Source organism: Ceratotherium simum, chromosome 23 (assembly GCF_057802395.1).
Source record: "Ceratotherium simum simum isolate JZ-2026a chromosome 23, ASM5780239v1, whole genome shotgun sequence".
Taxonomy (NCBI): Eukaryota; Metazoa; Chordata; class Mammalia; order Perissodactyla; family Rhinocerotidae; genus Ceratotherium; species Ceratotherium simum.
The window spans coordinates 23,934,982-24,007,070 of NC_141922.1; the positions used below are offsets into that span (position 1 = coordinate 23,934,982).

The following is a 72,089-nucleotide window of genomic DNA, read 5'->3' on the forward strand; positions in this document are numbered from 1 at the left end:
AGATGGTGGGGCTGGAAATTGGATGCCAGGAAGTCTGACTCTAGAACTTACATTTAAATCACTAGCTGCCTCACTTCACAATCTCTTTTTTTTGGGGGGGGGAGGAGATTGGCTCTGAGCTAACATCTGTTGCCAATCTTCCTCCTTTTTTCCTTTTTTCTCCCCAAAGCCCTAGTAGATAGTTGTATGTCATAGTTGTACACCCTTCTAGTTGCTCTACGTGGGATGCCACCTCAGCATGGCTTGATGAGCCATGGGTAGGTCTGCGCCCAGGATCCAAACCTTCGAACCCTGGGCCGCCAAAGCAAGTGTGCGAATTTAACCTCTACACCCTGGGGCCAGCCCCCACAATCTCTTTTTGATGTCAAGAGGATTCTGATAGCTTGAGAACAGAGGTACAAGCAGTAAGCTCTCTTGTGCACTACTGGGTTCTCAGTCATTTTGACAACTGACAGTTCCTCTGAGAGAGTCACTTCTGTTCAGTGGTAACGACTCAAATGAAGTCAAAATTGTGAGGGCCACCGAGTGTAAATTGACCACATCATGACCATGGCCATCTGTGACATTGGCGACATGTTTGTACAGGTTCCTTTGCCTTTATCTGGACTGAATTTTCCTACCTTGTCTCCCTCACAATTCTCAACCCTTCAAGACTCAGTTGAGGAGGAGTCAATTGCCTATTGTAAAAAGCGTGCTCTGATCCTCCTGGGAGGTGAAATGAGTCACACCATCCTCTTGTCTCCATAGCACCCCAGGAATTTTACTCATCTAGCACTCACTGCATGTATTTTAGATGACGTATGTACTTGCCTGCATACAAGCTCCATGGAGACAGGACTGGCATTTTATTTATCTTGCCATTCCTAGGACTTAGCACAACAATTATGTGCCTTAAAAAAAGATAAAGCTATATAATAAATGTTGTAGAATCATAAAATCTAGCCCAATATTTTTTCTGGCTGTCTGAATTCCTTCTACAACTCTACAGTTCTTTTAATATATCTATTGTGGGCTATGTACGTGTGAGCTCATGGGGTTTGGAGGTTATGTGAGTATTTAGCTCTGGGTATGAGAAAACTCAGGAATTGAGAAGAAACGAAGTAAACTTTAGGTGTAAGATATTTTTACAAATTCTTATATAAAAAGTAACACATACTAGTTGTAGAAAGATACAAAAATTATAAAACACAACTCTAATCACATCACCTCGCTTTAACATCAATATATTCCTTCTAGCCTTTTTTTTTTTTCTTGTTTTTGCTGAGGAAGATCCACCTTAAGCTAACATCTGTTGCAAATCTTCCTCTATTTAGTATGTGGGTCGCCATCACAGCATGGCCGACGATGAGTGGTGCAGGTCCTCACCCAGGAACCGAACCTAGGCCACCAAAGCAGGAATGCACTGAAGTTAACAACTAGGCCACGGGGCCGGCCCCTCCATCTAGTCTTTTTAATAGCTGTTGTTAAGCCATTAAAAAATAGAAAAAGGGAGTAATACAGTCTCTTTAAAAAGTAAAATATTTTAGTTAAAATGATATGTTAAAAAGAGAAAAGGAAATGTGAATATGTCTCCCAAAAAAGAGACAAGGAAGATTTAATTTAAGTCAGCCAAAAAGTATTGAGTGGTTATTAAAGACAAGACAAATATGGTGATAGTAATGGAATCACCTTTGTAACCTCAGAATCCTCAGCTCTCAGATGATGATCAGTAGATAATTCCATTCATTCACTCATCAAAGCACTATGACTCAGCACAATATCTTGTACTAGTTAACCCCTAATAGATTAAAAATAACTGCAGAACACATTTTCTCATTTATCCAGTAAGTTCACCCAACAAAAAATTTCAAATTGCCTGCTTATCAAAGACAAATTAAGCATGATCCCTGCCCTATTTGAATTTATGTAGTAATCTCTTGTTAACCTCTGGGGTCTACCTTCCTGAAAAGTTTTACCTCCATCAAACTCTAGGTTGGCACAAATCAAGGTCTCCTATAAAATAGGGAGTTAAAAATGACTTAAATGGCATTAAATATATTTTTAAAAGAATAAATAAATATTCCAAAAAAGATCTGCTTCCAAAGCAAATCAGATTCATGGCATTAAAACCCACTTGTATTAGATAGCCCTTCCCATTAATCGCCTTCTTCTATTGTTAAGAATACATTGCTGTGATATGGTTTTGCTAAGGAAAAATCAATTTCCCCACAATTTTAATATCTTGCAAGTCTTTCGGGTTTTCATGTTTTTGAACTAGCCCTTCCTGGCTTGAAATGTAATGTCTGTAATGTCGTTAACATTTGTATCCTTCCTGTTCTGTTTCAACATGCTCTGCAACATCCGCCTCATCATGAATGAGCACAGTGCTTGAGGGCACAGTTTTCCTGATCTTGAATCCATAGATAGAGTGGGTGGAGTGTACACACACAAAAAAAATTCTCTCTCTATGATATCCTCATAAATACACACTTGTGATCTCAAAGAGTGGGGAGCTAAATTTGGGTTCATTAACAAGACTGAACTGAACCATATATATTTGTTTTAATCAGGGTTGTTTATATATAAAGGACCCCGTTATCTCTTTTTAAAAAATTGTCCAAAATTGTCTAATATGGGACAGAACCCTATTTTTTTTTATTTTAACATTGGCTACGTTCTTTTCGTTTTTTGTTTTTTGTTTTTTTGAGGGAGATTGGCCCTGTGCTAACATCTGTTGCCAATCTTCCTCTTTTTCTATTTTTTCTCCCCAAAGCCCCAGTATATAGTTGTGTATCATAGTTGTGGAGTTGTAGCTGTTCTATGTGGGATGCCGCCTCAGCATGGCTTGATGAGCAGTGAGTAGGTCCGCGCCCAGGATCCGAACCGGCAAACTCCGGGCTGCAGAAGCAGAGCATGTGAAGTTAACTGCTATGCCACCGGGCCGGCCCCAGAATCCTATTTTTTAATATTATTCCAAACCTCCCTCTGGAAAGAAATTAGCCCTCCTGATAAAATGCATGAGCAATTTTCTCATGAGGTTTAATGGGTTTAAGACTTGTTCTGAGAAACCAGTCATCCAACCTCCCAGCTGACTCTCACTCAGTGACTGTTACAAAATATTATTTTCTATTTTCCAACAAAGATTAGATAAGCATTCTCTTTTCCTGTAAGTGTCCTTATCAAGAGTGAATCTTTGAATTGGCCTTCTAGAGGCCTTTTTGCTTGCACCGTGCTCCTAATTAAATCCTCCAGAAACTTTTTTTTTAACATCTCAAAACCTCTGTTAGCGAGTCATAGTTTACAAAAGATTCTTCTAGTAAAGAAGACAGCAAAGTCGATAATTACAGTGCAGTGTAATAAATGCCACTTTATAGATACACCCAGTGTGCCATGAGGAGGGAGGAAAAGTTGCAGACTGGGGCCAGCTTAACACAAGGGAAATTGAAGATGGGAGAATTATTGTGAATATTTTATGGACCACTTTTCATTCAACTTGTTTGCTTTTTTTAATTTTAGTTTTAAGACAGCTACCATTTCCTACTATTTTTGCTAAAATATCTACATTACAGCTCAAACAAGCTTTTATAGAATAGCTGGAATTTAATCACCTTGGTAATATCATTACTAGGGGAAAATGTTACAAATTCTAACCAAAAAAATCCCAAGTCGACATCCGAAACACAGCCAACTGGTAAATCAAGACTTCTTGCCAATCTGTATATGAGAATTCAAAAGAATGAAAATAATTCTTAGGTGAATTCAACGTGATTTTGCTCTGCAAGATCATTCTCAGAAAGCAATTTTCTGATCACTGAGTTGGAGTCTCGGGTATCTTATAACAGGAAGGAGAAGTTCAGCTGATGGACACGATGATAACATTAGTCACAGCAGTTAAATCTTCTGTTGCAAATTAATCCATTGGCATTCTGGTGTATGAATTAGTCTTTTGTAAACTAGAAAAGTGTACGTTAATGCTAAAGTTGAGTCCATGTATATATACACATGGTAACAGAATCAACTCAACTGCTTTAACTAGATATTGCCTCTGCCCTTGGTGCTGTCCAATTGATATATCTTACTTGCTTCATCGTTTTCTGTTAATGACTTGGATAAAGTTATAGCCAAAAAATTTCCAGATGACACTGTTAACAAAATCAAAACTGAAAAAGACCTACGTGAACAAAGATGAACCAAAAATCCATCAATAAGAGATTAACTAAGGACAAGTATATGAAACAATTGCACACATACAGGAGGATGTGACTTAGCAGCAGCAGGTATGATAACAACAAAAAAAATCAGAGGGGCTTTGATTGACAGTAAGCTTGGTGTGGGTTAAAAGTAGGATATAGCAAAAAAAAAAAAAAAACTAATATGAACTCAGCCCATTTTCAAGTGCGATTAATATTCAGTAAACTCTTATTTTGCACTATGTTTGGGTCTTCCATATCATCATTAAAGGTTTGTAACGAGAGAGGGGATCAATCAGTTTTATTCTGTGAAGGTCAGACCCCATCTGGAGAACAGTGCTGTGTTTAGAACAAAAGAGAATAGTTTTGTATGTTGGAATTGCAAGTTTTTAGTGAAATAAACTCTCCACAGAAAATGTTTAACAGAGTATTTACTATAGAAAGTGTTTGACAGAGAATTTCATGTTTACCGTTTGTTTTAAATTCTAAAAGGTAAAATTGTTAATATAAAGGAAAGAACTTGTAGGGAACGTTCAATTTTTACCATGTGAAGAGTGCTCTTGAAAAGTATCTCTTAATCTCAGGTCCCTTCAGCCTGACAATCCAATGACTCAATCAACAATCTCTGATGTTAGCTAACAACTAATTCTTGTCTGCATCATATCTCTATTTAAAAACATTCACTTAACTCCATAAAGACATCTTCTTAAAGTAAGATAGAATGAGAATCACCTAATTAAATCAATGAGCAAAATTGCAATCTTTGGAAAAACCAATCTCAGGATAGCAGCGAAGCTTTTTTCCATCAAGGAAAAGGACTTTCATTCCACCCTGAATTTAGGACGAACTCTACAGAACTGGAGTTCCATGAGCTATTAATTTAACAGATAACCAACTCCCAGATGTTTCATGCTATTTGAAGTGAAAGATTCATTTGCCTCTGAGCTACACTCAGAAAACTCAGATAGTAAAAATCTCCTCAACATAAATGAACTAAGAAAATTTCATGAAAGTCAATTTGCTTTCCTACTTGGAAATTTTTGACTTCCAGGAAGAAGAAAGTGAGTACAATTTTCTATAAATTTAGGGACTCAACTATATGAATGCAAGCACTGATAATATATCTTAATGGAAACATGGGAAGTTATTGCTGGCATCCTCTACTTCTCCTTTAGAAAACTAAAAGACGCCTCCTGCTAGCCCATATTTCATGAGGCAGACTACTTGGCTTCTATGGCCTGTATTTGGAACAAGAGTAATAAATGCAATCTGGGATGAGTTGTAAAACCACACTAGATATGCTGGAATTGCACAATTTAAAGGAGACATTGGGTTTTTGATCTCATCTTTGGGCTTCAGGCAGAGCTGTTTTATTTCCCTTTACTGGGAAAGACCTGCAGGATGCAGCAGAGACCACTGGCAAAACTAAATTTCCAAAAGCTAAGTTAGTGTTAGCTGATAGTTGAGCCCATTGGTTATAAAGTCAGATAGACCTCAGTTAAAGAGTGAGTCTGCCACTTACTAGCAGATACTTAAACTTCCCTAAATCTCAGTTTATCCATCTGTGAAATGGGACAAAAATATTACCTATAGCAGAATAAATAATATATAAATATATATGATATATGCATATAATGTTTTATTTCTTTCTAGAAACTAAATGGTGCCATGTCTAGTTTCACTCACCACCTAAGTGCCTTTAACAAATACTCAAGAAATAGCAGTGATTATCAATACCATTTTTATAATTATTGGTAAGAATTAACATTAGCCCAATGATTAAAAGCACAGTCTGCAAAGCTAGTCTTTCAGGGTTTAAATACAACCTCCACTCTTTCCTAGTGATCTCAGATAAATTACTAAGCTTCTCTGCTGTCAATTTCTTTGTCTGTAAAATGAGGATGTTGATGGCACTTAATTCATAAGGTTTTAATAAGGAATAAATAAATAAATACCTAAAATGTGCTTAGATTTTCAACAACTGATGCTGGAACAACTGGACATCCACATGTAAAAAAAAAAATGAAGCTAAACACAGACCTTATGCTCTTCACAAAAATTAACTCAAAATGGATCACAGACCTAAATGCAAAACACAAAACTGTAAAACTCTAGAAGATAACAGAAGAAAATCTAAATGACCTTGGGTTTGGTGATGACTTTTTAGATAAAGCACGAAGGTACAATCCACAAAAGAAATAATTGATAAGCTGGACTTTGTTAAAATTAAAATTTTCTGCTCTGCAAAAGACACTATCAAGAAAATAAAAAGACAAACCACAGACCAGGAGAAAATTTTTGCAAAATACATATCTAATAAAGGATTGTTATCCAAAATATACAAAGAACTCTTAAAACTCAACAATAAGAAAACTATCTGATTAAAAAATGGGCCAAAGTCCTTAACAGACACCTCATTAAAGAAGATATACAGTGCTTGCTTTGGCAGCACGTACACTAAAACTGGAACGATACAGAGAAGATTAGCATGACCCCTGCACAAGGATGACATGCAAATTCATGAAGCGTTCCATATTTTCACAGAGATTGGATTGGTGGTTACCAGAGGGGAAGGGGGGAATGAGGAGGGCAAAAGGGATGATTAGGCACATGTGTATGGGAATGGATTGTAATTAGTATTTGGGTGGTGAACATGATGTAATCTATGCAGAAATAGAAGTATAATGATGTACACCTGAAATTTATGCACTGTTATAAACCAATGTTACTGCAATACAGGGAAAAAAAAGAAAAAATAAGATATACAAATGGCAAATAAACATATGAAAAGATGCTCCACATCATGTCTGATCAGGGAAATGCAAATTGAAACAACATTGAGATACCACTACACGCCTATGAGAATGGCCAAAATCCAGAACAATGACAGCACCAAATGCTGGTAAGGATGTGGAGCAACAGGAACTTTGATTGCTGGTGGGAATACAAAATGGTACAACCACTTTGGAAGACAGTCTGGCAGCTTCTTACAAAACTAAACATATTCTTACCATATGATCCAGCAATTGTGCTCCCTGGTATTTACCCAAAGGAGTTAAAAACTTAAGTCCACACAAAAACCTGTACACAGATGTTTATAGCAGCTTTATTTGTAATTGTCAAAACTTGGAAGCAACCAAGATGTCCTGTAATAGATGAATGAATAAATAAACTGTAATAGATCCAGACAACGGAATATTATTCAGTGCTAAAAAGAAATGAGCTATCAAACCGTGAAAAGATATGTGGAAACCTTAAAAGCATATTACAAAGTGAAAGAAGGCAATCTGAAGAGGCTACATATTGTATGATTCCAACTATATGACATTCTGAAAAAGGCAAAACTATGGAGACAGTAAAAAGATCAGTAGTTGCCAGGGTTTGAGGGGAGAGGAGGGATGAATGGGCAGAGCACAGAGGATTTTTAGGGCAATGAAAATAGTCTGTGTGATACTACAATGGTGGATGTGTGAGAGCAGACATTTCTGTTGCCCTAGCATCTATCATCCTGGACATGTTTAGAGAACTTTGTTACTGATCATGTTGGATTCCATTGTCCATTGAGCAGATGAGTCCTGTCTTTCCACACTTGCCCTTCTGCAGCAATTCCTTTTATTAATTTAGTTGTTTTTCTATAAAATTATTCACAAAGAATAAACTATCCAGGTTCTAGCCATGAAGAGAAATACAAACTACAGAGTAATTTAACCATCTTCCCGTGATGTTTTGGAGCCATGAGAACTGAAGGGTGAAACTGAGCTCCTCGCTCTCTCGATGAAATTACTTGGGCCTGATGACTTCGGGGATTCCCCAAACTGGCTTTATCTCCTTTATATTTCACAGGGTAGTATCAAAGCCTAAGGATTACATATCATTCCCTTTCTAAACATTTTTTGACCTTGTACTTTCCTGGTTCTCCTCCTTCCTCTTTGATTCCTTCTTCTCTGATCCATTTTGCTACCTCTTCTTCATTGTCCTGTGCTCTAATACCCAGTGTCGCCAAGGCTCTGGCCTCGGCAAACAACTCTCCTCTTGATTAATTTCTTTAATAGTAGTCTAATCCACTCCCTTGGAAGATGATTTCCAAAAATACATCCTTACCCGTATCTTCTCATGAGAATTCTGGTGTCATATGCATAGAGGATATCTCCTTTTGATTGTTTGCTTGCCAGACTCATACACAGCATCAAAGATCCTCTTAGTTTTAAAATGCCCAAAGCTAAGTCCTATTATGACAAAGCAAACTCTTATTGCCAATAAACATTGACTGCCTTTCCAACTAACCATTCCATCAACAGAACTTTGCTTATGCTGTTCACCATATCTGAAATCCCTCATTCATTTTTAATTTCACCCGCTGAAAACCTGTCCATCCATCAAGAGGCCGTTCCAGTTCTACTCCCCCTCCCTTGGGAGTCTAGTTCATATTCTTTTCTCCCTTCCTTGAACAGAGTCCTTAGTACCATGGAGTTTATGGCTTATTCTTTAAGTGTTGCATGTACAACAGTTCTTTTCTGTGCAACTAGGTAATGAACTATTCTAAGAAGGGACTCAAGCCGAAATCTTCACTTTTATTTCCAAAGCACAATAGCTCATTGCTAGACCTATAATAGCAATGCAATAAATACCTGTTGGTTGTCTTTAGGATTGTGATCTGACTATAACAATAGGAGACACAGTCTCTGCTCTCGTGCAGCTTACAATCTGCTGAAAAAAACAGATATGAAACTAATTATTATTACCAATAATTATTTAACTAAAGTTGCAATTAATACTAAAATTGTCTCTAAGATACAGTTTTAAATTATCTAAGTCTTCATTCAGTGAGTCCCTCTGCACCCAGATCCATAGAAGGAGCTGTCTCTTCCAGATTTCAAGCTCAGATCAACTTTTAAAATTATTTCACTCTTCAGACTTTAACTTAGTGGTCCTCAAACAAGGGTGATATTGCCCACAGGAGACATTTGGCAATGTCTAAAGACAATTTTTGTTGTCGCATAGGGAGGGGGAGATAGTACCGGCATCTAGTAGGCAGAGGCCAGAGATGCTGCTAAAGACCCTAGGCAACAGACAGCTGCCACAACAAAGAATCGTCCAGCCCAAAATGACAATAATGCCAAGTTGAGAAACCGCACTCTAACACCTTCTCTCTCACAGATGTCTTCTGTGTAGTTTTCTCCTCAGCCCCGCTCCCACGTGTTCCTTTTAATCCCTAGACTAATATATGATTATAATGATCAAGTAATGGCTGTTACAATAAGATCACTTTTGTCTCAGACAAAAACTAGTATTCTTAGAATAAGTGTACCATGTGTGAGGGTGGAGTATTTTGTCAAAGGAAGATAAATGTAAGTTGCTCTCTCCTACAGAAATGAGTTTATTTTCTCACTTTTAGCCTTCCATTGAAAAGAGGTAATGTGTCGAAGCCAGCCTGTTTATTATTCTCCACCCTTAAGACATGTTTCAGTGATGACAACTTATACTCAGCTTTTCTTCCGATGTAATAACTGTACCATAATAAAGATGAAACCTGTGGTAAGGATCTTCCAAGAGGTAGAATTCAATCATACAGCTCATTAATTCTTCACACAAAAACGTTATATCAAAGACAGATATGTATTTTTCAAATTATGATGATGATTAAAGCTAAAAGAAAATAAAGAAAAAACACCAAACCAGATAATGACATCTTTAATAGCACAGAACATTATTTGAAAGCACAGTGGCTTCAAATATATTGGTCTTATTTCTGTTCTTCCATTTCAAGAACATGTATTAGTTTGAATTCTATCCAGATCTTTGAATATCCTCGTTCAAAATATACAACCTAGGGGCTGGCCTGGTGGTGCAGCGGTTAAGTTCGCGTGCTCTGCTTTGGCAGCCCAAGGTTCGTGGGTTCGGATCCCAGGCGCAGACCTATGCACCGCTGGTCAAGCCATGCTGTGGTGACATCCCATATAAACTAGAGGAAGATGGGCATGGATGTTAGCCCTGGGCCAATCTTCCTCAGCAAAAAAGAGGAGGATTGGCAACAGATGTGAGCTCGGGGCTAATCTTCCTAAAAATAATAATTTTATATATCTATATATATATGCACAACCTATACAGCAAACCAAGTGATGAAGTACTTGAGAAATCTCCAAAGAAATTTCTACTTTGAAATAAGTGTGATTCTCTAACAGAGGGCTCATCCTCTCACCCCACTCCAGCCACACTGGTATCCTTGCTGTTCCTTGAAACTTCCAGGGAAGCTCCTGTCTCAGAGCCTTTGCACTTTCTATTCCCTCTCCTGGACACTCCTTCTCTAGAGACCCACATGGCTCATCCTCTCATTTCCTCCAAATCTTCACATAAATATCGCTTTCTCAGGGAGTTTTCCCTTCCCCCCTCAATTCTCTCTACTCCCATCCCCTGCATTATTTTTCTCCATTGCACTTATAACCTTCTAACATACTATATGTTCTACTAATGTGTTGTAGTAAGTATTCAATAAATATATGTTGCCTTCTTTTAGCAAATAAAAGGAAAGACAGTTGAGGGTGCCAGCAACATCCATTTTGCTGGAGTAGATTTAGTAGGCGTGGTCCAGCTCTGGAGCTCTAGTGCTGGTGGCAGCTTCTAACTCCAGTCCATAGGTAAGGTGGTGTGATTCTGGAACCGAGTGTTCCAACAATGCCTTCCTGATCCCCCAGCTTCCTGAGAGTTGCAGAAGTAGCCCTTTCTTTAGAGGGTGGTTCTCAGTTGACATTCTGGGAGTCACTCCTGGAGACACAGCTGAGCCAACTCTCCTCCACAAACTGTCTCATTAATCTTAAATTATCCAGATGTTTCCTATTATCTACAACTGAGCCCTGACTGATGTTATATCCCCATTTTACAACAAGAAAACTGGGCATCAGGAGCACTAAATGACAGCAATAAGTCAAGGCCAAGTTTATATGATCCACAAACAAAATGAACCATTCTAGATCCCTCTTCCAATGACTCAGAATAGTTGAAACCTACTCAGTCCCAGAAATTCTGCCTCCTAATCCCTCAGAAACATGGATTTCTGGAAGTGAAGAATAAATATATTCTTTCCAGCCCAGTCCTCTGCCCAGAATAGTTTGTACCTGCTATGGATGCCTGTTAAGACTGCTCCCGGGAGGCAAGAAAATCCTGCATCTCAGTATTGGAGCATTTTGCATAATGTATCCTGGATGACATTTCTGTGGAATTTTCAAGATACGTTGTACTGGGAAACTCAGTCACAAAAATTGGCTGTTGGTTATGAAACATCCATTGTGGGTTTGCAGTGCATATTACAGATTCAAATCTTCTTTAAACTAAAAATGGCTTGTTTTCCTCTTCTGATTACTCAGTTGACGACTTGTGTGATTTGGGACAATCAGAAGCTGAGAATCTAGCTGTTGCTTCCTGTCTTTTGCACATTCTGTTGAAGCAGCTAAAGTCTTTCCATGTCTAGTTATTTTTTGTATATCTGTGGCGTTTGCTTTTGAAACTGAAAACACTTTCGAAGAGAAAACCATCTCAGAAAAATATCATAGGGGGAAATCTTCTCTATTATTTATATAACATTATACAGACAAGCTGAGAACAGGCTACTCCTCTGAAAAGAAAAACCTGGTAAGAGGAGATTCCATAATATAGGAAACAAATGAAGAAGGAGGGATCAGAGGATGAATAGGGCCAACATATTTTTTCAGAGATATTTGGAAGTTAGTAACACAAATAGTAATACAAATTAGTTAGTAATACAAATAGTTATCAAATAACATGTGGGTTAATTATATTGCGATTTTAACACACAGTGGTTTTTTTCCTACTTATTTAAACAGTTATTCCATGAGTTTTTAAGAATTGATCCAAGAAAGTACAGAAGGGATGAACAGCCCTTCTAAAGTTGTAAGTTAGATAATGAGAAATTGTCATTATTATTAAAAGTCATTAAAAGAAAAGGGATTCCCTCTTTGCCATCAAAGTCAACAATAATTTTCCCACTGCTCAAATGGAAATCAGACCCTAAAAACAAAGAGAATGCCCCTTAAAAATAGCAGTTTCATATTATTTAATATAATCGTTTATTAGGTTTACAAGAGGAGAGAGAGAGAGGGAGAAAAAGAGAATAAAATCTTTGCTACCATCAATAGAAATTATATTTTCAAAAAGGATTTTATATGAGAGAATTCTGTCACAAAACACCATTACATAAAATGTCATCCTAAATATATTATATAGTATAAATAAATAAATAGGACAACTCCCAGAATGTACCAGGAAGACTCAGGGCAGATAAATTGCAGTAAGTGTGCAGGGGTTAGAAAAGGACCCTGCTCTGTGCAGAGTCAGGCATGTATAAGATGGAAAAGGAAACCCTGGGAAGGCGAAGTCTCACATTTGGATCTGTAGGATTTGCTAAAGGGCCCAGCTTGTACATTTTTTGATTAATCATTAAATTCCACAGCCTGACGCATTACCACACACATGATGGTTCACTAACTATTTGTCAGACAGTTTGAGACCAATGATGTCTGCTGAGCACAGATGCACATGGCAACTCCTTTCTTCCTTCTTCTTGCCTTAAATGGTGAAATGATGCCTAGAGCAACAGGCACCATGTTCCAACCATGAAGCAACAAGCCAATATTCTAAGGATGACAGAGCAGAGAGATGTAAAAGATGTGGGTCTTTGAGGCTATCAAGGAGATGTTCCCTCCAGATGTTTTTCTTTGTGAGAGTAAATGTTGTATTTTTTATCCTTGAAACTATTTATTTATTACTTGCAGAGAAAAAAATCTTAATTGACATACCCATAAAAAATTTTTTTTATCTTTTTCTCCAGGCCCTCAAAAATAGGCTCGGTCTGATTTCAAGGCTCCTTCACCACAGCACTCTGAGACAAAACAAACAAACAAACAAAATCACCTGCTTGCTGATATCTGTAATGCTTCATTTAATAGAACACTTTATCTAGAATTATGTGACATTGACTCATACTTAATTGTATAGCACCTGCTTTGGGCATTGTCTTTGGGTCTGCTCCAAGAGAGAATTTCCTGTTTTGGGAACTTTTTGGCTCACAAATTCAGATAATCCTCAACGTATCTACTTTTTAATTATTACAGGCTTCCTGGTTCAGCCATTACTAAGCTTTTGTCCCCAAACTCATCACACTGCTACCGTGTATCGCATAAATAACCACCTTTAAATTTTTTCGTCATAAACCCATCTTTTTTCCTGATTCTTCCCTCAAATAGTCACAAAACACCATCTGTGCCCATTATCAAGTTGTTGTCTCGCAGCTCCAAATCCACCTTTCTTTGTCTTGCTTTGTGATACTGCAGCTGAACTGTAAATATTTCCCCTTTGTCAGCTGGTGCAATGTTAGCCTTTGTCAGCAGGAGGCGTGGAAGGGACATTGCTGGAGGAAGGGGCGTCTCTTCCTGGTTCTTGCGTGCGGTTTTTGCTCCTGCAGCTCTTGAAAGCAAGCAGCATACAGGACACCCAAGGGCACACATTCTCCAGCAAGTTTTGCCAACACGGCTGCAAAGTCTCACTAGCACCTCTGAGGGTGGCTTCCCAGTGAGTTTCCCCAACATCCCAGAGGGCTGGTTACCAGCTAGTTTCATTGGGGCCCCAACAGGTGGTTTCCAGCCAGTACGGACTGCTGGCACTTCAGCAAATTTCTCTGCCATTAATAGGCCACAGCCACACCCTCTCCAACAGGGTCTGGATGTCAGTGTTGGCCTCCTTCCAAGTCTTTTCCTTCCATGGGTACTTAGCCTCAGCTGTAGAGGTGGTAGCTACCTATATCTGCTATTCTTGTATTCTGAGTTCTCTTTATTGCTTAGTTGTTAATTTACTGTTATTAGTTAACTATTAATTACTTATCCCTTAGTAGTTAATCCCCTGCTCTAAATTCGTTCATTATTAAATAATTTTTTATTAAATAATTTTTCATTATTCGTTCATTATTAAATAATAATTTTTTATATTGAAATGTTCTGCTCAAATTATTGAGCAGACAGAGATGTCTGTCTCCTGGATAGACCGTGACTGATACATCATCTCTAAGTCATTCCTAGGAATTCTGCATGGGGTATCTTTATTTTACACAAATGTCAGGAGTCTAGTGACTTCCAAAATAAACCAACCTATCAGCTGTAATATCGGGCATGTAAGGTCAGATTTCCAAGCCTGGTAATCCAGTATATTAAATTTAATCAATATATATTATTTTGCAAAGGTCTAGGTATCAGGAAAAATTCAAAGACATTGAATCTCTGTTGGGGTAGCCTTCCTTAAATCCATTAACATTTATTTTAATTGCGGTTCCAAGACAACATTTCAAAGATCAATCTGAGAACTAAATTGCACACCTAAATACTTCAATGTTTAGGGAAGTGTTTGGGTATTAGAAATGGACGCTATTATTGCCTACAACTCAAGGGTTTGAGATATTTTTTATTTCTGCTAACGTTGAGCCTATAGGCAAACTAAATTTCTTAAATTACACTTTCAACCCACACAACTGGATGTCAGATCATCTGAGATCCTTCAGCTTTGCAGCATCTTTCGTCAAAAATGACCAATAGTGGAGGAAATATTTGCAAATCGTATATCTGATAAGGGTCTAGTATTCAGAATATATTAAGAATTCATACAACTCAACCACAAAAAGACAAACAACCCAATTAAAAATGGACAAAGTACTTGAATAGACCATTCTCCAAAGAAGACATATAAATTGCCAACAAGCCCATGAAAAGATGCCCAATGCCATTAGTCAGAGAAATGTAAATTAAACTCACAATGAGATACCACCTCACATCCACTCAGATGAATAGAATTAAAAAAAAAAAAAACAGAAAATAACTAGTATTGGTAAGGATACAGAGAAATTGGAACCCTGATAACATTGCATTGTATCAGACTCTGATGTATCTAAAATGATGCAGTCACTGGGAAAGAGTTTGGCTGTTCCTCAAAAATTACCATGTGACTTAGCAATTCCCCTCCTAAGTACCCAAAAGAATTGAAAACAAGTGTTCAAACAAATGTTTGTACACTAATGTTCATAGCAACACTATTCACAATAGACAAAGGTGGAAACAATCCAAGTGCCCATCAACTGATAAATGGATAAACAAAATCTGGTATATTCAAAACGTTATTCAGCCATAAAAAGGAGTGAAGTACAGATACACACTACAATGTGAATGAACCTAGAAAACATTACACTAGGTTAAAGAATCAGGTACAACATGTCACATATTATATAATTCCATTTATGTGAAATATCCAGAATAGGAAAAGCCAGAGATTAGTGGTTTCCATGGGCTGGAGGAAAGAGGAAAAAGGGAATGACTGCTGAATGGGTGGGTATGGGTTTCCCTTTGCGGGTGATGAGAATATTCTAGAATAGATAGTAGTGATTGTTGTACAACATTGTAAATGTACTGAACTGTACACTTTAAAATGGTGAATTTATAGTGTATGTACTTTACCATAATAAAAAGATAGATTATGGGAGGGGAGGAATTGGAGGTGGAAAACATGAACAATGCTTTCAAGAAGTTTTGTTCTTTAGAACAGTTCCTTTAGGGGAGCTGAGAAATGGTGCAGTAGCTGGAAGGGGACATGGGGTGAAAGGAAAGTTTTAAAAATATTGAAGATAGTGTTATAAAATAATAATTATCAAAGAGATGCTTGTTGAATGGATGATTAGACGTATGGTTACCAGACAGACATAGATGGTGGCAGAGTTCACCTCGGGAGGAAAAGATGAAGACTACCATTGATCTGTTAGATCCTTAACAGGTAATATGACCCACCTTTGCCTCTGGTACTCATGGCCTTACCGTGCTAGAGAAATGAATGATGACAGCAGGGAAGCAACATAAAATATGGAAGACCATAGAGACTGATGTGCTGCTTAAAATATCAATTAGATTTCACCCTAATTCATCTTCCTGAGTGAGATAGTGGATAAAGCTCACTGATTTGTGCTAACAGCAAGATGTATGAACAAGAAATCCTATTTCCAATTGATTAATTGTTGGTGAATAGAACAGATGAATAATTTGTGGGATGGTTACATATAAATATACTTTAATAAATTCCAAATGGTCTAGAGTAAATGCTGGTTGAAAAACATTCTGTGAATCTTTGGAAATTTGCTTATTTAAGGTTAAAATTATTCTTCGTGTCTCGATCTCATTTTTTTTATTTTTTAAAACTTTTTATTTTGGAGAATTTCAAACATATGCAAAGGTAGAGAGAGAATAAAAGTGATCTCTCATATACACTTCACCCAACTTCGACAGCTATCAACTCACAGTCAATCCTGTTTTATTTATACCCCCACCCACTCCTCTTCTATCATTTAACATGTAAATATTTTAGTATGAATCTCTAAATGATAATGACGCTCTTTAAAAATACAACCACAATACCATTTCACACCTAAAATAAATAATTCCTTAATATCATCCTTTTGAACCTGACCTCCCATGAGCTAGTGGACAAAGACTTTGTCCAGTTTGAAAACTTTTCTTCTGCAACTTAACATCCTACCAGTGGTTGAAGTAACACTTTAACATAAATTAAATCCAGTTAATTCCAGACAAGAAGTACACTGTCCATAAGGAAAAGGAAGTGTTATATCAGATGCACCTCTGCCAATTAAGGATGATCGATTCTGGACTGTCCAGAGATGCAGCTATAGTTACCTATAGTCAATATAATGCAGAGGAGGAAAAGGTGCTAGCTAGAAAACTCTATCCCAGGAATAATCCATGACCACTGCACCTTGATCATTCTACGAGATGTGCAGAGACTTTCCTCTACAGACTGGACATGGCCAAAGAGAAGTGCTGTTTGGTTTTGGAGGCAGGCAGCATCTTGGAGAGACATACAATAGAGAGCTTTCCAGGACTCAACAAATTCACCAACTACTAACAATTTCACATAACATGAAATGCTGTTTTCAGAGGACACCTGTAAAGTACTGCCAGTGAGCCTAAAGTCTAGAATAGGGAACTGCCAAGTCTTGGAATTAAACGTGTAAATTCAATTCTTCACCATGACAGAAGATGCTGGAGAAGCTGGCTACGATGGTGGGTTTACAGGTCATGACTTTCTCCCTCATGGTGTAAAATGTTGTGTTTTTAAAAGAAGAATGGAATGTATGACAAAGACTTGATAAGATAGTACTCCAGGAAAGACAACTAACTGATATGACATGGAAGACAGAGCTACTTGAAGTTAGAGACCAGACATTCATTTTTTTATCCCTTGTATCTTGTCAAGCACTTGAACTAGGTAAGGTTTGTATCAGTGAGGATTAGATACAGCTGCAAATAACAGAAAAAAAACAAAAATATCGAGACACAACTTTATTTATCAATTACATGAAAGAAGTCTGGAGGTGGGCAGTTGAGAGGTTACGTGAGAGCTCCACAAAGTAATCATGGATCCAAGCTTGTCCATCTCGCCGCTCCACTATCCTTAGCATAACCCTTGTGCTTATGGTCAAGATGGCTGCTGGAGCACTAGCCATCACATCCACATTCCAAGCAGCAAGACAGAGTGAAGAGAAGAAGTGTGGGTTGCTCTTTTTTAAGAAATCTTCTAAGAATGCCCACATAATACTGAGTAGAACATATTCACTTGGCCATGCCTAGATTCAAGGGAGGTTGGGAAATGTAATCTTTTAGCTGGGACCATGTGCCAAACTAAAGAAAAAGGGAAAGATGTTGGGAAGCAATTCTCTAGCAATTGAGTTTTGTTTTTGTTTTTGTTTTTTTGCTGAGAAAGATTAGCCCTGAGCTACCATCTGTACCAGTCTTCCTCCACTTTACATGTGGGTCACCACCACAGCATGGCTGACAAGTGGTATAGGTCCACGCCCAGGATCCGAACCCGTGAACCGGGGCTGCCAAAGCAGAGTGTGCTAAACTTAACCACTATGCCACTGGGCCAACCCCTCAGCAATTGAGTTTTTGAACTCAATATAGAATAAAGTTCAATAGTGAAGGAGAAAATCAACAGATCTCAGGGGAAAAGAATAGTAAATATGTTGAGGAAAATAAGTATGTCATTAGATATCTAAATATACCAATAAGCATAACTACAATAATATTAAAATAGTAACTATTATTTACTGAGCTCAATGTGCCAAGCACTATGCTAAATGCTTTAGATACGTCATCTCATGCAAAGAACACTATAGCCTTGAAGGTGTAGATATAATTAGCCTGATTTTACAGATGAGAAAACTGAGTCTCAGAGAAGTTGGGCACCTTGCTCAAGGTTACACAGCTACTAAATGGAAGAGCCATGATACAAACCCAAGTCTACCTGGTTCCAAAGTCTATTCTATAAAAAATCCTTGCTCCTTGATGTGGTTCATGTACCAGCAGCCTCGGAACTACCTGGAAGCTTGCTAAAACAAACGAAAAACAGAATCTTGGACCCCACCCCAAACTACTGAATGCAAATCTGCATTTTAACTAACAAGTCCCTGAGATGAGTTGTAAGCCTATTAAAATTGGAAAAGCATCCCTCTCTGCCACTCTGCCGTGAGTATATCAGACCTCACTGATATAAAACTTCAACTTTAGTCTTAGGGAGAGAATTTCAGTCTGTTCTGTTACAGTGTGAGTTTCTATAGTAATGTTAATTCTTCACATATGATTAGCATGCTGACAGGGGATTATTTCCAAATAACATGTAAGTTACATTAGTTCAGGTGTGATTTTTTTTCCCTACCACATTAGTTTTTTGCCCCCATCAAGTTAATTCAAAGCACATTAACACAGTTGAGCATCTAGCCATGGAGGACACAGGACTGTACACGATGCCCATTCACTTCAAGTGGGCTTCTGGCTCAGTTTAGCTATGTGCTGTGTCCTTGAAGTGTTTGCTACAGGAGTTTCTATTATCTCTGTGCATTTTGCCCTTGTCTCATAAGTCAGCAGCTTCTACCCTTCCTTATACCCCTTCCATCAAGCCACCTTCACCTTCTTTTTAGGAAAAGTACTATATTTACTATATTATTTCCTTGATTAGTGGTCATTTAACATGTCTTTTTAAGTTTGCAAGGATTTTTTATTAAGATGTTACCATTTTTGTTAGTTGCATAAGTTGTAAGAGATCTACCCCAGCCCTATTTTCCTCCAACTTGCCCTGCTATTTTTAGTAAGCAATTTTGCAGAATGAAAGGAACAATGTATATCACGTTAGAACAACAAAAATGCCTGCATTCTGGTATGGCTAGAGAGGTTCAGAGGAAACCCTATCCATCCGCTTTTGATAAGCACCCATTATTCTCAAAGATGCAGCACTAGCACAGAAGAGATGATGGGCTTGGAAATTGAGGAAATGCCTCAAAATAGTCACTGATAACAACTCTCAGCTAAAGAATTAAAACTGCTCCCAGCACTGAAATGTTGTTAGTATAGTGAAATTTTCTGAGGAAAGGCCAAGTGATTAACAAAGACCCTGACCCAGCTTCAGCGTCTGCAAGTTTCCTCTGGTCTCAACCTCAGTCCTTGACAAACGCACGTTCCCATCTGGCCCAGAGACCTGCGGCACCCCTGGGCCCGCGCCTGGGCCCTGGGGGTTTCTCTCTTCTGACATCTATCTGCCTGAGAGACCCTCAGAGCAGGCTTGACAGGGCTGTTTGCAGCCTCTCTCTGGAGCACAATCCTGCCTCAAACCCACGTGCCTGAAGTGGAGCACATGACTATGAATGAAATCCACCATTTCTACGGCTTAGAAAACTCTCTCACACATACCACTACCACTCATTTATTTAATATCGAGTGTATTAAGAATTTGTGTTTCAGGGCCGGCCCTCTGGCTTAGCGGTTAAGTGCGCACGCTCCACTACTGGCGGCCCGGGTTCGGATCCCAGGCGCACACTGACGCACCACTTCTCCGGCCATGCTGAGGCCGCGTCCCACATACAGCAACTAGAAGGATGTGCAACTATGACATACAACTATCTACTGGGGCTTTGGGGGGAAAAAGGAGGAGGATTGGCAATAGATGTTAGCTCAGAGCCAGTCTTCCTCAGCAAAAAGAGGAAGATTGGCGTGGATGTTAGCTCAGGGCTGATCTTCCTCACCAAAAAAAAAAAAAAAAAAAAGAATTGGTGTTTCAATATTGATGTTTTGTCCCTAATCCCTCTGCTTCTTATATAATTTCTGTGTCTGATTATAACATTTTTTATTATGATTGTTATCCTTAAAATCCATTTTCTTTTTGATCAAAATATTACCATCCCTTTTAGGGATGAAAAAGATATTATTGACATTAGAAGAAAAGCCAGAATCTATAAATTTTTTTCAGTCACTTTCTGTCCATTTTTCTCTGCTTCACCCAAAATCTTAAAGAGGCTATTCATTCTTTCTGGACTTTTCTATAATGAACTTTAAAACTTTATGCAACAAATATTTTATACTTTGATTTTTCTTTATTTAAATAAATTTTTTTTAAATTCTGGTGCAACATACTTAATACTCACTCATTACTAATATTGAAATACTCCTGAAAATCTATCCATTTGCCTTATTCCTCTCTTAATCTAACCCCTCCTACTTATTATAATTTTTTTATGTTATAGAGAATTATGTTTTAAAAGTTTGGCAATTTGGTGGAACAAGTGTATAAAATTGTGTGTAAATCTTAACTCTGCTACTATGTGTTGATCATCTTTTTCTGTGTTTTTTTTTTTTTTTTGTTGAGGAAGATTGCCCTGAGTTAACATCTGTGCCAGTCTTCCTCTATTTTGTATGTGGGTTGCTGCCACAGCATGGCCACTGACAAGTGGTGCAGGTCCATGCCTGGGAACTGAATCCAGGCCGCCGAAGCGGAGCGCACCAAACTTAACCACTAGGCCAGGGGGCCGGCTCCTCTTTCTGTAAGTTTTTATCTCACAAAAAAGTGTCAAGTGTGTGTGTGCACACACATGCATGTCATAGTGAAATAATAAGACATAGAAAGAACGTAGCTGCTTTATAAACATACTCAAGACAGTGGCAGCATATCCATTTCTTCAGACAGTGATTTTCCCAAATCATACAAGTCATCAACTGAACAATCAGAAAAGAAAAGCAGACCATTTTCAAGGGAAGGAAGATTAAATCTATAATTTAAATCTGTCCTGCCACGGTAGTGGTCAAACAAATTCACAATTATTAAATTGACAAATGCACATACATCAAATAAGTATTTCCAAGTAAAGGAGATGTGGACTGCAGCTAACTTCTGTAGAAAGAAAAGTTAACCCGACATTTTAGGACAAGGAGGTGAATGAACATATTGATAAGATGGAACTTCAAGCCAGAACAGAATACATACCTTGTTCAAAAGAACCAAATCCAGCAGATGTAGGGGACTAGGGGTGTATGTGAAGAAACTATATAAAAATCCATGAAAGGGAAGGTGTGCTCCAGTGAACAGCTAACGGGTAAGAATAAATAGTCCAAGAGAAAAGAGTTGACAGGACTTTAGGAGTTCAGTACTGGAGAGAGAAAAAGAGAGAGAGAGGGACAGGCAGAGAGAATAACTTTTTCAAATAAGGATTACAAAATGGACATAGAGCAAAGTATAGTTAAGAGAGCCATTTAGAGTATCCAGGTATTTGCTGATGTTCTTAAAAGTTGAGTATCTGATAAATATTTGCCATACCTTGCTGGCTATTTCATTACTCAGAAGGTAGAAGGAGCAAGAATATTAGTCACAATTCATTGAGTGATTACTCAGTTCCAAGCACTATGCTAAGTACATTGTATATATGATCTCATTGAATTATTTCAACAATCATGAAAAGTAATACCCCCATTTTTATAGATAAAGAAATCAAAGCCTAGAGACATTAAGTAAATTGCATATGGGAAAACAGCTAGGAGGTAGAAGAGATGAATTTAAACTCAAAGCCCATATTTATAACCATCCTTCAAAGATAGAGAAAAAAAGTCTTAGAGAAAAAAGTAAGCCTGTTGATTTAAATGTTAGAATCAGATTTGTCACTAGAAATTAGGAAAACAGAATTGTTTTTATTGAAATTAAAAGGAAATATATGTGATTCCACTGACAAAAACTCTAAAAGCTAATGTAATATAAAAGAGAGAGGAAGTGGCAATGCACATTCATCTGACTGTAGTTTGAAACTGAGAGAGATTTCAACTGAATTTTAATATTAACAGTGAAGAAGAATTCACCATGCAATGTGGTCTTATCCATGCGATCCTTAACCTGACAGGAGACCTCCCAGATGGTTAGTTGCAGATCATTTCACAGCTAATACACTTAAACTAATGATTTTGAAGCGATGAATTGTTCATTGGCAGAAATAGAATATTCTGTTATAAGAATTTGTTAGTGCAAGAGTGTGGGGTTTTTTTGTTTGTTTGTTTGTTTTTTGTTGTTGAGATGAGCAACAATTGCTGAAGTTGAGTTTGTTTAAAGCCACACCAGCAGGAAGGATTTAAATGCTTTGAAGGTTTAATCTGTATTGGTTGAGAGACATCACATAGAAAATAGTAAAAATGCATGTACCCCCTCAACTCCCCAGTTTGAGATTTCAACAACTATCCTTAATGTCAGCATCTTAAGTCCCCATTAAAAAAACAACCACAAAGAAAAGAACAAATAAACAAAAAAATTTTCCCAACTGCAAAAGGACATTCACTAGCTGAAGCTTTGAGTTCTAGCTGCCATGGCTACTTGGCAAATGGACTCCAGCCAGGGAGATGAACTCTGCCCCAAGCCAAAAGGAGGAGACCCAGAGCAAGTGGAGCACAAGACTGTCCACTTCCACATCCACCTGTTGCAACAACATAGGAAGGGTAAAAGTAAGTTGTGTTGTGTGTTGTTAAAACCCTGGAAGGTCCAGGAATTAAGGGTAGTTGTTGCTGACGATGAGGAATGTATGCATTTAGACGACTGTTTTGCCTGCAAACTTCTTTACTTTAAAATGTGTCTACACTCAGAAACTATGACAGGGAAGGAAATTATTCTTCTATCTTGTAAGAAATTCCAAAACAGGCAGTTAACAAACTAACATGTAATTGGGCTGGATTAAAACTGCTAGATGTCCACATCAAAACATAATCATCTCACTACCCTCTACTCTGACTCAGAGCATTTTGTCTAGTTCTGGCTGCCATTCTTAGGAAAAAAATTTATAGAGGATAATGGTCATAATGACAATGAAAATAGTAACAAAAACTTAGATTAATTTTACAATGTGCCATGCACAGTTCCAAAGGCTTCTACATATATTAATTCATGAGTCCTCACAACCACCCTCAGATGAGAACCCTGAAGCACCAAGAGACTAAGGTACTTATTCATGGTCATACAGGCAGGAATTGGCAGGGCCATTTTGTAAAGCCCTGAAACTGACATTTTGGGCAGGGAGGGGAAATTTTTTACAGTAATAGTGTTACTCTAAATAATACAGAGGATCAAGGAAGACTCTCTAGAGTAAGTGATTTTTTTTTTTTTTGCGAGGAAGATTGGCCTTGAGTTAACACCTATGCCAGTCTTCCTCTATTTTGCCTGTGGGTCACTGCCACAGCATGGCTTGATGAGTGGTGTAGGTCTGCACCTGGGAGCCAAACCATGAACCCAGGCCGCCGAAGCAGAGCACGCCAAACTTAACCACTACGCCATGGGGCCTGGCCACATGAGTAAGTGACTTTTGAACTACGATGTGGAAGGTTAAGAATTAATTAGACAAAAGGGAGGGGATAGAAATGCAAGATTGCTCTAAACACAAGGAACAGCAAGCACAAAAATCTTGAGGCAGGAGTGTTCACGGTGTGTTTGATGATGATTGAAAAGGCTGGGTGACGGGAGCACAGTGAGGAAGAGGGCACAAGAGGGGAAGCTGGAGCAGGAGGCAGGGGCTAGATGACTGGATCATCTTAAGCGTTTTGGATAATAGTCTAAGTGCTATGGAAGAGTTTTTAGAAGGGAGAGGAGTGACCAGATATGTGTTTTGCAAAGGTTCTTTTGTCTGCATTGCAGAGAATTGATTAACTGAAGGAGGACAAGAGTGGAAGTGGAGAAACCAGTTAAGGAGAGTAGAAGCTTGACACTGACACGGATGACAAAACAAACAAACAAAACCCTCATATAACCCTCTTCCATCTTCCCTGTCTCAATGTATGGCTCCCCCAGTCCGGTCTAGCTAATCCTGCAAGCCCCAAACCAGAAGAATCATCCTTGCAACTCCCCCTACCACAACCCCATAAGGAATCAGTCACCAATTCCTATTGGTTTTATTTCCTAAAAAACAATCCCTCAAATAAACATATTACATCTAGACATTTACTCTAGTCCTCTCCAATATGCCTGGATAGTCTTTCTAAAATGTGGAACCCTCCCTTAGTGTCCAGATACATGGGCTTTCTTTCTCTTCCTCTATCCGCATCTTGCTCTCTTCTGCCACAGGACTTTTGCACATGCTGTTCACGCTTCCTGGAACTCAACCTTCACATCTCAGCTCCACTATTAGTTCCTCAAGACAGACCTTCTTTCCCACTCCCCAATTTCCCCACTATCAGGTCTCCCTCATATCCAACTGCTTCTTCATAGCACAGATAAGTGTTTGTAGAAATTTTAAGATTCCTCCCTAGCTACACTGCAAGCTTCATGAAGGCAGATACTGTCTCTGTTGTATTCATCATTATATCCCAGACCACAGCTATCACATTATGTGGTTAGGGAGAAGACCGTCTATAAACATAGGTTGACTGAATGAATGAACCTCTGCATTTTAAAGAGCTTGTTTAAGGGTTTTATGTTACCTTCGTCGTTACAGAACCATAAAAATGAATTTTTGCGTCAAGGGCACGCAAAACTGCACAACGACCGTTCTTCCCTTTAAAATAAGCCTCAGAATAAAGCTAAACTCAAATCACTTCACTGGCGAGCACTGCGCATGCGTTATTTTCCAGTGTCACAACGCTCTAAGACCCTCCAGCAAAAGAATCACCTTTGCGCTTGCTCGATTCGGGGCTGCACAACCAGGGGGCGGGGTCCAAAGAAAAGGAAATGGTCACTGCGCCTGCGTCGCTCCCGCAGGGTCTGAGGCAGGCTGCGCAGGCGCACAGGTACCATTTTGACCGTAAACATCCTGCCGATTTGAACCGAGGATTTGGGCGGCAGGAAGAGCCGCGGCGTAACGGCAGCCATCTTGTTTGTTTGAGTGAATCGGAAAGGAGGCGGCGGCTGTGGCGGCGGCGGGAGCTGCTCCGAAGCTACACCTCGCAAGGGCTCCCCCCCTTTCCCCGCCCCCTCCCCCGACCCTTTTCCCCTCCCCAGGCCACCCAGCCCGCCCAACTCCCGGCGGAGAGCAAGGTAAGATCCTCGGCCGCCCCCTTCTTACCCTCCGGCTCCCTCCCCCCACCCCTTCCCCGCCGTCTGGGAGCCGACTCCGGGGTGGGGACGGGCGGGCGACGGCGACGGCGGCGCTCGCCGCGCCCCCGGACGGGGCCGTGCTGCCGCCCGCCGAGGCCCCTTCGCCCCGGGCCCGCCCTCGGCCGGGACCCGCGCAGCCTTGGGCCCGCATCATCGCCTGGTCGCGAGCAGATGGTTCTGGTCCATCCCAAGGCCAAAAAAGCCGTTACTCCGCCGGTTCCTGGGCAGCCGCGTCTCCCCGAGGGGGCAGAGGGCGCCCCGGGCCGCGGCGGGAGACGAGGAGGTTTGAACGAGCCCGCTCTGGGGACAGTGCCGCCTCCTCGGGTAAAAATGGCTGGCTGGGAAGACGCGGGATTCGGGGCGGGAGGAAGCGGCGACGGGCCCGGCGCCCGCGATGCCAGCTCGGGGGGGCAGCCGCCGGCCTCGAGTCTGCTGCGGGGGTCGGCGACGTGCGGCCCCTGCCACTGCGGGCACGGGGGGCGGAGGGCGGCGGCAGGCCCCCCTCCCCTTTTTGTAAAGAAAAATTTTTACGTTGGGAATATTAAACGTTGGGCAGACTAATAGAAAACGCGACCAAGGGAAGTTGCCTCTGATTCTTGGGAAATTACCATAATTGGTCCCCCCCCCCGATTTTTCTAATGATTAAGGATATTAAGTGTTGTAGTTACGCTTTGGAGAGGTGTGTGTTTCTGACAAATGCTTGCTGTCTTTTTTCCTCGCCGAGAAAAGGCTTTGCGAATGATCTGCTGTGATAGTGCGGGCTGACACTGTCTTGTTGTGCTGCCAGACTTAGCGGCCTTCTTCAAGTTTGAAAGAAGGAGACGCTGGAGGGGTTGTCTGGCCGCCCTATGATTCGTTAGGCTGTTTTCAGCGCTCAAAAACGCACTTGTGTTTTTAAGGGTTTCTGCTAAAGGCTTGTGTTTATAGGCTTCTCTTTGCAAGAGAAAGTTAATATTTGCTCTCGTTACACTGTTTAGAATAATTGCTGAATTCCAGGAAAAAAATTCCTATTTTATTAAAATGAATGTAAATACCAGTAACTGTGTGAGTCTGCAGCATTTTGGAGACAGGCTGGAGAAAGAAGCTTTCTGAGTGGTAGTCATTAAATTTCTTTGTTGAATGTTGGAGGCAACTAATAATTGTTTTTACAAAGATATTGATGAGAACATATGCTATATCCAGTGATTAAATTACTTATCAGTTGGTAGATAGTTGAGGTGCCAGAAGTGCATAGCTAACACACATAGTGCTTTTTAAACGTAAATCAGAATTACATTGGTAGACCATAACTTGACCTGTTTTAGTGTTTATAAAGGCAACATATTGGTATGCTATACAATTAAATTTTCCATTTAGTGGTGTATGTTTAAAGTATTCTTAAGGTTGAGAGTTTCTTTCCTGATCAATTGCTATTTATTGGAACAAGAATTCTGAGAAATTTTATCTTTTCTAGTTTGGTTGCAGAAGAGAAATTCTTAATTCTTGAGAAATAAAGATTTTGTGTTTTTTGTTTAAATGTTATGTCAGAATTGTTAGGCATGATCATGCTGACTGGTATGTGCTCTGCTGTGAGATATTTTTCGAAGTTACTGTTTGCGTCTACAGTGGCACGGTGTTAGGGATGCTATTCTATTTAATTCTCATAAACCTGTTTGGTGAATATTGTCCTCATTTTATAGATGAGAAAGCTAAGACTCAGGTGTTAAATAACTTTTAACCATTACAAAACAGCTAAATAAGGAGGGAGCTGCATTTGAACCTAGGGCTATGGGATTGTAAAACTTGTTCAAAGAATGTTGGTACCAAAAGGGAGGGGAGCTCTAGTGTGCGGAGTTGGAAATAACCTTCTGTCCCTGGGACACTCCACCTGCTCCCCAAAGAACTAGTTCCATTCTCTTCTGAGTTAGGTATTATTGATGTTTCACAAGGTTACTGAATCGCTGAATTTCAACCCTCCAGGTTTTTACAGTTAGGGAAAATGAACAACAGAGTTTAAGCAGCTTAACTTGCTAGTTAATGGCAAAGCAAGAGTTTTTACTTTAGATAGGTGGTATATGTGTATGCTCCAGTTAAAAAGAAAAAAAGTACAGAAGAATAGGCCTCACTTTCCCTGCAGACCCACTTTCCAGAGGTAACCAGTGTGATCAGTTTCATTTGTACTCCACAGATATTTTATGCTTATGCAGGTGCATGTAAATATAGAGTGTGCCCTCTTTTTTTAATATACATATATATATCATTGTTGAAGCCTGCATAGAATTCTGTTGAATGGCTCTATTAATTGTTAAAAATCACTTACTAGTGGCCAGGTAGGTTATTTCTAATATTTTGCTATTAAAATTCGTGGTAGCAAGGCAACATAGTGTTGTAGTTAGAGGTGCTGGCTCTGAAGTTCAAGTTCCACTTGCATTAAATACCAGTGACCTTTGGCACATTGCTTATCTTCTCCTTTTCTGTTTCCTGGTCTGTAAAATGGGCCAGTGTGTACTTTATAGGACTGTCATAAGGAGGATGGACACACAAAATTCTTAGAGTTTAGTAAGGTTTTTTTAAAAAAATTGTTATTAATATTATATGTCTCCAAGTATATCTTTGGCATTATTACTGCAGTTTCTGGCTAGAAAGTATGAATGTTTGAAATTGTCATAAGATGTTGCCAAATTGCCCTTCAAAGAGATCATACCAATTTATACAACCATTCTTCTACTCTGCTTTCTAACAGATGAGGAAAATATTGGTAATGACTAACATCATTGTAGAAACTTGAGCTGTAATTTGACTTTGGTTTTGGGGAAAGATCTTAAAGAAATTGCTATTTTTTGCATTCCTGAATATGTTCTAAAATATCAGTTTTTCTGCCATTTCACATCAGACTTAAGTTATTTCTTAGCATCAATTGAAAAGAAGTTTGCTGCTTTAGAAAAAATTGATTGAGAAATCATGAAATTGCTAAACTGTGCTCTGGGACCAAATGCAGGCTTTCTGCTGAGATCTTTTATAAAGAATTAGCGAATTTAGAATCTTCAAAACCTATGGAGATTAGTCAAACTTTTTTTAAGACTGGTTAAAGTTGGGTATTACTAAGGAAAAAAATGGTTTAAAAGGCAGCAATGATTACACTTTCTCCTTTTTTAGATATAGGCCAATAGTTGATCCACCAGTGTGCCTCAGGCTTCCTTTAGTTATTAGGGTGATTTCCTCTTGCTAATTGTTTGCCAGATTAATTTTAGCACCACTCTGCTTTAGTTACCCCCCATTCCATGCCAAGAAAGGGTCTATTTAGGAATCTCTGCCTCAGCATTGCTGGGATATTTTAGGCATGGTACTCTGACTAGCAGCTGAAGTGCTGGCCATGAGCTACCGACACCTGTTGAGAAATGCCAGTAGTTTTAATTTCTGAAATCTCCAGAATTTTTTACATATGTCAATTGTGAGATCACTTGGTGTATCCCATTTCCTTATTCGTTAAGCACATATTTAATAGTTGTCATGCAACAGGCAGTATTCTAGAGGCTTAATATTAAGGAGTTTTTTATTTATTTGGGACACAACTATCTTCTGTAGTGAAACTTGGGACTTGTGTATGACAGAGACTATATTTTTAAAGACATACTGCTATATTGGATTTCTACAAAATCCTGTAGATTTTATTTATAATGCTGTAGAGGCAGCTTAATTTTTGTGCTAACAAACTTTAAGGCTTGAAGTAGAAGCACTGATTTGCAACATAGGAGGCTCTCTTTGATTATGGGAAGCATATTTTGATCTATAAAATACCGCAACGTGGGACATAAGATGCGCTTGAAGTGTTGTCATTTAATGCTTCTGTGAGTGTTTGATCTGAATTCTTCCTAGTTTAGTATTCCTTAGTCTTTTAACTCCAAGTTTAAGAGAAAGACTTCACAACATTAGGCAATTGATGAAGCCTGTTTTATTTTTTTCTTTTGAGAAAATTTTCCTAGTGTGAATTAATGATCCTCTGGGAGCATCTGGTGCAGAGAAGAATTTCAGGACCCTTTGCCATTAAGTGATGGAAAATGGAGATGAGGCAAACCTGACTGAATTACTCTTCTGACACCAACCTCCCAAACATTTTTGACAGGCATGAAATCTCTTGCCTGTGATATGTTGAACTAATATATATTTTCTGTACCTCATTGAAAAGAATGGGCACAGTTTTTAATTGAAAGTACAAAGAGCAAAATTCTCTCTTTAAAATTTACAGTCTCTTTGTGAAAACATGAAAATTAGAGTTAACATAGTCTGGATCTTTTTTTAAAAAAGCTAATTCAAAAGAAATTTTACATTCCCAATAGCAGTGTATGAGAGATGCAGCTTCTCTGTATCCTCACCAGCATTTGGTATTGCCATTTTTTAAATTTCAGCTCTTGTAATAGGTGTACAGTGATATCTCATTGGGTCTTAGTTTGCATTTTCCTAATGGCTAGTGATGTTGAGCATCTTTTCTTGTTCTTATTTGCCATCAGCATATCCTCTTCTGTGAAATTTCTCTTTGTTTCTTTTGCCCATTTTCTAGTTGAATCTTTTTTTATTATTACTCTTGAGTTTTATGAGTTCTTTATATATTCTAGGTCCAGCTCCCTCTCAGATACGTGGTTTGCAAATATTTTTTTCCTATTTTGTATCTTGTCTTTGCATCCTCAGTGGACTCTTTCATAGAGCTAAAGTTTTTAATTTGAGGAAGGCCAATTTATCGGGTTCTTTTCCTTTGGGGGACATGTTCTTGGTGTCATGTCTAAAGATTCTTACTGAGCTTTAGGTACCAAAGGTTTTCCCTTATGGTTTTTCGTAAAAACTTTATGGTTTTACCTTTAAGTCTGTGACTTATTTTGAATTAATTTTTATATAATGTGTGAGGTTTGGGTCGAGGTTCATTTTTTTGCCTATGGATGATATCCAGTTGCTCAAGCATCATTTGTTAAAAAGACTGTCCTTCCTCCTTTGTTTGGCTTCTGCATCTTTTTGAAAAAGCAGTTGGACTTATGTGGATCTGTTTCTGGGTTCTTTATCCCGTTCCATTGATAATGTGTCTTTCTCTCCACCACACAATGTTGACTGTTGTAGCTATATAATAAGTCTTGAAATTGGTAGACTAATTCTTCACACTTTATTCTATTTTGAAATAGTTTTAGCTATTCTGGTTCCTTTGCTTTTTCATATAAATTTCAAAAAATCTTGTCAATAGCTATAAAAAAAAAACTCACAAGGATTTTGATAGGAGTTGTGTTCAAGTTTCTTTAAAAACTAAATATACACTTAACTTGCAACCCAGCGTTCACACTTCAGGACACTTGTCCCAAAGAAATGAAAACTTATGTTCACCAAAAGTCTGTATACACGAATATTTATAGCAGCTTTATTTGAAGTAGCCAAAAACTGGAAACAACCAAATGTCCTAGAGTGGGTGAATGGCTAAGCAAATTCTGGTGTGTCCATCCCATAGAATGCTACTCAGCAATAAAAAGTAGCATACTATTGATACATGCAACAACTTGGATGAATCTCAAGAGTATTATGCCGAGTCCAAAAAGTCACATACTGTATGATTCTGTTCATAGAACATTCTCAAAATGAGAAAATTAGAGATGCAGAACAGAGAGGTGGTTGCCCAGTTTAGGAATAGTACGGAGCACGGAATGGGTATGACAATTAAAGGGATAGCAAGAGGGAGAGCTTTGTGGTGTTGACATGGAATAGTTCTTATTTGCTTGTGGTGGTGGTTACACAAATCTACACATATGATAAAAAAGTGCTTTTCATGTGTTACGGGTATGCTTGAGTTCATTTCTGTAAAAGCATGACTTGTATATCTTCTAGTCATGGACATTTTAGAAAAAGATAGAAATTCACCTTGGCAAAATTGATTTTTTTAAATCTTCTATGAAAGAGGGAAAATAAGTAATATAAGGGAAATAGTAATTTACACAGTTAATACACTCTGCAAGGTGGAGTTTTCAGGCTGCTTTTTTCCCTTATATTGGTGTATTAGCTCGCTGAAAGACAAATAAAACGTGACTAACATACTTGTATTTCTACTATTTTGGGCATAAGATGAACTTTATACTGTATCATTGTCCTAAATTTAGTATTTACATTGTAAGTAGACAAGTGCTTTTCAAGTTCCCGAGTTGAGAAAACTATATATTTCACGTTTTTAAGCTTCAGCTTTTCTAAACTACTCACCTGAAAATGGGGCAACCTGCCTACTTATCTTTGCTTTGTGGAATGTGAAATACTTAGCACAGGGCTTGTCATGAAGTAGCAATTATTGTATAAAGCCTTTAGCTGAGAATTCGATTTTTAATGGAGTTCTAAAAATGGAAATTTCCACATTGATTAATGTCTGTGCCTGACTGTTTTTCTTCTTGGACATTCTTTTTTTGCCATGAAGAATACATTCTCTAGCTTGTGGCCAGAAGCAGATTATTTCCACAGTCAGTAATCAGGATAGGAATGGAATTAACACTTGATGGAACTTCAAAAAGAAGAAGAGTTTTCTGATGACAATTTTTACCTTTTAAAGAAAACTAGCACTTTTATTTTAAGATGACAGTGGGGTGTGAAAGTGATTTGACTCTTTTGTCCCTTTTCCCTTCAGCTTTTAATATTTTGGGGTCTTTTTCTTGTCCTCTCAAAATTAAAGCATTTGGTTGCTTGTTTTAATGCGTACTATACTTGACTCAAGCTTTTCATAGTTCTCATGAAAAAGAATGGGAAACATTTATTTTCGGATTTCTTATATGTCTCAACAAATGTTTCAATTCTCATATGTTATTTATGTTAACTTTTTCCCCTTCAGGTTTCCTCCTGTTTCATAGTCCACCAGAACAATGTTCTACGCACATTTTGTCCTCAGTAAAAGAGGGCCTCTGGCCAAAATTTGGCTAGCAGCCCATTGGGATAAGAAGCTAACCAAAGCCCATGTGTTTGAGTGTAATTTAGAGAGCAGTGTGGAGAGCATCATCTCACCAAAGGTATGTCCGATGTTGATATTTTCATTCATTTTCTTGGTTGTTTATTGGTATGTGAAATAGAATTCTATAAAACAACTTTTTAGGTAGGCATCTATGTATATTGGAGGCAAAGAAAATCTATAGATTATCCAGAGTTCTAGTTTGATATTCTCTTCTCTTTAAAAATTCTATAACTCTATAAATAACAGATATTTTCATTTGCCTGTTTAAGTAGTAGATGAACAAGAGGTCGGGCAGTACCCAAATATTTTATATTTGGCTTTGAAGGTGTTTTTATACTTAAATATGTGTATATGTGTTCCTGGTTTAGGAATTTACAAAACATTCAAAATAAGGACCCATTAATTAGAAAAGGTTGCAGGGGGCAGATCAAACTGTCTTATCCACCTAGCAAATAGTATCCGTAACACTTGCTCCACCTTAGCTTCACAGGCTTACTGGCTGTTTCTTGAAGATCTAAGCTTTTTCTCTATCTCAGAACGTTTGCACTCCTGTGCTCTTCCCCTCAGTTTTTAATTACTGTCTGTCTCCAACTAGAGTGAAAGCCTTACAAATGTCCTTGACTTATCTGCCTTGTTTACTGCTCTGTTCCTAGACAAGCTTTTATTGACATCCTCTGAATCTATTCTGAAGCAGTGGTTTCAACTCTTGGATTTCACAAATAATATAACTTAAAGTAATACAAGGCTTTTGTGTTGCCAGGAAAGGATTTTAAAACACACAGGGACAGTTACTTCTACTTAATATCATTAGCATTTCATTGAGGAACAGACATGTTGACTTAAAAAATGTATGAAGGACTAATCTCAAAGGGAAAGTCCTTAAATATAATTTTTTAATATACGTTACATCTGTGTTTTAAAGATTCTCTCCTGGACCTTGTAATTATGCATATGCATATACACACATACATGCACCATTGTGAAACATTTGAGATCACAGCTGTCTGGACCAGCATTAGGAGCCACTCTTAGAATTGGCAGTTTGGACGGTGCTGGCATGTTAAATAAGAGTAGTTCTTTATTGCTGAAAGAGCGAGCAGATCTCAGAGGAATAAAGCTAGGATGTAGCAGAGACTTGTTCAGAAAGTTATTGTGGGAAAGTATATATTTTAGGTGGGGGAAATGAAAGTTTGTATTCGGAATTAGAGTAAATTATAAAGTTTCCATCTATATATGGAATTTTGGCTGGTTTTCGAGTTACAGCTGGTGGAATTTATTGGTGTTAAAGACATTTGTATCATGTTCTTTCTAAGACAATATTGATTTGAAAACTTTGCAAACAGGAAAAAAGTGACCTATAGTCGTAGCACCTAGAGAAACCTTTAGTATTTTTGGTATGCCTTCTAGACTTTTATGTGTGCATGGTTTTTATGTGTAATTTTTCTACTTTTTTTTGCATATACACAAAAACTGAATTACATGTTTTGTAGCAAGACTGCATTCAGGAAAAACACTGTTCATAGCCCTACCACCATTTTTAATGATTGCATTGTACAGTGTCATAGTTTCTATCCACAGAACCTAAATACAAAAAACGGAAACATATGGGGCCGGCCCGGTGGCACAAGCGGTTAAGTGCACGCGCTCTGCTTTGGCGGCCCGGGGTTCCCAGATTCGGATCCCAGGCGCACACTGACGCACCACTTGTCACGCCATGCTGTGGCAGTGTCCCATATAAAGTAGAGGAAGATGGGCATGGACGTTAGCTCTTCCTCAGCCAAAAAGAAGAGGATCGGCATCGGATGTTAGCTCAGGGCTGATCTCCCTCACACAAAAAAATATGTATATATTAAAACAAAACAAAACAAAAAACGGAAGCATACTTGACCTAAATTAAAGTGAGGTCATTTGTGTATCCATAAATTCACTATAGAAATACTAATGTCTATGATTATGGGAGGCTGCTCTAGACACGCCTGGGAATGTCTTAATATATGACATATACACTGCAGTACCTTTATAATATTCAAGAAGCTCTGAATTCCAAAACACATTTGGCCCCTAGGATTTCAGATAAAAGGATTATGGGCCTTTAATTCATTGTTTTGATGTGCATGATTTGTTTTACCAGTCTCTTTTTTTTTTTAATACATATTTTTTCCTAATTTTTTGAATTTTAATTCCTCCTATCCTATACAATGCATCCATTAAAAATTATGGTAATGCTATGCACAGAGCTTTTCCCGAAAGCAGTCTCATTACAAAACAATGTGATGCAGTTTTCATGTACACTGACACACACAAAAAATTGTGTATATGCACACATAAAAGCCTAGAAGGCATATCAAAGTATTATTAAAGATTTCTCTAGGTGGTAGGATTACAGGTTGTTTTGTTTTCCTCTTTTTTAAAAATAACTACTTAGTAAACATTGCTTGCAAAAATCTTTTTTCACATCTGTAGACTTTCTCTTAATATTGATGTTTAGGAATATAAGTGATGGGCCAGGTTATATACTTATTTTTAAGATTTCTGGTGTGCATTAACAATTTGCTCTGTGGGGAGATTGTACCAGTTTGCACTACTAGTCGAGTTGTATGAGAACATAACGTTTTCTACTTAATAGTTATGCTTACTGAGATAAGTGAATGGAAAAAGGAGAAATTGAGCTCTTTTTTCTTTTTTTTTTTTTTTTTTTGAAATTGACATGAGTGGCTAATCTTGAACATCCGTAAGCCAACATGAGGGTGATTTGGCTTAAATGGATAGCAAATTTTTTCATAGTATGTGCAGAGTACTCTGTACCCCGTTAGGGACGCTACAAAAGAGTACGAGACGATCTGATATATGAAGGTATGCTCCAGCAGCCACAAAGCAAGGTATGCGGTTCAGGAATAATGTAAAAAACTGTAGAGTGTGTGTGAGAGAGAGAATAACTTTAAGAACCATTTCTAACTGGGTTTTTATTTGATTAATTTTGTTTTATTCTGATTGCATATAAAGATATTTCCACAGTGAACTGACCTGAAAATTTTTAATGTTTGCTCTTGGTGTGCAGTTCTTGTTAGGGGAAAATGTTGGTTTAGTTGTTTAAAACAAGTGTCAGACATATGTCTCAGTTGTAACTTCATGCTTTCTCTCCCCTCCTTTCCCTCTCCCTTCCTCCCCTTCTTTCTGGTTCTAACAGCCACTGGCAACCTCTGCGGAGCTTTCCCTGGATATATAGCCTGTGTTCTTTATTATACCTACACTCTTAACATGACAGCAAAAATGTCACACCTCTTTTTACCTACTCCTAGGCTAAACTCAGAACCAAAATAATCCAGAAAGAAAGCCTTTGCCCAAACACGACCTTTTAAAAGTTGCTAATTTGGGACAAGCTAATGGCATGCAAAGATTTTTATTTTCCCTCCTCCTTTGTTATGTGATGGTGCAGTCAATAGTAATTTTAAATTTCCTAGGACCACATCATAAAAATAGATTTTTCCATTAGGAGCAGTGTTTTAATTGGGTATTATTTTTCATATTTATGAGATGGGATTTATCATCTGATGAGTCCTAAATTTGATCATAAATTTATGATCATTTTAGATACCTAAGAATTTATAGCAGTAAACTTAATAATTTATGCTATGTCCCGTGAAGTGGCCATAAATGAAGAACCTGAGAGTCATTATAAATAGAATCCTAGACTGCGGTAGAGAGTACACATATAACTTAAAAATACGATGTTTTGTTTTATCTTTTAAGTAACGTAATGTACTAGTTATAATTTAAGCAAATGTTTAACAACTTTCTTTACTACCTTAGAATTTGATGAGTTTTATGGTATGATTTGGAAAGCAGTCCGGGAAAGTTTAAGTTCATGTTGTCTTATTCTCTCAAAAAATTTCCCTTATTATAGCCAGAGGAATTTTGAATCATTCTTTTTAGATTGGGTGTCTACTTCTCTCATTCTTTTCCCAACTGCTGTGTCTCATCCTACACACTGGATTCCACATAAGCATTGATCAAGATCTACCTTGAAAAAAAAACAGGCTGAGGAGTATATTTTCTTGTGAAAAAAGATGGGTACCATTATTCTTCATCAATTAGTATGTTTTCTAGTCAAGTAATAAAAACTCAGTGAAAAGTGGCTTAAACAATAAAGAAATTAACAGTGTTACATAACTAGCTGTTTAGAAATGGGGAGATCCAGGATTGGTTCAGCAGTTCAATGATGGCATCCAAGGGCGCTCACCATTCTTAGTTTGCTGGCTTCTTGTCCTTATACTTATGATACCCATGGTCTCGTGGTTACAGGGTGACTGCAAGCAGCTCCAAGCCCCACCTACTCACAATGCAGGAAAGGGAGAAGGAAGGGGGCATTCTTTTTTCGGGAAGATCTTTCTCAAAAACTCTCTGACATACTTTACACTTACTTCTCCTTGGCTGAACTGAGTTATGTGCCCCACTCAAGAAGAAGAATTAGCAGAGAGGCATGAGACAGTCATCTTTCAAGGCTGGGGACATTTGCTTCCCAAACAAAATCAGAGTTCATGTAGCCGGCAAGGAGCAGTGGCTTTGAATTGGCAACCAAAAGTGCCGCATACTCCTTGGTGTGCTAATGACAACAATCCATGGAATGTGTTAGTGCCTGCTTCGTAGCTACCTTCACGACTATGTTAATTGATGCATTATTCCCAGTCTATCCTTTGGGGGATACTCAGGGAATTTACAGATAAAGGCAGTGAGAAATATAGGCGATTGCGAGGTAACTTCAAATAATGATAAAAAGGATTAGATAAAGTAAAAACTGCCTATAAATTATATAAAAATACAAGATTTGAAGTATGCTTACCTCTAAAACCAAAAAATTAACTTTATAAATAAGATTATTAATGTTTTATTCACAGGTGAAGATGGCACTGCGAACATCAGGACATCTCTTACTGGGAGTAGTTCGAATCTATCACAGAAAAGCCAAATATCTCCTTGCAGACTGTAATGAAGCATTCATTAAGATCAAGATGGCTTTTCGGCCAGGTATTGTTGCCTTTTTTTTTTTTTTTTTTTTTTTTAACTTCGGAGTTTCTAGTGTTTAGTGTGGAAAACCACTAAACAGATATTTTTGATCAGCATATTTTGTTTTGATTTAACTGCAATACAAGGAACCCTTCAAAAATATGGCAAGGCTTGGAGAGGCAGTGGTTCAAGGGAGGAAACCCACTTTACTTCTGTTCTATGTAAGGCATGACTGTCACCCCTTTTTTGTTCTTTCTTTGGAACTGCCTTTTTCTTTTAACCATTTTTTCAGCAATTTATGTAAAATTTAGTCATCAGAGGTTGAATTGTTGAAAACAAATTGTTACATGGTTTTTTAAAAACCACCTCAGAAAAGAAAATCTTAGGATTTTAATTTTTTCCTGAATAATTTTAGTGTATTCTTAAAATCAAATTCACTTTTAACTTAAGTTGTTGAGACTCAGACTTTTTATTATATGTTCTCTGTAGCTTTTTGTTGTTTTGTTTTAGACCATAGTTGATTCTGAAACTGGACTCTAGCAACCAGATTTCTATCTGCATAGATAATTACTGGTATTTATCTGAATTCATATATCATTCTATAGTTTTTTAAAGCACTGATGAAATTTTATTCTAATTAAAATAATCTGAATATGTAGGAGAGATGCCTTATACAGTAGTTTCTACTGAGGTTCTATTTTAGTACTTCAATTTATTTTAATTTATGAACAGTGAAATTTTTGAGATCTAAGATTTTATATAAAAGTAAAATGTTTAAGGCAGAGGCTGTGATACTTATGGCTACTAAGTGCATTTTGCTTAAATAACATGCTTTTTTGTTTATTTTTGTCTCTTAAAGGACATTTTTATTATAGACACTTGAAAAATATAGGGGAAAAATATAAAGAATATTAAAATCATGTAATCTAACTTTTCCTAAAATAACCAACTCCTCTTAATATTTGGGGTGCTTCTTTTTGGTCGTTCTTTTTCCTTATAAATTTCATGCTTATTTAGAAAACTTAGTAATATTTATTTGTTATGTTCTTTTACTACACTTGATCTTAGCCAAAAGGCTGAGAAGCGATTATTTGTTATGTTCTTTTAAAGACCTCAGCTTAATGCATAATTATTGCTTTGACTTTTTTTTTGTAAAGCAAGTAGTAGTATGGCTTATGATTATAGAAAAACAACAGTACTTGTGCTTCATTGGTACTTGGCATATGTCATCAACCTCTCTATAGACTATAACCTTAGGAAATTATACTGGCTTTACCTTCCTTTGATCCCTAGATAATCTATGGTATAGCCAGGCCTTCAAGCTTACCATTTCTTTTCCAGGTGTTGTTGACCTGCCTGAGGAAAATCGAGAAGCTGCTTACAATGCTATTACTTTACCTGAAGAATTTCATGACTTTGATCAGCCACTGCCTGACTTAGAGTATGTCTCTCTCTCTCTTTTTTTTTAATTGTTGACTTAATCTACAAAAAACATTGGCTTCTAAATGTATAGTTTTACTTGGAATGTTTTAATATTGAGTTAACATGTAGCTAAAATGCGTATGCTTTCATTTAGTATAGTGTATAAATATTAAACATAAAACCTAGAAGTGTTTCTTCTGTAAGAAGATTGTATAGAAGATGTCAACTTTAACGCAGCTAAGATGTAAGAATTCTCATGTGATTAGGCTAGAGGTTGTGTAAACTGAGCAGTCGTCCAGGTGTGTGCTTTATTTGAACTGTTCTTCATGATTTTTCTTCAGAGGTATATATTAAAGTCATCTGCTGGTTATCTTCCTGGCCACGCTATATGCAGGCACAGTTTTTGTTCTTTTTTTTTTTTAATAAACATAGGAGGTAACTTTCTATAAAAAGCAAGAAAGGGTCACTGTCAAAACACACATTTAAGAGGAGAAAGTTATAGAGATGGCCATTATGGCAGAATACTGTGGTATGTTGTTTCCCTCTTCTCAAGTCCTCAAAATCCAGCCATCATTACCATGGCAGAATGTAACTGTAACTTTCCAAGTGATTGAGTAGCACAATTGACAGCCAAGAAACCCTCTACGCCAAGCCCCATTTATTTTTGGACAAATTTCTTCTCTTTTAAAAATTATCTGTGACTCCTAATTAAAGTATTTTTATTATTTTGATTTTGTGTGTATGTGTTAATTAGTGCCAGGCACTATCTAGCTCTTTTACTTTTTTTTCCTCTACTTGTTTTATTTTTTTTAATTTTACATCAGAAATTTTTTAACATAGCTAAACACTAGAGATTAGTATTCGGAACCCATGTACTGATCATCCAGCTTCTTTATTTATCAGTATATTGCCAGTTTTATTTTGTATTTTCCCAACTCACCTTCCAACCCCTACTGGATTATTTTAAAGCAAGTAATAGATATCTTATCTCATCTTTGAATACCTCAGTATGTATCTCTTTACAGGTAAGGAATTTTTAAAACATATCCATAATAACATTGCACCTTTAAAAAAATTATAATAATTCCTTAATATAATATCCAGTCAGTGTTCAGATGTCCCCAGTTGACACACAGGCCTATTTTTGTTCCATTATTTTTAAGTTAGGGTCTGTATAAAGTCTACAGGCTGCATTTTGTTGATATGTCTCATAAGTCTGTTAAGAATCTGTAACACCTCTGCATCCCTCTTGTGTTTTTCCTTGCCATTTATTTGCTGAACAAACCTGGTGATTTGTTTTGAAGTATTTATATTCTGAATTTGGCCGCTGATCTTCCAGATTGGTGTTTAAAAATATTAAATAAATTAAAAAAACATGTAACATTAAACAATATGAGAGGTTATTGTTTGTAGGGGAAGAAACAGTCTCAGAAAAGCTGGGTAACTTCAGAGTTCACACACCCTGTAAGTCGCAGGACCCTGAGGAAAACTCATGCCTGTCTAGCCCATGCATTTCTTAGCTTTCCTCTATATACCATATTGCCTTATGTAGTGCTTTCAGCATATTATATTTTGTTTGCTGGTCAATCTTGGTTTTAAGATTTAAATATAAATTAACTTCCAAATCATTATTGACATTCTTGGATTGTATTTATATAGTATTAAATATTAAGGGTCCTAAACCTTGATAGGTTGTATATATGTTTTTTTCTCATACAGAGAATTGGGGTATTTTATTCCTTATATATTATAGTGAGACTGGAGACTAAAATGTATTTGAAATTCTTTTAAAGTGACATCGATGTGGCCCAGCAATTCAGCCTGAACCAGAGTAGAGTGGAAGAGATAACCATGAGAGAAGAAGTTGGAAACATCAGTATCCTACAAGAAAATGATTTTGGTAATAGAGAAGCAAATCACTAGCCACCAGCTATGATGTTATAATTATCTTGTGGCACTACTAGCAATTTGGAAAAGAAAACCAGACATACAATACATTCATGATGACAGAAAGACTTAAAATTTCATCTCATGCATTTTCATCAGGAAAAGAATTTGCCTTCCTGCCAGTATATTAAGCATTATTTGCATTTATGCACTAAGACTTCATTCTTGCCTACTCCAGCTCCTCACACACAGTGATAGGACCTATGTATTGATTTGTGTGACAAGTCTGAACGTGGAAGTAATGCTTGCTTTTAAACTAATCATGTTGGAGCAATTGCATTATGTACCTGTTTTTTTTGACTATTCAAAACTAGTTGCAAGTCAAATTCTTTTGATGAAAACACATTATCAAGAAAGTTTGGGGCTGGCCCTGTGGCTTGGTGGTTAAGTGCGCGCACTGCGATGCTGGTGGCCCGGGTTCGGATCCCGGGTGCGCATCGAGGCACCGCTTCTCCGTTCATCCTGAGGCCGAGTCCCACATACAGCAACTAGAGGGATGTGCAGCTACGACATACAACTATCCACTGGGGCTTTGGGGGGAAAAAATAAAATCTTTAAAAAAAAAAAAAAAAAAGAAAGTTTGTCTGGTGAATGTTAAGGCAACCTAATGTATATACATATTTAGATTTACTTAACATATTTAGGATAACCTAAATTTGAATCTTCTGTTTGAATTTACTAATCATGCCCCAGTTTGTGAAATATAGAAGCTAAAGATTTAAACTAGATGTTTTAACATTCAAAGAAAAATAAGACTTGAGTAAGCAAATGTGACATAATTATACTAAATTATAAGCTGTTTTCTTTTGTAATGGTGATGTTTCTAACGTTTTTCAACTGATGACTGACTAAAATTTGTTCAGGTGACTTTGGAATGGATGATCGTGAGATAATGAGAGAAGGCAGTGCTTTCGAGGACGATGACATGTTAGTAAGCACTAGTGCTTCCAACCTCCTGTTAGAGCCTGAACAGAGCACCAGCAATCTGAATGAAAAAATTAACCATTTAGAATATGAAGATCAGTATAAGGATGACAATTTTGGAGAAGGAAATGATGGTGGTATATTAGGTAGGTCACAACAAGATGGTTATTCTAACATAACTTTTTTATTCAGTTGTGTTTTAGAGCAATAGCTAATTCCGGCTCTGGAGCAGCTCTCTAGGTATATATGTGTGAGTTGTGACCAGTTGCTTCAATAAAGTTTTTTGTAAAACTGTAGCCTAAAAATGTTACAATACCTGATTTTGTTTAATGGTGCTTGTCTCAGAGTTTTAAGTTTTACCAGTTCTTAAAGCTTCTCTATTTGTTTTGATATTTTGCTAAGTAAATAAGTGTTTTAAATAGATATGAACTAGAAAATGTAAATTAAGAATGAGAAATTTTTTCATATACTAAGTGTTTTATACTTTTGTACACTACCTTGAAGAGAAGCAGATGCAAATTGAATACAGATTTTAATTTAATCCGTTTTAACACAGTTTTATTTTTCCAGTGACTGGCTATTATTCTTTTAGCATTTCTTTTTCAAATTATAACTAAATTACATTCCTTATTTCAGATGATAAGCTTATTAGTAATAATGATGGCGGTATTTTTGACGATCCCCCTGCCCTGTCTGAGACAGGAGTGATGTTGCCAGAGCAGCCTGCACATGATGATATGGATGAGGATGATAACGTATCAAGTAAGCATTTCATGTTCAGTGATCTGGGCATGATTGTATGGCATCCAAAAAAGATTTAACGTAGAAGACCACAAACTAAAAGTGCCAGCTTTTAGTGAACTGTAAATCTCCTTAAAAACAGTGCTTATGATTACCAGTTCCGATTCTCTTATGTGTTTAACCCTGTGCCCCTCCCCCTTTTTTGGCCAGTAGGGTTCAAATTTGGAGGGACTTCCTCATAATTAGAGAAGTATGTTTTCTTTGTACCAGTGGGTTTCTTTCAGTTTCTCAGAGGGATTTTTTTTTTTTCCATTTATAGGATATGTGTTAAATACTACCAAAGTCTTTTGTGACCAAATTTCTGTTTTTATAGTGGGTGGGCCTGATAGTCCCGATTCAGTGGATCCTGTTGAACCAATGCCAACTATGACTGATCAGACAACACTTGTTCCAAATGAGGAAGAAGCCTTTGCTTTGGAACCTATTGATATCACTGGTAAGCAGACAAACTTTTTGACTAATAAAATTTAGAGCATAAGGTCCTAGTTCTGGCTCTTGTCCACTAATCTGCTGATCTCATTTTAGATAACTAAGCTTTATTCTCCTTTGTGACAGTCATCTATCATAGACTCTTTACTTAATTCAATTATAATTCGAGTATCTTATAGAATATCTGTATAAGTTGCTGTGAAATATAAAAGTATAGAACAAGCTTTCTGCTAATATGTATCTTAGTCTTTTAGGGTTCTCAAAATGCTAGCAGGTCGCATGTGTAAAAATTAGAAAACGTTGCAAGGCATTTTACAGTGGAATACAAGATTGACTAATCAATTATCTTCCAAATTCTGGATTCTCTATAGTTGGGCTACAATCTGGGAAAACCAAAAAAAAAATTTTTTTGACTGGAAATATCAAAGGTTGTAAAGTCAGTATTCTGTTTATTGTAGTGCTTATTAAGAAACATAGCAAAACATTTAATTGGGGGTGCTGCTTCTGAGTAGAAGAGGCAATTTGAGATATGTAATTTGGATATGAAATTTTAAAATTTCTAGATGGTTTATGGGTACAAGGGGGTGGAAAACTTGAAATCAGTTACAATGTAATTCAAGGTAGAGCTATTAGAGTAAAACAAGATTAACTTTTTAGAGGGGGTTCCTACTTAGAATCTGATCACTAAAAATTGTGGCTTAGGCTTCTGGTTTATAAAGAATGCTTACTATGTACCTGACTCTTAGAAACTAAAAATATAACAAGGAACAAGTCTTGATCCTCATGGAACTTAAATACTTATTAGGGGAACATGGGTAATTAAGTAAAGTGTGTACTGTATTAGTGACAGATATTACAGACAACTATACACGCGGTAAGGGTGTTTAAATACTGCAGTGTTTAAAATAGGATAGTCAGGCTTTGCCGAGCATTGTAAGAACTTGAACTTTTGCTTTCAGGGAAGGGAACTCAGTAGCTGGAGGACAGGAGGTGGACAGAGGCTTTCACTGTATGACGTCTTTTTGACTATTGAAATTGGAACCACTTGAATGTTTTATATATAAAAACCCATGAGGTATAACATGTCTGACAGGATGAAATCTTGAGGAATTTATTTAATCTCATGAGCTTTTCTGTATCTTTGCAGATACTTTAGTATGGGTTACAAATGAATATACAAAAAGTTTCTAGGATGGAGTTCCAGGTCCATCTGACTGGGTTTGGGCTTGTTTCACTTCATAGAGCTGCTTGTACGATTGCCATATATGAATTGTAACTTTTCCAATAAAAATCATAGTAATTGCAACCATTTATGGGAGAACTCAATCTGTGCCAGACACTATGCTAAGTATTTTACAACCCCTAAGTGGTTGGCCATATTTCAAATGAGAAAATGAAGAGGTAAGCAAGATGAAGTTAACTTTTCTTAATGGTCACTCAGCTAATAAGTGACAGAACCCAGGACTTGAACCCAACTCTGAATCAAGTCTTATATGTTCCACGTTTACAGTATAAAGCTACATGGACAAAAACGCATTGGCTCTTGCAGTATTTTGCGCTAAAAGTCTATACACAATTATCATTCATTCAGCAGATTTTTACTGAGCCTCTATTGTTTGCTAGCCTCTACTCTACATTGTACCTGGGAAATAACAGATTCTGCCCTCTTGAGGCTTAAGTTTTCTACTAGGTGTGTAGAAAAGCAGAGATATAATGAGACCAAGTCTGATAGCTATATGTTTCATGCTGGCCTCTCAGGAAAATGACCTTATTTTCTTTTATGATTCCAGTCAAAGAAACAAAAGCCAAGAGGAAGAGGAAGCTAATTGTTGACAGTGTCAAAGAGTTGGATAGCAAGACAATTAGAGCCCAACTTAGTGATTATTCTGATATTGTTACTACTTTGGATCTGGCACCACCCACCAAGAAATTGATGATGTGGAAAGAGACAGGGGGAGTGGAAAAACTCTTCTCTTTACCTGCTCAGCCTTTGTGGAATAACAGACTACTGAAGGTAATACAGTTTGCCTGTTTTTTTTTATTTTTTATTTCATATACATTTTGACCATTTTTAAAAATAAACTTTTGGGGGCCAGCTTGGTGGCATGGTGGTTAAGTTCACACGCTCTGCTTCAGCAGCCCGAGGTTCATGGATTTGGATCCTGGGCGTGGACCTACACACTGCTTAGCAAGCCATGCTGTGGCGGCATCCCATATAAAGTAGAGGAAGGTGGGAACGGATGTTAGCCCAGAGCCGGTCTTCCTCAGCAAAAAGAGAAAGATTGGCAACGGATGTTAGCTCAGGCTAATCTTCCTCACAAAATAAGTAAATAAATAAATAAAAATAAACTTTTAAAACCTTCATTTGAATCATTTTTGATAAAGTATTTTTCAACTATATGGCACCTTCTCTTTTTGTCTCCCTTAAATCACAGTATACTGAACGTAATCTGATCTGAAAGATCGTGATAAGTGACACCTGTATTTCTAAAAGATGTAGAATGAATGTTCCCTAAAAAGCCACCGATGCTTTTAATAATAGCTCTCTCTCCCCAACCTCCTATGATAAATTATTACTTTTTTCTTGCCTTAGCATGTATTGTGTTTCAAGTCTGCAATCTTTAGATGTTGCTTTCTGGCTAGAATATGGGCTTCTTTTCCCACAGTAAAGAATTCTGGCTTTATGAGAATTTTTTTCAATTACAGGCCCTTTTCTGATCACTTTAGGTTCCAGACTATGCCAAAACGAGTTTCTGAGGCATGTAAGGAGTGAGTCAGTGCCTGTTAGGCTGTTATTCTGTCTAAAGTTGAGATATGCATAGAACCAACTGATTTTACTATATATTTTACTGTATTCTAAATTTAAAGTGTTTCAAAGAAGGAATGCTATGGTAAAACTGCTATTTAATGGAAGCACAGTTACATAATCTTTTGGAAGAAGGTTCTTAATCTATTTATATTTTTTGACTCAATGTTCTTATTATTAGGAATTTTTCCTAAGCAAGTAATTCAAAATATGAAAAAAGCCACTTTTGTAAAGATGGTCATTACATTGTTGTTTACATTTAAATTTTAAAAAAAGGAGCTTAAAGTATTTAAAAATGATTCATATATGTATCACATGCACATATGTATCTCCACTCAGTGGAATTTTATGCAGTCCTTAAAAATGTTAAAAAGTTAATAAAATTACCATATAATATTAAGTGAAGAAAGTACTAATATTTAAAGCTATTTGGTATGATTCCAGTTAGATTGAGTTTTAAGTGTATGAATATGAAAATAAACTGCAGGCAAATAAATTTAAAACTTGAATGTTATCTCTCTGAGTTACGAGACAATGGATAAAAATCTTATTTAATTCGAAATCCTGTATTTACAAATCATTTTAAGATGGAATGAAGTGTGAATATGATATAACATTAAGTAGAAATCATGCTAAATTATATATGCACTAATTACAACTATATTTATTAAAACATACTTATGAAAATAGAAATGTCATTGGTCGGTTTTCAGTTAATGTGACTTATTTTATAATTATTTGTCTTAAATTTTTTTTTTGACAGCTCTTTACACGCTGTCTTACACCACTAGTACCAGAAGACCTTAGAAAAAGGAGGAAAGGAGGAGAGGCTGATAATTTGGATGAATTCCTCAAAGAATTTGAAAATCCAGAGGTTCCCAGAGAGGAGCAGCAGCAGCAGCATCAGCAGCGTGATGTTATCGGTCTGTTCTATTGGAATAGTTCCTTGATGAAATTTAAATGAACATTTGGCTCAAAATTTACCTGTATACTGCCAACGTAGAAGAAATTAGGAACAAAGGAGTATACTCAAATTTTTGGACAGGGAAAATTATTATATTGTCTGATTGCTTTGTTAGATACGAAGCTTTCTGTTTTCAGAACGATGTAAGGTTCAGGACTAGCTGAGTGATAGTCTGCTAAAGGATTGTCCTTTGTTGGACTTGGCCTTTTAAGGCCCCTTCCCACCTTTAAGTGTATTGTTATAAATTGAGTAATCTTTGCAGAGGTAAAATCTTTTTCAGCTTTCTTCGTTAGAGAAAGTACCTATGTCTTAGTGTATTAGTATTAAAAGTAAATGGTTCTAAAATATTGTTGAAGACTCTTATGACCCAAGTCTCCTCTTCATATAACCAATTGCAGATGAGCCCATTTTGGAAGAGCCAAGCCGCCTCCAGGAGTCAGTGATGGAGACCAGCAGAACAAACTTGGATGATTCAGCCATGCCCCCACCACCACCTCAGGGAGTTAAGCGAAAAGCAGGACAGATTGACCCAGAGCCTGTGATTCCTGTAAGTAAGCACATCTCTCCATCAAGATGTTTGGGGGTATTCAAACAATTATTTTAGACCCCTAGTAGTAGCAAGTGTTATTGAAGCCCTTTTGAAGTATCTTGGTTTAGGAAGAAAATGGCAAGAAATGGGTCCAGAGAGAAAGAATGGCAGCTGAGGGTATGAACACGATGTGCCCTAAGTGGGAGAAGATGTTCTAGGAGTCTTCAGCCTTGCTGACCCCTCTTGGATAGAGTCTTGCTTCAGAATGGCTTAAAGTGAGCATTTTCTTGTCATGAGAACTTTTAAAATCTACTCTTAGCAACTTTCAAGTATATAATACAGTGTAATTAACTATAATCACCATACTGTGTATTAGATCCCCAGAACTTATAAACTTCCAGTTATAAGGTGAATACTTTTTGACCAACATCTCCCAATGTCCCCCAGCCTCTAGTAACCACCATTCTACTCTCTGCTTCTATGAGTTCAGCTTTTTTAGATTCCATATGTGAGTGATACCATACAGTGTTTATCTTACTCTGACTTATTTCACTTAGCATAGTGCCCTCAAGGTCCATCCATGTTGTCCCAAAAGGCAGTATTTCCTTCTTTCTCATGGTGAATAATATTCCATTGTATATATATACATATCACATCTTTATCCGTTGACAGACACACAGGTTGTTTCTGTATCTTGGCTATTGTAGATAATGGTGCAGTGAACATGGGGGTGCAGATATCTTCTCTAGAGTCATTTCCTTTCCTTCAGATAAATACCCAGAAGTGGAATTGCTGGATTATATGGTAGTTCTGTTTTTAATTTTTTGAGGAACCTCCGTATTGTTTTCCATAGTGTCTGCACCGGTTTACGTTCCCACCAACAGTGCACAAGGATTCCCTTTTCTCCACATCCTTGCCAACACTTATTTCTTGTCTTTTTGATAATAGCTATTCTAACAGGTGTGAAGTGATATCTCATGATTTTGATTTGCATTTCCCTGATTGGAGATGTTGAGTACCTGTTCATGTACCTCTTGGCCATTTGGATGTCTTCTTTGGAAAAATATCCATTCAGATCTTCTGTCCATTTTTTAATCAGATTGGTTTTTTTGCTCTTGAGTTGTTTGAGTTCTTTATATATTTTGGATATTAACCGCTTGTCAGATAGATGATTTGCAAATATTTTCTCCATTCTGGAGGTTGTGTTTTCATTTTATTTATGGTATCCTTTGCAGAAGGTTTTTAGTGTGATATAGCCCCACTTGTTTATTTTTGCTTTTGTTGCCTTTGCATTTGGTGTCAAATTCAAAAAGTCATCCCCAAGTTAATGTCACAGAGCTTACTGCCTGTGTTTTCTTCTAGGATTTTTGTGGTTTCAGATCTTACATTCAAATCTTGAATCCATTTAGAGTTGATTTTTGTGTATGGTATAAGATAGTGGGGTCCAGTTTCATTCTTTTGCACGTGGCTGTCTAGTTTTCCCAGCACCATTTATTGAAGAGACTATTTTTTTTCCCATTGTATATTCTTGGCTGCTTGGTTGTCAGTTAATTTACCGTATGTAGATGGGTTTATTTCTGGCTTATCTGTTCTGTTTCAAGTTCTAGTTTATTCTTTTTTTTCTTTTTTTTTTTTTTTTTTTTTTTATTTATTTTTTTCCCCCCAAAGCCCCAGTAGATAGTTGTATGTCATAGCTGCACATCCTTCTAGTTGCTGTATGTGGGATGCGGCCTCAGCATGGCCGGAGAAGCGGTGCGTCGGTGCGCGCCCGGGATCGAACCCGGGCCGCCAGCAGCGGAGCGCGCGCACTTAACCGCCAAGCCACGGGGCCGGCCCCCTAGTTTATTCTTTAGCAAACATTCCTGCATATCTCCAGTGGCAGTTTTAGGCTGTCTTATTTAAATAATCAGAATATACTTGTCAAATTGCTGGAAAAAAACAATGAAGCAACATTCATTCAAGCTACTTGAAGTGAAGCTGCTTCATTCAGACTGGCTACCATGAAGTTCACTTAGGATAGGAAGACTAAAAATAAGTATAAAGGAAGTAAGGTCTGGTTTAAGACTTCTCCACCTTAATTAAATCTATAGAATAAATTAATCTGGGCAAAGGGAGGCTTTTTGATAACCTTAGGCTCTTGGTTCAGCCTCCGTCAAGAGATATTGCCAGAGAAGGTCAAATACTATATGATCTCACTCATAAGTAGAAGATAAAAACAACAAACAAACACGTAGAGACAGATATTGGATTCCTGGTTACCAGAGGGGAGGGGGGGCAGGGGGAGGGCTAAAGGGATGATTAGGCACATGTGTGTGGTGAAGGACTATAATTAGTATTTGGGTGGTGAACATGATGTCATCTATGCAGAAATAGAAGTGTAATGATGTACACCTGAAATTTATACGATGTTATAAACCAATGTGACTGCAAATAAATACATAAATAAAAGGATATTGGCAGAAGAATCCTCTACCAATTTTAAGAACTAGTTCTCTGTGCCCTCTGGTGGTAAGGAGTTGTCAGGAAAGTGTGTTTCTGTAGGAGCTCAGGAATGGGAATGGGAACAAGTAATGAGTGGGTTACTCTAGTACTACTCTCCTGGTAATCACTCTCTTGTCATTTCTTTGGTTATTAGACTTTGTTTTTTAATATTCTCAATGGTTTATGTTAAGCCTGAGAGGAAGGAAATTCAAAGGATGGACCCAGAAAAATAGTCTCCTCATTCCTATTATTTGCTGCCATAAGAGCACCAAGGCTCTCATTTAGAGCCCAAGCTTAGTTGGAATAGCCTTAAGGCAGTGTTATGCAGTATAATGGTGTACAGTACCAGGCTACTTAATGTTAAAGCCTTTTTGCATTGCCCTGGAGTCAGTCAGTGGTTCTGTTTTGTTTTTTCTTAAAATTCTATTACAGCAGGTTTTTCTTGTTATTGGTAAATTTCTCACAGACTTTTAAGTATTTGACTTCCAACAAGTAACTATAAAAACAAAACACTTTTGTTCTAGGATAATAAGATAATGGATTAATTTCTTTTGTAAACTGCCTTAATAATGTAACTTTACAATAAAAGAACAAGATCTATATATAATCAGTTTTTGATTGTATGTAAGTTGTGGAACTATGGAGATATGACCCCAGTATTCCCGTTTTGAAAACTTCAACAGCTGTATATTTGTGTATTTAAAAGACACCACGCTTAAAGTGTGCATCTTAAATTGCCTTATTTTTATTAATTTAAGCCTCAGCAGGTAGAACAGATGGAAATACCTCCTGTAGAGCTGCCCCCAGAAGAGCCTCCAAATATCTGTCAGTTAATTCCAGAGTTAGAGCTTCTACCAGAAAAAGAGAAGGAGAAAGAAAAGGAGAAAGAAGATGATGAAGAGGAGGAGGTAAGGAAACATAAAAGATCTATGAATAAATTCCCATTCCAGATTTAGCAAAAATCTTCAACCAGCTCTCTTGTACTTTTCATATTTGAGCTAAGTTAATTGATGTTGAGCATCAGAGTGATGGAAAATGTTGAAATACAACCAGAATTTAACCACATTGTTAGTAGTTTAGATCCTCATTAAGAACATCAGATTTTATGCTGTGCTATAGCTCATTGGTTCCCTTGTGGGCTTTTGAAGGATATGGGACTACCCTTTCACTGATTTCTTGCTTGACTTCTAAATTGTTTCTAGCTTGCTTTCTTATTGTGTGGTCAATGGTCGATTCTTGCTGGTATTAGCATCTGCCTCTGGTATAACTACTCTATGTGTGGCCTGGAAATCAGAAAATAGTTTTGGTTTTGTTTTCATGAGACCTGGGTGGGATGTGACTTGGCTTAAAATAGATTGAGTGAGGGCTTGAATGACTTCTATTTTGTAAAAAGTAGAGGTGCTTTATGAATGGATTTCCTTTGCTGTTCAAGGTCTTTGTTTTTCCTCCTTTTTTTCTGAATCTTTGAGGTCCTTGTATAAGACTTAGAATATATTCTGCTATTGATGCTCTGTTCGATCTTTTATTTAGACCTTTATTTTAAAGTGAATCTTTTTAAATTTTATCCAAGACTAATGGTTATGGATTGGATACATTTTCATTAGCATCTGTTCATATTTGTAATTTAACATTATGCCAGCCACAAATGTCATAACCACTTAGTGCTTATCTGTACTATGAGCACTACATTGTTTTAAAGTCAAAATTTAGCCCCAGAGCTCCAGCCTGTGTACTAGGGTGTGGCATTATCTCAGACTTATTGTTGATGAATCAGTGTGTAAAATTGTTGTGTTTCCTGTTATGTGTGAAGCTGTTAATTCCTGGCTGTTTGGAATGTGGTATATAGTTTCAGCATAGCCTGGGAGCACTCAGCTCTTGCCCGGTGCCAACTTCAGAGTTCAGAAAGTCATTTAGGAAGCAGGTCTGTAGGTGGCAGGTGACTGGAAACTGGGCAGCTCAAGTAAAACATATGTATTATAGCCCATTTCTTTTAAAACACCATATAGACCAGTACTACTTACTCATCTTTGCTAGTCTGCGGGGTCTTTGGTACTGGTCCACAATGAGCTTAGGAGTCTGTCAGCATATAAATCATTTAGATGCTACCAAAAGAATATATCCCAGCATAAGTTCCTTAGCATAACAGCGGCCAGTAACCAACAGCTCACCAATTAGCAATCATTCATGGACTGTGTAGACCAAATCCTTATAGACTAATGTAGAATCATATATTCAGCCAAATGTTTGCTTGCAGCTACAGAAGACTTTCTTTTTGTAATTTGAAAAGGACAAACTTCAATGTTCATACTAGATGCTAAGTGATTTTTTCAGCAGTATCAAGTATAATTTTCTGTTAGTCAAAATACACAATTTAAATTAATTTAGAGCTTTCAGGAGATACAGAAATATTTCATTTTTCAGCAGAGTTGTTTTGTCAGCTTTTTTTTGTGTGGGGGGTGTCATTTTCATTCAGGATGAAGATGCTTCAGGGGGTGATCAGGATCAAGAAGAAAGAAGATGGAACAAAAGGACTCAGCAGATGCTTCATGGTCTTCAGGTATGCCAGTGCAGTCTCTGGGAAAAAGACTTCATCATTTTTGGCATTGCTACCTCAAAAAAATAGTTACATGCTATAACCAGAAATCCTACCTTTGTGAAACTTTTCCCAAAACTACGTATTTTGAACTATTGTAACACACAAACTGTCAGGACAAGAGTATTCCTGGAAAGCATCCAGGCAAACACTTTCCATGTGGTTATCCTGCAAAGCAGAACTGTGGTGATGTTTTATGGAACTTCTTTTGTGTGTCTACATCTTATTGTTGGTTGAGCAAATTTAATGTGTTGAATCATTGTATAGTGTCAGATGTCACTTATCCTTCGGCCTGAATCTATCAGATACAGACGAGATATCTTGAGCAACTGTGAAATACCAGGCAAGTTGCTCAAGGTTTCCTAAAATAGATTCAAAGGATAGTTGGATTTTATAAATCAGTTGAAATTTTAAGAACTATAAGTGCTAGATTTTACTGTTGATCACAGTAGATGCCCAAAGAATTGAGTTGTTTTAATACTTGTTGGAACAACTTTGCTTTTGATTTTCTTTTGATTTTAGATGTACTGTCATATACTTTGTCCCTTTACCTTCCTAATTAACTATTCAAAAAAGTCCACTCCCAGCCTCCAGCAGAGTATACAGTATACTTTTTCCAGTATCCAAAATTGGCATCCTTTAAAATTACTGCTGGGGGGGGCCGGTCCGGTGGCACAAGCGGTTAAGTGCGTGTGCTCTTCTGCGGCGGTCCGGGGTTCGCCAGTTCGGATCCTGGGTGCACCCCAGCGCACTGCTTGGCAAGCCATGCTGTGGCGGCGTCGCGTATAACGTAGAGGAAGATGGGCACGGATGTTAGCCCAGGGCCAGTCTTCCTCAGCAAAAAAAAAAAAAGGAAGAGGATTGGCAGATGTTAGCACAGGGCTGATCTCCTCACAAAAAAAAAAATTACGGCTGGGGCCAGCCCCGTGGCCTGGTGGTTAAGTTCAGCCCACTCCACTTCAACAGCCCAGGTTAGGTTCCTGGGCACAGCCCTATACCATTGTCAGTGGCCATGCTGTGGTCGTGACCCACGTACACAATAGAGGAAGATTGGCACAGATGTTAGCTCAGGGCGAATCTTCCTCAGCAAAAAAAAAAAAAAAGTTACTATATTGTGCAGATTACTTTCACTTAATTCTTTTTTTTTTATTTCAGCGAGCTCTTGCTAAAACTGGAGCTGAATCCATCAGTTTGCTTGAGTTATGTCGAAACACAAACAGAAAGCAAGCTGCAGCAAAGTTCTACAGCTTCTTGGTTCTTAAAAAGCAGCAAGCTATTGAGCTGACACAGGAAGAACCATACAGTGACATCATTGCAACGCCTGGACCAAGGTTCCACATTATTTGAGCAGCTAGAAACATTATAGCTAGTGTTCATTTCACTAGTGTGTACAAATTGCCCCCATGTGTAGGGCACACAAAACCCTTTGAGAAAATTTAGATTTTTGTCTGTACAAAGTCTCTGCCTTTTTCTTTCTTCATTTTATAAACTTAACAATTTCATCTTTAAGGGAAACTACTTATATGGATTGTGACTGTGTTCTGATGGAGAAAATAAGGACCCAGAAGATTGTTTTAACAGTTCAGAACAGATGTTGTGCAATATTGGCGCATGTAATAATGTCGAGTAGCAGTCAGAAGTCAGGATTTTTATCTTAGTTATCCATTACTCTATTGGAAAGGAAAACTTGTCAGGAAAAATGCCTGATGATTTAATTAAGAACTATGGTGTGAGTCTTTGACAAAAGGAAATTATCTTTTCCCATCAGTAACACCAGCAATCTTCTTGGTAACAACTGTGTTTAGGGATGTTGCCCGGAACAGAGATTGTCCTCTTGAGATGTGTTTTAAAGTATAATTCCATAATGACCAGGGGGATGTGTGAAATTGTGCTGTAACTAGTCCTCTTCGGCTACAAAAAGACAGGACTTGGTTTAAAGTGTTCTATTTTATTAAATCATTCCACTTGAAAGTTTTTAATGAACCTTGCTATCCTGAGATCTGTTGTTTTAGTGAGCCTCTAAAATGAGCAGAAATAGACTTTTTAGAGTAGATTGAATATTAAAAACATTTATAACTTTCCAGGAGCTATAAATCAAAGTTTTAAAAAGATGTTTGGATATATTTCAGTATTCAGATCATGAAAATAGAAATTGCTATGCCAACTAAAAGGACAGACTGATGGGAAATTATACACCTGGTTGACTTAACCTTTAAGCAGACAATGCTGTAAAAACTAATGGCTTCTCTGATATTTATTGTAAGTTTTAGTACTGGTCTCTTTTTCCAATGCTGCACACTCCTGTGTTTGAAACTTTATTTTTAATAGCTTTGCTACAGAAATCTTATATCTGGTTTCCTGTAACTCAAGTGAAAAAAAACACACATCCAAATAAAGGCTTTATTGTTATTAATAGACCAGATAGCATCAGAAATTATGTGACTATTATGATTATCAAAACATATCTTAACTTTTTAGGGCAAAATTACACTGAAAGTTTCTAGCTAAGTGTTGGCACTTTTGTGGAAAAAAATCACTTTTGAAACTCAGACTTCAGTGTATACCCAGTAATTTAAAATTATGTGAAATGTTTTAAATTTGTGAACTGGTAATTACTGTTTTGATGATTCAGTTTCTTGAGAATGGTAATTGTATAAATTTGCTCTTGCAGCTTTATTTTCAATATGATGTGCCTGTAAACCATGGATTTTTCTCCCTTTGTAAAAAGACATTGTAGATAATTGAATGTTTGATTATAGAAAGGTCATTAGTTTCTTGTTACACATTTTGTTAGTCTGGTTTTTGTTGCTTATCGAGTTTAATATTGTTCTTGAAAATAGTTGATGCTATGTTATGTATAACTTTTCTAATAAAAGTTGTGTTATAAGCTGTAAATGTTGTAGTATTGGTTATTCAGTTTGTGTTCCCCAGGAAAACATTGATGAAAGAAATTAATTATGCCTAATCTTTTATTTGCCTTAATAGAATAGTTATTCAAATAGTGATTTTTTCAAGGGGTCTTAGACTTAAAAAATGTAAGACTAGAATAGTTTGTCTTTGTTAACAGAAGAGCCATGTGATCTGAAACTTTGATAGATGTGTAATCTTTATAATGTATATTTGAATGTATTTAGATTAAAATGAAACCAACAAATGCTTGGTGCTGAGGAATATTTGGGGCACAGCTTTATCTCTGTACTAAGTACATACAAATTATGACATGCCTGTGGTTATGTGTCCTTGGGAGTCCTAAACAAACTCAGCCGATAAGCATGTACCAGCGATCTCCTGGGTCCATCTGAGAAGCCTACCAAAAGCCAGGGCATTCAGTAACTTGGAATGTACCCGCCTTTGTGTCCAAGCCTCTGATTTGTCCTAGCCCCAGCTGTGAGCTTTAAGACACTAAGATTTGATGGTTTAAGCCCTGCTGTATCTTAAGCATAAATACTTGAATACTGTTTGTAATAGGAAAGCCAGTGTTTACTAAGCAGCAGTTCTCCTCAAACCAAAAGATGCTTTAATTTGGGACTCATCACCTGTGGTAAAGATGGACTAGTAAAGGATTATAATCTAATATGAGCAAGTGATGGGAGCCTAGAATACAGCGTGCCGAAGTACCTGGGGGTAGTCTAGAAAGGATTCTCAGAGATAAAAAGCCTTTGCTAAGATTTGAATGATAGCATAGTTAAGTAAAATGATTTTGTTTTGGGTATAGCAGAACCAAGGAGTTTTTGACTTGGGACTGAAAATCCTAGGTGGAGACTTGGAGAGTAGAATCCTGTGTTCTTAACCTTTCTGATCCTAGGGTACCACATGTGAGATAAACATCTCCACTTGAAAGGACTGCATGCATCTCAATCCATCTAAAACAACTAATTCTACTTCTTCAGAGTCACTAATGCTTTATCTTGATGAGTGGCTCCTTTACCTTCCACATCTCTAATACCTGGTGATTCGTTTATTTCAATACGTTCCCTTGTTATCATTGTTTAAGACTCGCAGAGATGACTGCAACAACCCAATTCATTCATTCATTCAAAAGATACTTCATGAGTACAGTTATCAAAATATCAACAATGCTCATATAAATAACACATCTCAAAGTTCTATTTAGCTCGTTAATAAGGGAACCAACAGGATAACAGGTAAGAATTTAAGAAATGGGATTTTTTTATGTCAGTGAAAAGGAGAATGCTGAAATAAGGTCACTGATTTGAATACAAAGCTAGCTAATATTAACAGGGCGATAAAACACAGTTGTAAGACATCGGGGCCCTAATCAGTTGTGAATTCTATGTTCAAGTTATATTCCTTCAGTACTGTCAAGGTAAATTATTTAACAAAATTATGTAATTTTAATTTTTCTAATTTTAAAAACGTGAAGTTATTAAATCTAATGTATCCAAAATACCACTTCAAAATGTAATCGATGTTTTAAAAATGTACATGTACTTTTTACTAAATTTAAAAAATCTAGCTTGTATTTTACAACTCACTTGAATTCAGACTAGCCACGTTTCAAATGTCCAATAGCCATATGTGACTAGCGGCTACCATAACAGCTCTAGCATGACGTTAAAAGGTCGCACAATCTTAAGATAATTTTTTTAAACCTAGGCAAGGTGCTCGGAGTTCAAGAATGTACAAAACAAGTTCTCTGCCTTCATAGAGTTTACATTCTAGCATGAAAACAAGTAATGAACAATAAACAAGTCAAAAATCTAATGTTAGGAAACATCAATTGCCATATTAATAGGGTGGTCAGAGTAGGCCTCATTTAGAAAGCAAAGTTCTGAGCAAAGAATGACGTGAAGGAAGCAAGAGAGTTAGACAAGAGGATGTATAGGGGAAGACTGTTTCAGAACGGGAACGGCTAGAGCAAAGACTCAGGCATAGCCTGACGTGTTCAAGATAAGGCAAGACCGGACTGGCTAGAACAAAATGAGTGAGAGGGAAAGGAATAGAAAATAAGGCGGGAGATGTAACAGGGGCCAGATCACGTATAACGGAGGTTCTTGACCTCACTGCCCTTTGCAATCACCCAGGGAACTTTAAAAAATATTGTTGTCTGGGTCCTGTTCCCTGGGGAATGTTTCTCTGAATTCCTATTGCCCACTGAATGCAAAATAGTTGAACGGATGCATGGATCCATTCATGCATTTGTAAAGTAATGAATTTATAAAAGAATAAAGGAATTTATAAAGTAATGAATCTCCCACCACAATCTTTGAGTAACACTGATGCTCCTGGAAGGTCTATCTTATTTACTGTGTGCTTTGGAGTAATCCCTGACATGCTGCCACCAGTACTCAAATTTGAGAAAGACAGGTCAAGTGACAGACAAACTGGAATTTGCAGTTGAAAGGACCGGGGTTGCCTTGAGACTCCCTTTGCTCAATTATAAATCTGAGCCACTGAGAGCCATGCGCTCTGAGAACTTGCATAGTCTTGTGAAGATTACATGAAATAAAGAAAGAGTGCCTAAAAGAGTGGGCACTCAATAAATGGTGGCTATTGTAAAAATGTTTAAAGCAAGGGATTCATATTAGAAAACGGAGTTTTCAGGAGATTGTGACAGAGTGGGATACAAAATAGGAGAATGAAGAGACTAAAGGACATTGTAAGGGAATCTGAGTAAAGATGCCAGAAGGAACCTAGAGGATAGTCTCCCTCTGAATATTCCCTCCCTTTTGGCACATCCTCTTTCCTCTGCCTGCAATGCCCAATGAGATGAACAATCCTGGGCTGCAAATGTGGTGACATAGGAGGCTCCTGAACTCCCCTCCTCCCATGGACACAGCAAATGTGCAGCTACGCACGGAGCAATTTCCTTTGAAAGAAATCCAGAAACTAGATAAGCAACTCCTACACATTGGGTGAACATTGTGGGTTTTTTTCTTATACCCACATCAAAACGAGTATAAAAGTCTGAGTCACACTCTTGCCATAAACCCCACCCAATATACAGTTGGAAGGGAACTCACAAATCCCAGATACTGTGTTTTTTACAAGAACTTCCACCAACAAAAAGATTATAATTCGTTGAAGGCTCAGATGATGGTTAGCATTTTTTAGCAATAAAGTATTTTTAATTGAGGTATGCACATTGTTTTTTAGATATAATGTTATCACACACTTAATAGACTACAGTATAGTGTAAACATAACTTTTATATGCACTGGGAAACCAAAAAATTAGTGTGACTCACTTTATTGGGATATTCACTTTATTGCAGTGGTCTGGAACCAAACTCTCAATATCTCTGAAGTATGCCTGTATCTTGAGACAAGTGAAAATGGAAACACAACATACCAAACCTTATGGGATGCAGCAAAAGCAGTTATAAGAGGAAAGTTTATTGCTGTGAACACCTACATTAAGAAAAAAGAAAGATCTCAAATAAATAACACAACTTTATACCTCAAGGAACTGGAAAAAGAAGAACAAACTAAGTCCAAAGTTAGTAGAAGGAAAGAAATAACAAATTCAAGTGGAAATCAATGAAACAGAGACTAAAAAGACAGCAGAATGATCAATGAAACTATGCTGATTTTTTTAAATGATAAAGAAAATGGACAAACCTTTAGCTAGACTAGGTAATGAAGAAGAGAGGAGGGCCGGCCCAGTAGCCTAATGGTTAAGTCATGTGTTCTACTTCAGCAGCACAGAGTTTGCAGGTTCGGATCCCGGGCACAGACCTACACACCATTCATCAAGCCATGCTGCAGTGGCGACCCACATACAAAATAGAGGAAGATTGGCACAGATGTTAGTTTGGTGACAATCTTCCTCAAGCAAAAAGAGGAAGATTGGCAACAAATGTTAGCTCAGGGCCAATCTTCCTTACCAAAAGAAGAAAAAAGAAAGAAAAATTTGAACAGAACAATCACTAGTAAGGAGATTGAATCAATAATCAAAAATCACCCAACAAAGAAATGCCCAGGACCAGATGGATTCACTAGTGAATTCCACCAAATAGTTAAAGAAGACTTAATACCAGTCCTTCTCACCTTTCCAAAAAATAGAAGAAGAGGGAACACTTCCAAACCTATTTTACAAGGCCAGTATTACCCTGATACCAAAACAAACAAAGACACTACAAGAAAAGAAAATTAAAAGACAATAGCCCTAAGGAACACAGATGCAAAAATCCTCAACAAAACCAAATATAACAGCAAGTTAAAAAGATCATACACCATGATCAAGTGAAATTTATTCCAGGCATGTAAGGATAGTTCGACATCCACAAATCAATCAATGTGATACACTTCATTAACAAAAGGATAAAAATCATATGATCATCTCAATAGATGCAGAAAAAGCATTTGACAAAATTCAACATTCTTTCATTGTAAAAGCTCTCAACAAAATGGGTGTAGAAGGAATGTACTTCAACATAATAAAGGCCATACATGACAAGCCCACAGCTAACATCTTATTCTCTGGTGAAAATCTGAAAGCTTTTCCTCTAAGGAACAAGACAAGGATGACCACTCTTGCCAATTTTATTGAAAATAGTATTGGAAGTTCTAGCCCTAGCAATTAGACAAGAAAAAGAAATAGAATAATCCAAATCAAAAAAGAACAAGTAAAGTTGGATCTGTTTGCACAAGACATGATATTATACATAGAAAACCCTAACAACACTTCCAAAAACAGTTAGAACTAATAAACAAATTCAGTAAAGTTGCAGGATACAAGATCAATATACGAAAATCAGTTGTGTTTCAATACACTAACAACAAACTATTGGAAGGAGAAATTAAGAAAATAATCCCATTACAATTGCACCAAAAAGAATAAAATACTTAGGAATAAATTTTAACAAGGAAGTGAAAGACATTGAAAACTATACAACACTGATAAAAGAAATTGGAGACACAAATAAATGAAAAGATATCCTGTGCTCATGAATTAGAAGAACCAGTATTGTTAAATATCTAAACTACCCAAAGTGATCTACAGATTCAATGTAATCTTATCATAATTCCAAAAGAAATGGAACAAACAATCCTAAAGCTTATATGAAACCATGAAAGACCCGAAACCGCCAACGCAATCTTGAGAAAGAACAAAACTGGAGGCATCACACTTCCTGATTTCAAACTATATTACAGAGCTACAGTAATCTAAAGAGTATGGTAATGGCATAAAAACAGACACATAGATCAATGGAACAGAATAGAGAGCCCAGAAATAAACCCACACATGTATGTTCAACTAATTTACCACAAAGGAGCCAAGAATATACAGTGGGGAAAGGACAATCTCTTCAATAAATGGTGTTGGGAAAATTGGACAGCCACATGCAAAAGAATGAAATTGGACCACTATCTTAAACCATACACAAAAATTAACTCAAAATGAATTAAAGACTTAAATGTAAGACCTGAAACCATAAAATCTCAGAAGAAACATAGGGGGTAAGCTCCTTGAGATCAGTCTTGGCAAAAATTTTTTGGATTTGTCACCAAAAGCAAAGGCAACAAAAGCAAAAATAAACAAGTGAAACTACACCAAACTAAAAAGCTTCTGCACAGAAAAGGATACTATCAACAATATGAAAAGGGGACTTTTGGGAGAAAATATTTGCAAATCATCTATCCAATAAGAGGTTAATATCCAAAATATACAAGCAACCCATACCACTCAAGAGCAGAAAAACAATCTGATTAAAAATGGACAAAGAGGGCCGGCCCTGTGGCTTGGTGGTTAAGTGCGCGCGCTGCGATGCTGGTGGCCCGGGTTCGGATCCCGGGTGCGCATCGAGGCACCACTTCTCCGTTCATCCTGAGGCCGAGTCCCACATACAACAACTAGAAGGATGTGCAGCTACGACACACAACTATCCACTGGGGCTTTGGGAAAAATAAAATAAATAAAATCTTTAAAAAAAAAATAAATAAATAAAAATGGACAAAGAAACTGAATAGACATTTTTCCAAAGAAGACGTTTAAATGGCCAAAAAGTATGGGAAAAGTTGCTCAACATCTCTAATCATCAGGGAAATGCAAATCAAAACCACAATGAGATATCACCTGACACTTGTTAGAACGGCTATTATCAAAAAAACAAGAGATGTTAAGTGTTGACGAGGCTGTTGAGAAAAGGGAACTCTTGTGCACTATTGGTGGGAATGTAAATTTGCACAGTCACTATCGAAAAAAGTATGGAGTTTCCTCAAAAAATTAAAAATATAACTACCATATGATTCAGCAATTCCCTTCTGGGTATATATCCAAAGAAAATGAAAACAGGATCTCAAAGAGACAGCTGCACTCTTATGTTCATTGTAGCGTTTTTCACAATAGCCAAGACACGGAAACAACCTAAGCGTCTGTCAACAGATGAATAGATAAAATGCGACACACACACACACACACACACACACACACACACACACACAGTGGCACATTATTCAGTTATGAGGAGGAGGAAATCCTGCCACTTGCAGCAAAATAGATGGGCCTTGAGGCATCATGCTAAGTGAAATAAGTCAGACACATACAGATGAATACTGTATGATATCACTTATATGTGGAATCTAAGAAAGCCTAACTCATAGTGGCAGAGAGTAGAATGGTGGTACCAGGGGCTGGGGAATGGGGGCTAAGGGGAGATGTTGGTCAAAGAGTATAAACTTCCAGTTATAATATGAAAAAGTTCTGGGGATCTAATGTACAGTATGGTGATTACAGTTAATAATACTGTACTACATACTTGAAAGTTGCTGTAAGTGTAGATCTTAAATGTTCACACCACAAAAAAGAAATGGTAATTATGTGACAAGACGCAAGTATTAGTTCCCGCTGTGGTGGTAACCATTTTGCAATACATAAGTGTATTAAATCAACATGTTGTACACTTTAAACTTACACAATGTTGTATGTCAATATTATATCAATAAAATTGAGGGAAATATAAAAGAAAAATGAATGAAATGAAATGAATTGTTATAGTGAATTGGCAACATTTTTCCACCATCTTAGATAGAAATTGCAGGTTTTAAGACATCTTTTTTTTGGTGAGGAAGATTGGCCCTGAGCTAACATCTGCCAGTCCTCCACTTTTTTGCTAAGGAAGACCGGCCCTGGGCTAACATCCATGCCCATCTTCCTCCACTTTATATGGGACGCTGCCACAGCATGGCTTGACAGTGGTGCGTCGGTGCGCGCCCAGGATCCAAATCTGCAAACCCTGGGCCGCTGCAGCAGAGCACGCGCACTTAACCACTTGAGCCACCAGGCCGGCGCCTAAGACATCTTTTTTTAAGGATCTTTTTCCAAACATTTAAACTATATAGTGCTAAATAATTGGAAAATAATCACAAATTCTTAGAAGTCAGAAGGGATCCTCAGCAGTCACCTATGAGAATCTAACCCAAAGGCGGGTGAATTTCCACACCATCTAAAAACACAACTACCTATTAAATTTCTAAGGTAGTATGAACTACTGGTGACTATGATATAATTCACTAAGTAGAATTACACATGTACCTTGTCATGACATTATGTTTCTTGAAACCACGTGAAAAAATAAGAATAGGGTCTGGCCTGGTGGCGCAAGCGGTTAACTGCGGCCGTCCGGCTGCTGCGGCCTGGGGTTCACCGGTTCGGATCCCCGGCGTGCACCGACGCACTTGTTGGCAAGCCATGCTCCGGTGCCCTCCCATATAAAGTGGAGGAAGATGGGCACAGATGTTAGCCCAGGGCCAATCTTCCTCAGCAAAAAAAGAGGAGGATTGGCAGATGTTAGCACAGGGCTGATCTCCTTACCAAAAAAATAAAATAAAATAAGAATATATCAAATTGGACCCCCTGGGAGAAAAATCACTAACTTCACAATCAGGTACACTTGGATTTAAAGCTCAGCTCTGTCACTTACCACTAATGTGCCCTGGGCCAATCTCTTCACTTCTCTGAACCTTAGTTTCCTCACCCGTAAAGTTGAGTAGCTATATCTACCTCATGGGGTTTGTGAGGATTAAACGAAATACTCTATGAATGCTACAGGCATCAAGCATACTTACCTAGAAAGTATCAGGAAGTATGTGGCTACATCCCTGTAAGCATTTCGCTTTCTTTTTTCATTTTATTCACATTATTACAGCAAGCAATTAATTTCTATAAGTCTCTAAGTCTCTCCTATAAAAATAACTTATTTTAAAAATTTAGGGGCTGGCCCCCTGGCGCAGTGGTTAAGTTCAGCACACTCCACTTCGACAGCCCAGGTTCGTGGGTTTAGATCCCCAGCGCAGACCTACACCACTCATCAGCCATGCTGTGGTGGCGACCCACAGACAAAATTGAGGGAGACTGGCACAGATGTTAGCTCGGCGCAAATCTTCCTCAGCAAAAAAAAAATTCTCTCTTACAAAACCTGGAAGCCAAGGGGCATACACAGACAAACAGCCATATTCTGTAAGAATGGGAAGCAAGCCCTGGACATGACCTCCCAGGTAGAGTTGGAGGCCCCAGGGCATTAGAGGGTGACTGAGTAATTTTGAAAATAAGGAACCACTTATTTTGATGACCTTCTTTTCCTGCCTTATAGTCTTACTTTCATGCTCTTTCCTCTAAACACTCTTCACGTTATTGTCAACTAGCAAAACAACACAGAAACTTTTTTTTTTTCTGCTGAGGAAGATTTGCCATAAGCTAACATCTGCTGCCAATCTTCCTCTTTTTGTATGTGAGCCACTACCACAGCATGGCCATCAACAGACGAGGGGTACAGGTCCACACCGTGGAACTGAACCCAGGCCACCAAAGCGGAGCATGCCAAACAACCACTAGGCCACTGAGGCTGTCCCCAGAAAATTTTAAAGTGGTGGGAGGACACGGAGGTTCTTATTTCACGAACATGCTTCCAGGAGCGTTTGCTTCCCCTTCTGTATTCCTCCTGCTTCTCTCCCAGCTGACTGAAGTGGCCAGGTGTGCAGCAGAAGAGGGTGGGTAAATAGAGGAGGGCGGGGTGGACAATGTCTTCTCAAATCTCGTCAACTGCTGGTTCAGAAAAGAGGACCCAGCACTGCCGTATTTTTAGGTTTATCAAGAAAGGCCAGGAATCCAGATTCTTATGTGAACACTTCTGATGTTTAAATATCTGATTCAAAATTGTTTTCAACGTCACGCAGGCCACAAGTCTGCAGAGAGATCCAGCCCGTTAGCCTCAGGTTTGTGGCTTCTGTTGAGCCAAGTGTGAAGACTATAAGAAAAGTAATTTTGTGCTGCTAAAGCAAGGTTCCCTGGGCTCTTTTCTCAGTCATTGCTTTCAAGACCCCAGGCTGGCTGCTTCCTCTTTAAAGACATTGTCTCAATTTTTCCCAAAGCCTTTACTTGATTCTTCCGGCCCACAGGGAGAATTCTCACTTGACTTTATGCTTAACATTATGCCCTGCTGATAGCTTGTGTAATATGTGTTGTATAAACATTGTACAAGCGTATAATCTAATGGAAACCTCTTCTTAGAAGAAGGGCTAGAAAAATTTAAACTTACAGACAAAGAGTCTCAGCCTCTCAAATGTCCCAAAGCCGAACAATGCAGTGATTCTCAGATGTTATGAATACAAGAGCCATGTGGGAGATTGTGAATCTGTCAACTTGAAATTTGGCCCAGGAACCTGCATTTTTAACAAGCATTCTTGTGGTTCTGAGGCAGGCAATTCCCAGATGCCATTTTCAGATATCACAATTTAGCCTTATCCTCGGAGCTGCCATTTAGAACACTTGGCTAACATCTGGACCCCCGATTGGTGGGAGGAGGAGCCCTCCATGATCAGCTATTATTTATGCTCTAGGATTAATCAGTTCTCAGTTGGTCAACAGCTGTTTAGTGGGAAATTCTCATACAATTCAAGGATGGAATGAAGCTCTCCAAGTTCAGCAACTGGTACAGTGTTATTTCCAGAGGGCATCTGGCCAAGGGGGTTCTCATGTCCCATTCCAATTATCGCAGCTGCTGACAGTCTCCTAGGTGCTAGGAAAATAGGAAGAAAGCAAACAGATGGGAAATAATCATATCAACAGCAATAATCAAAGCAGCGATGGATTCTTTTTATCGAGTGAGTTTGGCATAGCGGTTGAGGGCATGGGATTGGAATAAGAGAAAGGTGGGTTCCGGATCAGCTCTGCCTCTAAATAGAAACCTTGGTGAATGCCTTAACTTCTCTAAGTCTTGGTTCTCTCCTGAGGAAACTCGTGGGCTCCTGTGAGGATTAAATACCATAATATAAACAAAGCATAGTATAATGACTGGCCCATGGTAACTACTCTGTATGGATTAGCTGTGACTCAGGCTACAAATGTTTGAGTGCTTTATCCCGAGCAAGGCATGATTTAGCTGCCAGGTGTGCTGACGTGAACAAAACAGACACGGTTCCTGCCCTCACAGAGCTACATTCTGGTAAGTTCAAGGGAATCAGGAGAGCCTCTCCAAAGAAAGAAACCTTCCTTGGATTCACCCAGAGAAATTATTCCCCCGTCTTCTCTGTTTCCGCAACATTTCATTCATACCTCCTTTAGGAAACATATCACAATATACTGTAATTTACCTGCTTATTTGTCCTTCTTTTGCCTACTTGGCTTTGAGCTTTTAGAGGACTTATCTGTAATCCCAAAACCCCTTAGCCCAGTGAATGACTCTGAGTTGGGGTGTGATAAATTTTTATTGTATTCAGCATCGCCGATGGTAAAGGATGAAAATAAAATAACTCATCAAGCCAATGTCTGTACATACTGGTCTCAAGAGTGGAATATGATTCTTATAGTTTTTAAAGGCTCATTACCCTGTCTTAAAAAACAAGGAAGGAAAAAAAAACTAACAAAGAAGGGAGAATAATTTACCTACTAGTGGGCAAAGGTTTGCTCCATGGGACTTGAACTAAGCATCCTTTCTGGGATCAGCACGCAGGTCTCCTGCCTCACCTGCTATGGAGAAGCTCGAAGGTAAGGAGGCCGAGGATCCGGTATGGTTTGCTCTCGTCCGAAAGTTGTTTCAGAGCCCACCTAGCAGAGATAGTTGGATCAGAACAAACAGCCAAAGGCCCCAGATCCAGAAAATACATTGACAAGTTTGGAAGAGAATCTCTTAGAGTTTATATAAGTGGTAAAATACAGGAGAATACTTGATCTGGGATTCCAAATTCCCACAATAATTATTGGTATGAAACTTTGCTTTCCAGGAAACAACAGTGTCACTTTGTTCATGCTGTTTGAAAGGTAATAGCAGCTAGTAAATCCTGAGTTTCTTTCCCAAGCCATCCCAAACGTGTTTAGATTGATTCCGCTGAAATAACAGAAATTGCCATATTTGCTTGATATCAGAAGTTGCATAGGAAGTGTTATCCCGACATTGCCAAGCCCTCTGATCATGATGAGCACTAAATGAGGTCATGTATGTACACATACTTAGCAATCTGGAAAGCTCCACAAATGTAGTTAAAATAATAACAACACAGCTTCCTCGGGAAGAGAAGATACCCTATTAGATGAAGATAATGTTAGGCCTTAATCTGAAAGTCAGTTTCAGCAAGGTAATAGGATAGTACATAGTTAAGGTGGATTTCTTTGAGTAAGTATTGCAAGTTTTATGAACTTAAAAGTTTTGGGGAATTTTCACACTTATGGCTTTTCTTGATGAGATTCTGGGGCAGAAACAACTTTCACAGACTTTTTGAAACCTTGCCACAGTTGATGGCTTCCATAATCATACCAAAAGGATAAAATTAATTAAGAGAGGGATTTTCAACTTGACAAACATTTATTGAACACCAGGCAGTATGCTAGGTGCTAATAGCATATAAACACATAATCCTTGCAATTATACCTTCCAAGATTTCAAGGAAGCACTGAGTGGCATTTGAACTAGACTTTGAAGAATGAGTGGGATTTCATTCAGCAGGTGAAATACAGAGGATAGGATGGACGGGTGTTCCAGGAAGAAAGGATAGCACAAGCAAAGCATGGAGGGAGAAAGGAAGAGGGTTGATTTGGAAGCCCAAATATAAGGAAGCAAAGCCAAGGTAGCAGGCAGAGGACAGGACTAACTCTCAGGCTAAACAATCTTGCTGGACTTTCTACACATTTTAGGCTCAAGGATCACCTATCATTTCTCCTTCCTTCGGCATAGTCTTCTTTACATTCTCATGTTCACTAACAAATATGGCCTTTCAACAGACTTTTCTGCTTTCTGCTTTTAATCAGGTCGTGTGGGATCTTTATACCTCAACAAACCAGACAGAGAATAGAAAGCTAAAGAACATTTGCAGACAAGAGCAATTCTGTTTGTTGAGTGGGACCATTTTTATAAGTCCTTCTTGTTCCAGCTGTTTACGTATGAGCCTTACTGCCCAGAAAACTGAGCCGCCCCATCATGTCTCCTGTGTCTCGTGCTCTGAGAGCCTGGATGCGTAGGAAGAATGCCGGACCCTGGAAAATCATTTAGGAGAAGAGAGAGCTGGAGGCTTCCAGTGTCTTCAGACTTTTCCCTGGGTTGCTGACAGAGGCACTCATGGCCAGCAGTATTGGCAAAGGGGTAGGCCAGGGGTAGAGGGTGAAGAGAAGCTGCCTCAAGAATTTCTTTTCCTGGAATTTTTTGTCAATGGCGCTTGTCTTGATCCTGAGCCAAAATTCAGGGCAGAATGCCTTTGTCATGGCCCAAAGGTGAACAATGGTTAAGAGCTTAGGCACAGTCACTTTTGCTCTTAGGAGAATCACAAAATGATAATGATGATAATAATAATAATAATAAAATTTTTGCCCAATTAATAATAATAATAATAATAATAATATTTATCATGGCTAGAATTTGTAGAACACTTTCTATAGGCCAAGCTCTATGTTAAACATGTCACATACGTTATCTCATTTACGCCTTCTAACATCTCTATGAGGTAAATTCTATTATTACTATTAACTTCATCAATAGATGTGGAAATTGAATGTAGCATAGACTATAATGAAGATTCCATTTTTTTCCCCTACACTTCATAGCTCTACTGTGGTTAGATGAGGTCATGTGACTAATTCTGGCCAATGGGCTCTGAGCAGAACTAAAGCATAGTTCTTCTGAATTGAGACAGTGAAAAGCCCATGTGCACTTCTCCCGCAGTTCCTCTCTTCCCCTGAGCTCAAGTGATTGTGAGGTTAGGAGTGCCACGAAAGCTACCAGCTAGTGGAACCTCCACCATGCTGGTCCCTGAGTGACTATGGGGGGCAGAGCCTTCTCATAAACCTGGGATAAATATTTCCATTAGGAAAGGATAAGCCTTTGTCCTGTTAGGCCATTGAGATTTCAGTGTTAATTTATTACTGCTGCATGATCTAACCTAACCTGACAATATACTGAGGTCCTAAGAAGTTTAGTAACTTACCCTAAGTAATAGATCTCATTAGGTGAGTGAGTTGGAACTAGAACCAAAATTTCCTGGTTCCCAGGCAAATCTTCCTACTACACAAATTCAAATCCGACTATAATAAGGGCCATAGTTTCCATTGCACCATTCACCATGTGTGTGGGAATGACTCCAAAAACCTATCCAGGAAGGACCCAGCCCATATGGGATGTCTCTTAAAGGCAGCTCATAGATTAGCTCTGACAGGGCAGCTGGTTAGAGGCAGATGTGAAAACTGAATTCCCAAGCAGACCTTGCATGTGACAGAGCGGAAATGTCACTAAAACCAGAATACAAGCAGAAGGATTGCTGAACAGCCTCACAAGGTGGCATGAATCTACCATAGTCCAAGGCCTGGCCCTCAGGCTTACCCAATCTGGTTAGCAAACCTGAAGCCAATTCATTGCTCCGGGTCCAACTCGGAGTATCTAACCCACAGAAGATTTACTTTAATGGGACTTAATGACCGTCATATGGCCCACAATGATTTTGCTGGCGTGACTAATTAGTGCATTTTTACAGTTGACACAATTGATCACTAGCTCATCTTTGAAATATATTCTTGAGCTGGCTTCTGGAGTATGTCACTCTCACCTCCTCCGCTGGTTGTTTGTCTTACCCCCCTAGAAGCTCATTCTCAGATTCTTTTGTTGATTCCTCTTCATCTCCCTATCCTTAACATCGGAACGCCCCAAGCCTCAGTCCTTGAACTTCTCTGTTTTATCTGCACATTCCCATGGTAATCTCTTCCAGTCTCATGGCTCTAAACAGCATCCACATGCTGATGACTCTCAATTTTATATCTCCAGCTGTGACTTTAATCTTGAACACTTGGCCGCCTGTTTGATATCTCTCTGGGACATCTATTAGCCATCTCAAATTTAACATGTCCAGAACTGACCTGCTGATCTTCATCTATGAACAAGCTCCTTCTGCAACTTCACCATCGTAGTTAGTGGAACTCCATCCCAGCAGTTCCTCAAACCCACAACCTCGGAATCCTTTTTGACTCTTCAGTTTCTCTCACACACCGCACTTCATACTCTCCAACAAATCTGGCTGCCCTGTCTTCAAAATAGAGCCACAATTAATCACTTTGTACCACCTTTATTGCTACTATCCAAGTCACTATCATCTCTTTCCCTGGACCACTGCAGTAGCCTCCCAACTGGTTTCCCTTTCACCTTAGCCTACTCCCTCCCTCAAATTCTTCCCAACACAGAAGTCAGAGTGATCATGGTAAAACCTTTGTCAGAATATATCACTCCTCTGTTCCCAACCTTCCAATGGCTTCCCATCCCTCTCAAAGTAAATGCCAGTCACTATAATGGCATACAAGGTCCCGTGCAACTTCACTCTCCCCGTTACCTCTCTGATCACATTTCCTATTTCTTTTCCCCTTGCTCACTCCACTCCAGTCACTCTGACTACCTTGTTACACCTGAACAAGACAGGCCCATCACACCTCGGGAATATTATACTGGCTACTTCCTTTGCCGGGAATGGTCTTCCCTCAGAGCACACATGGCTTACTCTCTCACCTTCTTCAAGTCATTGTTTAAATGTGACCTTCTCAAAGAGGCCCTGCCTGATCATGCCACCAAAATTTGAAATACCTGCAGCACTTCCTATCCCTCTTCTCTGCTTTATTTTTCTCCATAGTGCTTATCCACAATTAAAGTACCATATATTTTACGTGTGTGTGTGTGTGTGTGTGTGTATGTCTGTGTCTGTGTCTGTGTATCCCCACTAGAATGAATGTAAGCTTCATGAGGACTGGAATTGCTGTTTCCTTAATTCACTTCTTTATCTCCAAGACCAAAATAAATAACCCTCAACCATAGTAGATATTTGGTATTTATCTTGAATGAATGAACGATTATTCTACAGCAGATAAATATAGCCAAACTATGTTCAGAAAGTTGTTTGGTGAGCATGGATTTGAGCAAGGGACAGTAGTATCTGATGAGCCAAATATTTTAATGACATCATTTTAGAACAGGGATGTGCCTGTCATAGAGACCAGAGTGTTCCATACTATGTGGCCACTGATTCTCCACTGCCAAGGTTAGCTTTCCCCACTTGCATGGCTAACAAAGTAATTCTTCTGACAAATTGACCTATTTTTTTCCTTCAAACCTATTATCGTCACCAACTGGGTGATAATCAAAGCTTGCTTTGGTCTAGGAACTGTTCTGCCTCTTCTATAGTGTCCACATCGCATCTTTTTTGTGCTGATTGAATAATTTAATTCTCAAAGAACAATTTCATTTAAAATTCCCTGTTTCAAAGTTCTTGAGAGCACTTCCCCTTTGTGAAGCAGCGAGAGTTCATGGTCAAGTCTCTCACCAAGGCTCCACTCAGGGGAAGTAAACTCTTCCTTAACGTGCTGTCTGGCAAAGATGGTGATGGGTTTTTATGTAGATGAGCTGTCACTCAGGTGTAGCATCATGTTATCTTTGGAGTCAAATAGATATTTGTACAAATTTCAACCAGCAGAGCATCCTACAGTCTGATTTGCTGCTCCTAGCCCTCCTTGCTTTCCTGAGGTGGGGGATAAAACTTCACGATCAATGATGATGGGGAAACCCCACGTCTTTGCCACACACGCAGAATTATGCAGAGGTTTCTACCTTCAGCACTAGTCAACACTACTGGCCAATCCCTTGCCTAGTGCTTGTACTTTTAATGACTAATCCAAAAGACTTTCCCCAAATCCTCCATTCTTGCTCACTCCCCTCTGCTTCCTTGCACTTAGCAGATAAATTGCTACATACTTATAAAAGAAAATTTAAGCCCTTAGCCTCAATATACCTCAATGTACTATCATTTGCCTATAGACTTTCCCCCACCCACATCCATTCTTAACTCTTTTCCTTTGGCCTCAGAAGTTTTCCAGCTAAGTAAAAGTTTAATCCTCTCCTATACCTTTCTGCTTCCTCTAAATCCTTGTTCCTCAATTACCCTGCTTTTTTCCTGCATCCATCCTCTCTCCCCATCCCTCTATCCCACTCTCTATTTCTCATATCTGTCTGTCTATCTGTCTGTCTGTCTATCTATCTATATGATGGCAGGAAGAAAGAAGGAGAAATATTTATATATATGAGAGAGAGAGAGATTTTATATATTTTTTTCCTTCCTACCATCATATAAGTATACTCAAATCTCAATCCTGCCTGCCAATGACATTGTCTGCCCCATACCTGCCATCTCATCTCTCTCATGCACCTCTGGAATGAGACAGTGACATG

The 72,089-nt window shown here is 38.0% G+C and overlaps 1 protein-coding gene, 1 non-coding gene and 1 pseudogene across 3 annotated transcripts; 2 read left to right on the forward strand and 1 right to left on the reverse strand.

Moving 5' to 3' along the window:
- The first annotated feature begins 6,602 nt into the window (after positions 1–6,602).
- On the forward strand, positions 6,603–6,709 carry LOC147913989 (U6 spliceosomal RNA). The gene has a single exon (XR_015556002.1). It is a non-coding gene; the product is annotated as a U6 spliceosomal RNA (small nuclear RNA).
- An 18,664-nt stretch (positions 6,710–25,373) lies between these two features.
- RAD21 (RAD21 cohesin complex component) lies at positions 25,374–55,339 on the forward strand. 2 transcript variants are annotated; one of them, XM_004431123.3, is made up of 14 exons: positions 25,374–25,547; positions 32,428–32,602; positions 37,440–37,569; positions 38,890–38,989; positions 40,764–40,870; positions 41,781–41,987; positions 42,478–42,603; positions 42,956–43,078; positions 44,862–45,085; positions 46,641–46,800; positions 47,240–47,388; positions 50,610–50,759; positions 52,325–52,408; positions 53,600–55,339. In XM_004431123.3, the coding sequence occupies exons 2-14, from the start codon at positions 32,459–32,461 to the stop codon at positions 53,789–53,791; spliced, it is 1,896 nt and encodes a 631-aa protein (XP_004431180.1). In that variant the 5' UTR covers positions 25,374–25,547; positions 32,428–32,458; the 3' UTR covers positions 53,792–55,339. The 2 variants fall into 2 exon arrangements, with proteins under 2 accessions (XP_004431180.1, XP_087303656.1); XM_087447530.1 differs by lacking the exon at positions 25,374–25,547 and adding an exon at positions 25,782–25,931.
- On the reverse strand, positions 38,545–38,636 carry LOC147913990 (U2 spliceosomal RNA; annotated as a pseudogene).
- Positions 55,340–72,089: the final 16,750 nt, after the last annotated feature.

What these genes read in the sequence shown, in the direction of transcription:
- RAD21 (XM_004431123.3), top strand. Translation starts at nt 32,459, where the DNA reads ATGTTCTACGCACATTTTGTCCTCAGTAAAAGAGGGCCTCTGGCCAAA. An exon ending in CAAGATGGCTTTTCGGCCAG is followed by an intron (nt 37,570 to 38,889) that starts GTATTGTTGCCT and finishes TTTCTTTTCCAG; the next exon opens with GTGTTGTTGACCTGCCTGAG. An exon ending in ACCCAGAGCCTGTGATTCCT is followed by an intron (nt 47,389 to 50,609) that starts GTAAGTAAGCAC and finishes TATTAATTTAAG; the next exon opens with CCTCAGCAGGTAGAACAGAT.